The sequence below is a fragment of the Mchenga conophoros genome, linkage group LG6 (assembly GCF_057382185.1).
Source record: "Mchenga conophoros isolate Kocher_MC1m ecotype Shallow Benthic linkage group LG6, M_conophoros_male_GT1.1, whole genome shotgun sequence".
NCBI classification, from domain to species: domain Eukaryota; kingdom Metazoa; phylum Chordata; class Actinopteri; order Cichliformes; family Cichlidae; genus Mchenga; species Mchenga conophoros.
In genome coordinates this window covers 22,610,114-22,671,061 of record NC_140531.1, presented here as the reverse complement: position 1 = coordinate 22,671,061, position 60,948 = coordinate 22,610,114, and the positions used below count along the sequence as shown (strand labels likewise).

Genomic DNA, 60,948 nt, shown 5'->3' with positions numbered 1-60,948 from the left:
AAGCAAAGTTGCATTTACTCATGCTGAAAAAGTATGATGAGATACTTGAGTAACCTCAAGTAACCTTTTAATACATTTGGAGAACATAAAGAAACACGAAATGCTGGTTTTGCATTCACAGCAACTTGTACACCTTTTCTCATAAATCAGGAGTACAGTTCCCGCAAACACTTTGCGACATACCAGTGGCATTGTTTTCCATTGGGTGTGCATACACATCATCTGACAAGGGGATGCTTGCTTTGACACTTTGCAGTAAAAACAAAACAACCCTGAAAGAGCTCTGTTGTTCCAGCAGCTGTGACCTATGAGATGTGGTGGAAAGACAGGACATGTCGTATAAAATGTAAAAGTGAATGCGTTGGGGGTTTTTTTTACTTCAAAAATAAAATATGAACACTGCACATATGTTGGCATCTAAATTAAAAACACAAACTCAGATTTTTTTTTAATATAAATTTTATCAAAATTTGTGCTTACCCAGAAATGTTGAGACAAAAAACATGGTCATTTATCATTTAACAATAAGGAGGCAGTGGGTGTTTTTTTCTTTTTTCAAGTGTAACAGATTGTCTCCTTTCACTGTTGTTAGAAGCATGACAACCCTCAATTATCTGACCAAGACCTTTGAGTCACTGTGATAGATCAACACTTCAAAAATGCTTGTGCTTTAAATCAGAAGGACTTACACCCCTTCCTTTTTCTGCATACATCACATAGTGCTAAGTCAAGGACAAATACTGACTGGATAGCAATTGCAAAAGCCTGAGAATTACCAAGACCTGAAATCACACAAAAACGTTACATAAACAAGAATGAAATGAGGTTAAAAATCATATTTCACTTTGACAATATGACTAAAATACTTAACACAGAAGCACTAGATGTCATGCATTAAGTACCAAAAAGGATTTCGTAGTGCAAGTATGCAATATTGTGCTATTACATACTGTTTCAGCATGAGTACATGCACATTTACAGTATGCTTGTTCTAACACAGTGGTCCCTTTTCAACGTTTTAATAGCATATTTCATGACATAAGTTACAAGATATAACTTCATAATGAAAGTGAGCACAGAAAACAGTTTAAAAAACAATAATCAAGGGCTGCATGTGATGCTACATAAACAAAGAGATGCTTAGCTTACAGGATATACCATTTGAAATGAAAACCTCATAAAAATGTTAAATTAGTCAAATAAGTGCTAAAGAATAATTTCCCTTGACAAAAAACAAAATACAATAAAGTCCAACATTGTCTTTATGTCACTAAAGGTCAGATTGTGATATACCTCACAGGATTATTAAGAATGACATTAAGTATTCATAACTGAAATATCCTTTTATGCAAGTAGCTGGCTGAAAATGAATCCTCTTGATTTAGACCGTTGTTTTCAGTTTATTACTTCTTTTTTTCATCGCGTCCAATTACTTTGCGTATCCAGGAGCTAAATGCGGAGACTTTGGTGTAGACACCAGGGGACTGCTGTGTCCTGCAGGCCTGACCCCAGGATGTGACCCCGTAAACAACCCAACCCCCTCCTGGGCGCTCACACACCAATGGACCTCCACTGTCTCCACGGCAACTGTCCACACGCCTTTCTGAGTGGATGCTGCCGGCACAGAGCATGCGGCTTGTGAAGGCTGTGTGAAAATGCTCCTGGCAATGGCGGCGTGGAAACAGAGACAGAGGAGCCTGCTGCAAGGTCTTGGAGTATGAACGGCCTGGAAAAGGAGAGAGCAGAGAACAGCAGGTTTCAAAGGTGCGCCTGAATTTATGCTCCAAAGAAAGAGAACAAGGTTTCAATGGGCAGCAGGAGGAAAAACTGCACTTTCTTCTGCATCTTCGGCAACATCAGCATCTCATGGCTCTCAGACACAGATCCAGCATTTAACTCTGACTGACAGCAGCTGCTACATGCTGTATGATGTGTGGGTTGTGAGATTAAATTTGGGTAGATTGTGTGTGCGATCATGATTGGATTTCAAGGAAAGTGAGGCAAACATACAAAAACGATGTGTTTATGACAATTATTCACAGTGAATTCTCATTTAGTGCCATCATCAAGAATTTCTGTTTATCCCTCAACTTAGATACAAAACATGACCTAGAACACATGACTGCATGTGGTTAGTGCAAAACGTAAATATAAAGTTAGCATGGCTCAACATGATGTTGAGCTGTTAAATGTTTACTCCGTTGAGTAATATTATCACATGGTAGCATGCTGATTTTAAACATTTAGCTCACAGTGCCAGACAGCCTTTAATCCTTGTGGTTATGAAGCAGTGTTTCACACGAGTATCACTTTTGCCAGTCAAGTTTAAATTTCTGAAACTTGACTGGCCAGTATGAAGGGGAACTGGGAGACAAGTCAGTTTCGAGCTTTGTGGCTTTCTTTATTCCACATGGTTCCCACGCTGCGTCTCTTTTTAAAAAAAAAAAAACAGCCTTTTTACACCTATTACAGCATACATAGCCTCCTAAAGGCCAAACAACAAGCAGCAACCCATTTTTGCATTGAAGCAAAAAGAACTGCGACCACAGCAACCCGTGGATTTCTACAATTGTGTCGCTGGGACAAACAACCAAACTAATGGACTGGTTCTTATATACCGCTTTTCTATTCTTCTGAGCACTCAAAGCGCTTCACCCATTCACACCCATTCGCACAAGCACATTTTTCCTAGGTGCTTTCTAACTGACATTCACACACATTCATACTCCGATGAACCTGCTCTACCACCTGAGCTCTGCAGCTCAGAGCTCTGGAGTTGTGAGTGGTTTCTTTCTGTGTGTCCTCACACCCTCTGAATAGCCTGCATTGCCTCACTTAAATAAGCTAATAAAAACACTCTTTTCCACAAACATCAATGTTCTATCACATGTACAGTCCACTACTTAGAATCCATGTGTGAAACACGCTCGGATCTTAGGGAGTGTGTGTTCTAGCTTGACCGTGTCCTGTGTTCTTTTGACTCACTGTGATTAATGACATCAGCGTGTAATTTAAAAATCACTAACAGATGTGCATGTGCGCATATGGTCAGGTGTATGGACAGAGACAGAAAATGAAGTCAAACAAGTACAATTTACAGCACTGATGACGGACTCGTCTTTACTTCATCTGGCTTTGCAGGTGACCTTTAAAAACACATTCAATTGAGAATAGAATTTTTCTGCTCTTTGGAGAATCACCCTTAACTGAATACAGAAACAACCCTTTGGGTGCACTTGTTTCCCTTTATCGCCTTACTGCTGAGAGTTTGTTTTTTTTAACACTGAGGGGCATCTGGAGGTCTCTGTTAGTTTTTAAATACGTTTTTTTGACAGCAGAAGTAATTGTGACAAACTATTTTCAGTTAACAATTAACATGGAACTGAAAACGTGCAAATGTGAGATTCTTGTGAAATCTATGTTGGCCTTGAGAGGTGAAAAGCACTGCAATGTAAGAAAACACAAGCAAATAGAATAAATATTTGCTTGGTTTTTGTTGTGTTTTATAGAAATAAATAACAAAACCATAAAACAAAATGGAGAGGGAGACAATAACGTGATGGACCAGCTCAAAAAGTGGCAAGCTAACAGCAAACACATATCTACAATATGAAATGAAGCATGTGATTAAAACACACATTGCCTCCATCTTTTTCCTCCCTCATATCTCCCACAGATGAATCCTCCGCTTTTTTGAGTGTTTCAAACTTGGTCTGAAAATCTCATCATTTGGTTTTTGTCATTTCCGCAGCTGGTCCATCATGATATCGCCTCCCCAGAAAAACCCTGTTGTGGTTTAAGAGATTTTTTTTCTACTATTGTGATTTATTCAACTTCTGTTGTGTTTTGTGTGCTGTTGCAGCGTTTTTGTATTTGCTGGTGTTATTTTAAGTTGCAGTGCATTTGACCTCTTGGAATCACTACAATACTGTGGCCCTGTGGCGTTAAAGATTTATGAATGAAGATTAAAGGGTATTTTGCATAACGTTGCATAATGTTTTGTGACTTCAGGTTATGCACCCCAGGTTATCCACTCAACACTCAAATACACATACACACCCTCACCTGTGTCGCCCCAGCCGGTAATGTGACAGTTGCTGGCTTGTTTGAGCACTCGCTCTTTCCTCATGGGCAGGCAGGCGGGAAGGACATGACGGCTGAATGACACACACTCTCCCGGCATCTTGTCCACTGCCCCCTGTGACAGCTGAACCAGGGCCAGGTCGTAATCATTGCTATGGGTGTGGTAGCTTGGATGGAGCACAATTTGATCGACACCATACTCCTCTTCATATTCCTCAGGGACGAGGGAGTGGTAATCTCCCACTCTAACTTTATACTGCTTGGTGCTGTTTCCATACCTGCAGAGAATTGTAGATATATATGTATATATACATATTATGTATGTATATGTATATCTACCTATCTATCTACACACACACACACACACACATATATATATATATATATATATATATATATATATATATATATATATATATATATATATATATATATATATATATATATATATATATATATCATCTATCTATATCTATATATATATATATATATATATATATATATATATATATATATCATCTATCTATATATATATATATATATATCATATATATATATCTATATATAGACACAGTAGTTTTATGAGTTATGGTAGAAAGAGCGTAAAATGCATGCATGCACAAAGCTCACAAAGCTGTACAATCCTCTAAAGTGACTGGCTCTGACTTTCAGGTTTCAGTACAAATACACAATGCTATTCTCTCAGCAACATTCACAAAACATCTGAAAAGTATGTTTAAATGTTGGGAGGAACAATCCAGCACAAAATATTCACGCAAAAATCTCATCTATCTCATAATCACAGCTTTGCACAGATGGAGTGACAGATTTGCTGTCACTCTTGTCTTTAGTCATACTCTGTTTGTTTAGACCAGGGGTAGGCAACTCCAAGCCTCGAGTGCCGGTGTCCTGGAGGTTTTAGATGTGTCCATGATCCATCACAGCTGATTTAAAGGGCTAAATGACTCTCCAGCATTTCTTGAAGTTTTCCAGAGGCCTGGTAATGAACTAATCATTTGATTCAGGTGTGTTAACCCAGGGTGCGATCTAAAACCTGCAGGACACCAGCACTCGAGACCTGGAGTTGCCTACCCCTGGTCTAAACAAACAGAGTATGACTAAAGACAAGAGTGACAGCAAATCTGTCACTCCATCTGTGCAAAGCTGTGATTATCTGACTCATAGCATGACATACCAGCGTTTTTCACACATTCAATTAATTCTTTGGTGTCTGGTGTCTTTGAAATGGAAAGGGAGGGACATAGAAAGGTGCACCAGAGTGCAAAGAAACGGGTAAATGAAGAAGAGTTAAAGAAGGAGCCAAGTCTCCGTGTCTCGTTACATATGGTGCAGTCTTTCCGGAAAGATCGCCTGACCTGGGAATGCTACCGGGTCCCTGGCAGAGCAGAGACACTGCTGACGAGCCTTTTGACTACGTAAATCTTCACAAGCACACAGTCACAAATACAGCTCACATTGACTATTTACATTAAAAAAGTAAATGAAGTGGCACGAGCAACCAGGCTTCCTGCGCTTAAGGCAAAATCTCCAGATTATGATGGATTTTTCACATATTGCTGCTGCTGCTGAAATCTGTGTGTAATATTATTGTTGGCACACCTGCAGCTGTACAGCTACAAGAAAATAATCGGTTTATGTGTTGGCTGCAATAAGATGAGACCATTTTTCATAAACATACTAAGAGAATCAAACAACATGGTCATGCTACTAAAGGTTGAACAGCTGCACTTATTTCATATTTAAGCCATCTGTACTTGTAGGCAAAATCGAGCGAACATAAGTGAATACACCAAGTTGCTCATCTAATTTCTCTGACCTAAAGGGCCGCATAGTATTACGTTGCTTGTTGCTGTGTGTAACTTTGTGCTTGTTTATGTATCACTCTATTTTGGAGTATACTGGATGAAAGGCGACACCGTGAAGTCGGAAGTCTTCACAGGTCTATGTCCTCTGGCTCGCATACAGCAAATTTCTTTTCATAGCTGTCATAACCGAGGCCAACAGCTTGAGGCATTGAAAAACGATATCAGGGAATTAAGCTGATTGACTATCACTATTGAAGTCCTAAATAGCAGAACTGGGTGGCAGTGGCACCGGTGAGACCTGCAGGGCATTTATGGCCTGTAGGTCACACCATAAATGCACAAAGACTCGCAAAGGTTAAACAGCGAGCGCAACACAAAACAGCACAAAATACTTTCACACCTCTGATGACTTTCACAATGAAAAGTGCCTTCAGGTGACTGCAGTTTAGACTTCATGAAATACAGATAAGCCTTAAAATTGCAGTGAAAACACGTCAAGAAGCTGTACTGTTCAAGGAATAGGCTAATAATGAGATGCTAATATTAGATAAACTTGGCTCTCATTCATCAGTCTTCCATGTTAGCCCCACCTCACAAGTTAAAAGGTGAGTTCCTTTAGGCTGTTTCTTAAGTAGCTCTGGCCCTCTGAATCAATAAAACGGCAGCCACACGAAAACTATGAGAAACGTTCTCTTGCAGCGCAAGAACAATTAAAGCATTATGTTTGAGGATAACTGTCGAAGGTTCCACAAGGCTTACAATGCAGCTTTTGAGCAAGTATAACAGTCGTCAGTTTAATCTTACCCTGGTGATTAACTAATCACCAAGTAATCACTACTACCTAAATCTACCTCCTGTAAGAAAGTATAGTTAATTTGGAGCACTTCCTGTGTATCGTTTCGAAGTAGCTGAAAGTAGCACTTTCACAGAGGAGAGGAGTTCTTGCATATACAGCCTCTGACAGCTAAAGTGGTCTGGAAATGGCTCAGGAAACGGCACTGGGAAAGATTTAGTGAAAGACTTCTTCCTCTCTGAAATGTGGAAACACTTGGATTTATAGTCATGGACCTTCTGGGGTCTTTACGGGGCTGTGGTTCTCCCACCAAACCCCACCACTGGAACTAAAACCCAGTAACAACCAAAATATATTATCAGTAAAATAAAGCCTGTACTGTGTAAACATTTAATGTGGACTATTTGTTTTTCCACTGCCTTCTCTACTGTATGCGTTAGGTGATAGATGTTCGGTTTGTGGCATCATGTGGAGGCCTCTAGTCCAGATGAAGTTGAGTTGAAGCAATTGCCTTTCTTCCTGCCACCTGCACCATAACCACAGCCAAACCAGCACTGAATAATGTTCAAATGTTCAGTTCTCAGCCCTTCATCAGTCTTGTGCATGCGCACACATTGTCGAGCTGCTTTGGGATGAATTCAAATATCCTACTTTATGCAAAACACTTTTAAGACTTAGCAAAATATGTGTAAGCACAATCCACATTTCCACTTCAAAAGTCTAATATGTGCGATATGAAAAAAGCCAGTGTATTTGTGTAATAGCGGATGTGTGTTTTTGACCTTTTGAAGCAGTGTGCCGAAGTGAGGACCCAACAGGTGTCAATGAGAGTTGCTCCACAAACCAACCTCCCATCTACTCGAGATCCTCGCAAACGGATAGCAGCCTGCCATGGCCAGCCACCCCTACAAAGAAAACAGCCAAAGAACTTTAAATTGTATCTTTAGGCACTTTCTTACTAGCAGCTTGTGACAGAAACATCAAATAAACACACACTTTGTATAACTTAAAGGTAAAATTGTATTTTTACAAAAAACAAAGAACTATTGGCTGAAAACGTGGCACATCTTGGCACGGTGTGTGCTCTTAAACAAATTAAGAATACTAGACAAGTGCAGGAAGTTCACCATTAATGAAGGGTGGGATCATCTTAATAGATTATAGAACCAAAAGGCAGCTGACATCCAAAAAAGAGAGGTAGATTTCCCATTTTCTTAGTTAAATAAAATGAAATAAGGGGTGGCTCAATACTGTTTCACAGTGTTGTGTATGGACCTGCTTTGTTTTAAAACATGCGTCCCCACACAATGTATCTTGATGTTTGTCTGCACACACAGTTTTCTTTGCCTATAGCCCTCAGATCAGCTGTTTTCTATCTAAGGTTTGCTTGAAAATGTGGCCATTATTCTTTATTCTAGATCTCTGACAGGATTTTTCCATGCTGGTATTAATCCCTGCTCTCCCTGCCAACTTACCTCAGAGAGTTTTCTCCTCCTATGATTCTCCTCTGGCGAGTGTGTATGAGCCGCAGACCGCAAATTGAGTCCACAGGATCTGACAGAGACAAAAGAGGGACCAGTGGTTGTGTATATTTGAGAGCCTGTGGGAGGGTGATGATTGCTAAACCATACATCTCAGCTCCAGTGTTGGTTTTATTAAATGTTTAGTCTGGTCAGAAGCATAATTCTTCTTTTCCTACTATAATATGAACCTGAATTCAATTAATAAATAAATAAAGTGATTCCTTTCACTGTTTGTCTATGTGATGTCCAAAACTACATGCAAAACGAGACAAAATACAGTCCTGCATTGGTTATGTGAGAAATGGTAGCATCAGAACATGTGCAGGTAATGGAGAGCATTTTGTGCGTCTGCCCTGACGTGTCACTGACAGGATGAAGCAATAATACTGTAAAACTCTCCATTTTACCATCTGGATACACACAGTCATCGAAGTCCCACACTTTCTGCTTAAACTCTTACGCTGGTCCTTTCTTCAGCCATTTATATCTTTTGAGTTTTCGGGTGTGTATAACATTTTGGACGTGTTTGCTAAACACAGTATAGTTTCCAGATGAATAATAGAAGCTCTATTTGTTTTCAGAGTTATAAAGTGAAAACCAGGTCCTGACTAACTGACTGACCTTTCACCACTTTGTAGCTGGGCTGCGGAGCTCCGTAGTCGCATATGACCCCAGCGTCCTCGCTGTGGCGGCAGTTGTGTGTTCCTGGAACCTCTTTGATACAATCAGCTAAAGAAAGCTCTTCACCAGTGCACTTCACATTGTCCACGTGGATGGGCCCCGTCCCTTCACCGAAGTATGCCATCACGCGGGCCTTTGCCACGCCACTTGAGAGGACAGACGTATACGCATTTCACTACATCGCTTTCTCAGTTATAGAAAACAAACACAAGAACAGGCAGAACTGTCCAAAAAGTAACACATTCTGAGAAACACACGTTCTTTATGATCAGAGGGGAAAAAAAGATCTGTGGCACAAATTAAGTAAAAAAGTAAGTCTTAGTAAAAATATTTAGATAACGTGGGAGATCTGATGGTAGTTCCGAAGAAGAGTTAGTGCCCACCATCAGTGGACCTGACAGATATAAAGTTCTATTATGGCCACAGCAATTTAAAATATATTGATGTAAAATAAAAGAATTATACTAAATATGGAACTGCACTGGAGCTCTGCACTTGTTTTTGCACAAGCAGCAACAATGGAAAACTCTGACAATGACCTTCTGTTGGTATTTGACATGGAGCAAAGTCTGTTGTGTAACATTCTAAGGAAAATTTGAATGTGCGGCGCATGCAGAACAGGCGTCTTTTGTTTATCTTTCAGCTGTAACAAGTCAGACAAACTGACTGACGTGAGTGATGAGGCTTTTTTCAAAATTCCATTTACAAATGTCTTTAAATAAGAGTTGAACATTATTTGTTGTTACATAGACCTGTTTAGGTGCGTAAGTGAAGGCGGTGACAACAAATTGGTTTAGATGTTAACATTTGACCTTCTCAGAATGTGACGCAAACTAGGTTGACAAAGGATAGCAAAACTTTGCACCATTATCTCACCCCTGACTTAAATTAGCAAAGAACTAACACACACTGGCCTGTAGGATGAACTTGTGTAGGTACAGACTGTAACTGTGAATTTAATTAAGACTGATAGATAACAGAAAGAGAAGGTCTTATGTTGCATCCCTGGAGTATGTTGGGTGACAGGTCTCGTTATCCACTGGGAACCTTGTGTCTCTTACTTACTCATCTAATGTTGTATCTGTGTGTTCAATAGCTCCCTAGACAATGTATGTAGAAAGTGACCCTCCGAGTTGCTTGGAGCAACGCCTAAAGACTGACATCATGCTGGCTTGGTGTATCTCCGAGGCAACCCGCGGTTAACGTACAACAACAGTTAAAAAAAAGAGCTGCTTTGGCTATAAACCACTCAAGTTGGAAAGGAGGGCCAAGTGTTTTCTCAGGCATCATATTTCATGTGCTTCCATTAATATTCCTTGCGTTCAGCCCCATTGTAAATATACCCATTAGCTAAAGAACATTTTTTTCTCTGTTTATTTTATTGGAAGTGAAGCTCTTGATATTAGGACAATCTTTGTTAGCAAGTACTCTGCAAGATAAGCAGAGTTGTTGACAAGAACCATGCCTCTGCCACAAGACTTCCGCATTTGTGCATGACATAGCTGTGGAAAAAACCATCCATATATCCATCTTTTCTGCTCATCCAATTCAGGTTTGTTGGAGTCTGGAGCCTATCCCAGCTGCCATAGAGTGGGAGGCGGGGTAATCTGTATAGTTGTGTACATATACATATATGTGTATATTTTTTATCACCACCAGAGCAACCTGCAACCCTTGCAGACCATTCACTACATCCCGTATGAGACAGAATGATAATTCCAACATGGCTTTACATGCCTTTAACACACTTTCCACTAGCTCTCTAACATTTATGCATTCCAGATGTGGCTTTCATCTGCAAACAGATGTGTCACAGAAAACTTGGTGACTTAAGGCATGAATATCTTTGCTGAGGAGTGATGAGAAAGGAAATAAGACAGTTTGTTATAGTAAAGTTTTCCCTTGTCATCTCATTGTCATTGTTCTTGAAAACAAAAAGGCGTCTCAGAAGAAAATGAAAAGGAGGCCTCTGGACAAGTGCCAGGAAACATATCCGATACTTGAAATGTGACTTTTGCATCATTAGCCTGTGTTTTAAATCGAATGTTTATTTTTGTAAAGGTAACAGAAAGGTCACCATAAAAAGCTCATACCAAAACATCTTAACAACTACAATCAAAGAAAGAAAATTAATAAATAATGAAACGCAGTCATTTTTTATGATTTATAATCCACTGTAGCTTTTTTTTTTTAAAAACTGTAAATAAACTTGAGCATTTCAGACGTGTGATGAAGGCAACATGGAAGCAGGTAAGGATTGTGAGATGAAGAAATGGGGTGATGGATTTTGCAAACCGAGTAGATTCAGTCTGGATTCACTTACAGTTTTTGCTCGTTGCTTGAACACTATAAACCCATGCTTAGACTAAAGTAACACAACTTGAAGCTTTTGTTACCATACCCCAAACACATGTACCCATACCTTAAACAAAAGTGCTGCTTTGCACTCTGGTTGCAATTATGCAACACACTTACTCCTTTATGCAACACACATGGTCCTGCATACTACACTCTATTTCATACATAAGACACTTCGTTCAAAAATGAAATTTCAGGGTGCCATTTGGAAAACACATGTATCCAAAATACAAAACACATCGGGTAATTGCAACCACTCAAATACACACCTGAAGGCACTTACTTGCAAAACTGAACACCAATTAGCCAACCACAAAAAGCCCTCAGTTTAGCCAATTCAAGAACTTTGCAAGCATGGATGGAGGGAGAGCAAGAGGAAGAGGAGGAGGAGGTCAAAGAGGCCATGCACGGACCCATATTTCTGATGATATAAGAGCAACTTTGGTGGACCATGTCATCAACCACGGCCTGACTATGAGGGAAGCTGGGCAGAGAGTCCACCCACATCTAAGCCGCTTCACAGTGGCATCTGTAATAAGAAAATTCCGACTAGAAAACAGGTCTGTCTTCATCTCACTGCCTTCTACTCTACTCAGATGGTTTTCATAGTACTGTTCTACAGTTACCATATCAAGTGTACAGGGTATTGCAGGGTGCTAATGCTCCTTTTGCAGCCAAAGTGGTAGTTTCTGTGAAACATAGCATGATTACTTATATTGAAGTACAGTGGATGATACGGTATATACAGTAAAGTACTGTAAGAAAAATAAGCAAACCAATGACAATATGTGGTTGTATTTCTCTAGAATGACTCGAAGACCTTCTGGGGGAGGACGCCAACGCCTGTTCACACAACGGCAGGAACTTGCTGTTGTGGACCTAGTGAGGGCAGACAATGCCATCCGTCTCCACCAGCTACGACGGAAAATACTTGCAGACAGGCGAGTGTTCAGCAACATAGACCATGTGAGCATCACCACCATCAGACGCATCTTGGGTAAACACAGCATCACCATGAAGCAGCTCTACAGAGTCCCATTCGAGAGGAACAGTGACAGGGTCAAAGGACTTCGAGCTGAATATGTACGGGTACGTGTAACTGTCCCTTACATTTACAATAGAGTATTGGTGAAGTCCAGTAGCAGCTGAATATGTACCATATCAGTACCACATGGATCCATTCTGAGAGCTACACAGGTACCTGTGTGATGGGGTTCTGTATGTGTAGCACTGTAGTACAGTAATATGTTCCCCTTTTTTTCAGAGAATCTTGGCCATGGATGGAGCTGCACAGCCTCATGAATACATTTTCATTGATGAAGCTGGATTCGACCTGAGCAAAACAAGACGACGGGGTCGTAATGTAATTGGCCAAAGGGCAATTGTGCACGTCCCAGGGCAGCGCGGGGGAAACATCACATTATGTGCCGCCATATGCCTTCGAGGGCTTCTGCACCATCATGCAATACTAGGTCCATACAATAGCCAACACATACTCACATTTCTAGATGCTCTCCATGATATAGTTGTACAGAACAGACCAGATCAGCCCAGGTTTGTGGTGATATGGGATAATGTCAGTTTCCATCGGGCTGCTCTGGTCCAGGCCTGGTTCTCCAACCAAAGTCAACTTGAAGTGGTATGCTTGCCCCCTTACTCACCATTTTTAAACCCTATAGAGGAATTTTTTTCGGCTTGGAGATGGCGAGTATATGACCGCCAACCACATGCCCGCATGCCTCTTCTGCAGGCAATGGAACAGGCCTGCGGCGACATTCAGGTGACAGCAATCCATGGATGGTTTCGACATGCAAGAGGATATTTTCCCCGGTGCCTAGCGGGAGAGGACATTGCTTGCGATGTTGATGAGGTCCTGTGGCCAGACCCCAACAGACGGCGGGATCCATGAGCCCACTTATGCACAATTGTCATGGTTTTTTGTGTTTACAGTATAGTGTTTTTTCTATTGCAGTATTATTGTGTTGTTGTTTTTTTTGCTTTATCTGAATTCATGGTACTGCAATGTACAATATTGAGTAGGTCTATTCGCGTTTTTGGTTGTTTGAAAATGTGTCTCCTGTAAATGTGCCTTCTGAATAAACAATGGAAATCAAGGACTGCAGTGTTTTATATAAAGAAGACTAGTGTGTTCCCCCTGATCTGTCAGTGTTTGCATATGATGCAAGTATGTGTCATTTTGTCAACAGAGTTACATTTTGACAAAGGAATGTCAGGTTTTGACAGCAGAGTTTAGGTTTTGGGAGTAGAGTTTCAATTTGGCACAGATGTGAATGGTATATTTCCCAGTGTTGTGTCATGTGTACTTGTGTGTACAGTTTTGGCACAGAGAGTGGAGTTTTGCAAAATGTGTTCAAGCAGTGGGCAAAAACTGTAAGTGAGTATAATGTACGAGGAGATCACATTGCATTTCTACAACTTTCAGCTAAGCTTTTCTCAAACACTTCACAGTACCTCTGTTTCAGTGATGCTGATCCTGTCCATAAGTGCTTGCACTTTTTTCTTTTTAACCAGTTTTATTATTTTCTGACATACTGTCAATCAAAGGATTGGTTGGGACATAATGAGCTAGTGAATCAATGCTGTGTGTGTGTGTGTGTGTGTGTGTGTGTGTGTGTGTGTGTGTGTGTGTGTGTGTGTGTGTGTGTGTGTGTGTGTGTGTGTGTGTGAAATTAGCCGATTCCAACTTAAATACCTATATCCCAACTGCCTGCAGACAACCTCAGCATCATGATCAGTCCATCCATCATCACAGACAGTCCCCCACTGACCGGACAGATAGAGCTCGACACGCCCTTCTCTAGGGCTCTCTCCTCCTACTAGTCTCACTGGTACACCTGAAGAACACATACACACACAACAGTTTAGGCTGACAGTGCATGAAGATCACATGCTGGCTCAGTTGATTGAAGATGTCTAACACCCAGAGTCTTGAAATGTTCAAAGAAGCAAACATTCCTCTAACAAACCTGATCTGTCTAGTGAATAGAAGCATGTGTGTACATGCCCTCTACAAATAAAGTAGCTGGAACACCTGTCTATGTTCTTGCACGAAAACACAGTCTGTGTGTGTGTAGTTGTGTGTGTGTGGTTGTTTATCTTTATCTTTATTGGCTCTCATCTCATTTTTTCACACGCACACACTTTCTCTTGTTCTTTCTTTCAAGTGTTCGCTCACACTGTTAATCAAATCAGTATAAGCTCTACATTGATCTAATAGTTGTGAGCATACAGATGCCCCAAAATGCACACACAAACGCACACACTCACACCAAACACATTTAAGTGTATACTAATGTCTTTCCCGTCGGTAGACATTTTCAGGATCAGTTTACATTCTTTCTAAGTTTCAGCTAAATCTGATTTTTTTTGTTTTGCCACTGAATCAACATACCTAGATCGAAAGAAGAAAGATTTTCTCATGGAATTTTCTTTCTTTGCGTCCTTCTTTGTTTCTTTAAGAGATCATTTCAGAGATATCATTTTTTTGTGCTTCGTAGTCTAAACATTCCTAAGCAGGGAACCTCAGTATAAAATGATTCTGGCTCTATTACAGTAAATGAAATACCAAAATTTTCTTAATGACTGTGCTTTTGGGACATAGGACATTTAGAAGGGTGAGATTTAGGGGAGAGAGAATTAATTGTGGGAATGTTTACATCTTAGTTGGTGTTGGCAATTAAGGAAATGTTTGTCCATCCTTAGAAACACAAACAGTTCTTCCTGTCTTAACACACACACACACACACACACACACACAAACACACACAGAATTGTGTTTAATCAACTAGTGAACATTACCTATATAATTTTCTTCAGATTACCCCAGTTTTAATCATAACCTGTATCAAGTGCCAACATTAACATAAAAGGCTTTAGTGTAGATTTTAATGATTTACATCAGTGAGCTCTGTTCAGGAGGGAAGGTCTTTTCAATGTGACTATGTGGAGCCATATTTATATCCCCTCAGCATGAGTAATAAAAGTAAAGATATGCACACACACTACATTACTGCTCTGACACGGCCTTAATGTGATGATCTATCACAACAGAGAGTTAAAGTGAAAGGCTGAGTGCCTGGTTTATCCTGCCTGGCTAGTTACTTTTTTCCCTTTTCCAAAAACAACACAGCCTGATCTGTCTTTGGCATGCCGAGGGATGAAGTGGGGTTTTGCTCACACATGTAAACACTCAAACGCAAACACGTAATCAGACGCGCATACAAATGCTCCACAGTAATAACAGAATTCTTGAGTTGCATTTTTGTGGGGTAAGAGCGTCCCTGAGGCTATTGCCAAACAATGTAAGCCATCTAAACCCACCAAATTAAGCAGCCATTTCATTTTGTATGCGCTCTCTCTACACAAACTTCAAACCTGCCCTCACTCAGGATGTAAAAAACACAGTGTTTTCTGTGTCATGGGCTAGACTTATTAGACTTGTGCACGCGACATTTGCAGAATGATCTGAAACCTGAGACATCTGAGCCATACAGAGATGTATGAAACTTTACCCGCCAGCATCTCTTACCCTTGCAGAACTTTATTGCTGTCTGGAAGCTATAGACATAGATCTTGTGTTATGCGATAGGTTGGCCATACTAGTGCACTGGTGCCTGGCAGATGTGATTGTACCATCAGGACTTATAGGTAAAGGGTCTGTAGTGGAGTCATTTGATCATGATGACTTTACCATGATGCCAAGTTATTAAGGCTGGAAAAACCAACTGACAGCTGTGCTTACTAGAGTTAGCATGGCTTATATCATCCTCTCCCTGTGTCTCTTGAAAAAGGCTGACTTTGTTTTTCTACACACGATGAGGTTTAATTGCCTGCAGGTTGCGGCAGACATGTCAGGAACAGATTTCAGATCAGCTTGCCCTTCCATTATCTGTTTTTATGAAAGGAAAGGCAAATTACAAAGACGTTTTAATCATTTGGCTAAACCCACCAAATTAAACAGCCATTTCTCCCTGATTATAAAGTTGGCCTACAAGTGGAAAGCCAGGATACAAGAGTCCTTCATAATTTGTATTTTTGTTACTAAGAGTAATAATTTTGTGTATTTATTAGTCTCCCTTGTTACATTTGCTTAGCCCACTAATCCTAAAAGGATCTATCAGAATATCTCGTGCAGATTATATCTGCCAGGCCCACTGATGGTGGCATCAGTGGGCCTGGCAGATATAAAGTAATATTGTTGTAACAGCAATTTAAAATACATTTATGTAAAATGAAAGAATTATACTAAATATAGTTCCATATTTAGTATAATTCTTTATGTGTGTTTTCTGCACTTTGTTTTTCTGTAAACAGCAACAATGGAAAACTGGCAATGACCTTCTGTTCAGTATTTGAAATGAAGCAAAGCCTGTTGTGTAATTCTAAGGAAATTTTGAATGCGTGGTGCATGCCCAACAGACCAGATTTATTATCTTTGATGTTGATCTTTCAGCTGTAATAGGTCCGAACACCTGACTGACACACAAGTGACATTCTGCTGATGAATGGAAACTAAATTCATTTCTTGGAAAGTACAACAGTTTGATTGACTCCTGGGGAATCCCATTTATGCAATGAGGCGATCTCTACTGGGCCAAGGCCAACCAAACATGAGAGGGGGAAAAACAAAATCCACTGATCAGCAATACTGAAAGTCTTAATATAGACTAAAATCAGTAAAACTGGAGAGCATTAAAATATCATAAGGGGATGTAAAAATACACTTCTTTCTTATGATGAACTACGAGCCCTGAATTATATTTCTGAAAAAACAGTATGAATGTAAATGTGTGCATAACAACCTCTTTTCCTAAAACATTATCCAGAAAGATTTAGAGATTATGCATGCCTGCACGCCCAATATATGTCCTATGTTGTTATAATAATCCAGCCTAAAGCTTCAACTAGCACTATGCTTCAAAAAAAAACTGTGCCATATATATATAGTCACATACAAGTTGCAGTATACATAACCACATACAAAACCATGCATCTCTCCCATATATAACCTTTTAATGTATTCTCTTACTGATTGGAAGACCCTCTCCATTGTGCTCAGGGTTGCATGCAATGTTAACATCTTCCTGGTGTGTACAGTCGTGGTGCAGCCACTCCCTCCTGTTGCACAGCAATAAACTAGGTTCTTTCCCCGTGCAGCTCACATCATCCAACAGAATAGGACCTAAGCCCACCCCAAAGCGTGGAACTGGAGTATCTGGCACTCCAGGAGAGAGAGTCTCTCCGAACCTGCACATGCAGACACACATCCGCAATCAAACAAACATGTTTAAGTTATTTATGAGCAATGATTTGGAATAAATACAAAGGTGTGTGAACGGGTGGGAAATACTTTACATTACCTGTAGCCAAGCTGTCGGCACACCACTTGCGTGTTTGAGTTTGTCCAGCCGTCGTCACACACCGTTCCCCACTGACCACGGTAGAAGATTTCTAGACGTCCCTCGTGGCTGCCGGCACCCCCAACCAACCTAATAGTACCATCTGGAGAGAAAGTGAGAGAGTGATTGGGGATAAACGGGTCGAGAGAAAGAGAAATCTCCTTTTGAATGTGAATAAATTTCTTCTAGATTTCTTTCAAAAGTCACATATTTTACTTTTATCGTTTTTTTAAGTTTTGCAGGAAATAACGGAGCACAGCAAAGCTATTAACTGCACTGTAAACGTTCAGAGTGTAATTACTGATGTTGTAATGAACAAAAAAGCTCTGGTCAATCCTGTCTGAACCAAATGCACCAAGATGTAATTTACCAAAGGTCAGCCTAAGGATTTATTGGTAAGAATTTAAAGTATCATGTCACATTTGACCTTTGACCACTCCTTCAAGGTCAAAAGACTGACTAGATATGAAGGTCAAAGAGTTAATAATGCTATATAGCACTTTTTAAAACTGTTTCTTACTGCCGCTGTAATGACAAAATATACACATATAGCGAATGATATAGTAAGATTACAAAAATCACAATATTTTATTATGACTTTCTCATGTAACTGACAGTAACAGGTTATAATTCTTTAAATACATAACAATTGGAATACATATACAATGGATCTGAAAAAGTTTCTTTTTATGGGGGGGGGGGTAACAAAAATCAAAATTATGTCAAGGATATTAAAATGAGTTTCCACAGGGCACTAAAACAGGCCAATTGTTTTTACTACAGACCTCTTCTACTCCCGTAAAGGTAAATACAATCCAGAGGCTGAGCTGCCTTGGTGAAGGTTTGCGCTCTCAGAGTGCTTCTTGTTGTTAATGTTATCAGTTACACCTGTGCTTGATACGTCAAAAATGTGGGAAGAGAGAGCAACAAAAGCAAAAAGCAAAATCTTTAAGGGTCATGGGAACTTCCTGATGTTTCCGGTATAAGGTGAGAAGCTTTGATTTCTATATATATAAACATGTCTGTGTGTATCCCACTTTGATGTCTTTGCTCCTAACAATGATTATTTGGTGATCTACCTGTAAGAGGATTGCAGGAGACCCCTGCATCTTCAGAGTGCAGACAGTTGTGTTCTCCCCATGCACTTTTTGGACATTGCTCCAGAGTGAGCTCATTGCCTGTGCAACGCACCTCGTCCAACCACAAGCGGCCTGAACCCTTGCCAAAATGTGCCTGGCCCCATGCCCTTGCAACGCCACTACAAAGAAAAGGAAAGATGCAGAATTCTAAGACATTTTAGCTCTAGTAATACTAATGCAAAACACATGTGCTCATTGGACATGACGTACAAAATGCAGCGCATACAATACCGTATCCTTTTCTCCTTTAATTTAGAGGATTTACAGAGTGAGCACATTATATGTCATTTTTAATATCGGGACACTGCTTGTCACGCACATCCCTGCAAATGTAAACATTGCGATGTATTTGCTCCCTGTATAGCGCTGCTAAATATGCATATCTCTGTGGTGCAAGAATTCTAGCAGGAACAATGAGCCTGATTCACTGTCTGACCCCCAGATGTTCTTTACTGCTTGCTCCTCTTTCTCTGTGTCTGAATAGAAAGAATACTTGTCATACTTTTGGAGACAGAGGGAGAGAAAGACGGAGGGATACCCGCACAAACTCATCTCCAGCTGCCTTCTGTATCTTTCTGCCACACATTTTTTTCTCACTTCTGTCACACCGGCAGTGTATTTCCTTTATGCTAATTTGAATATGAACATTTGTATCATTGTGTGTGTTTGTGCGTGCGTGTGTGTGTGTGTGTGTGTGTGTGTGTGTGTGTGTGTGTGTGTGTGTCAATACGACTTAACCTCAGCCCCAGCTGTCGACACACCACCTCTGCATCACTGTCATCCCATTGGTCATCGCAGATGGAACCCCACTCCCCGGCATGGAGGACCTCAACCCTGCCCTCTGACATTGACCGGCCTCCCACCAGCCTTATGGGAAGGGACACACCTGCTGAAGTGTGAGCAAGCAAAAAGCACACAGTATGCTGCTTTTTTATTTGTATATTTTTAAAGTATATATTTATTGAAATTTGTAGTTTGTAAGATCATTTGATTTCTTTCAACTTATTCTCACAAACCTCCCATGGCAGATCTATAATTACCTGGCTGCTGGTTGCAGGTAACAGCTGCAACCAGAGAACACTCCTCGCCATTCCAGGTTGCCTTGGGACACTGGAGCAGGTCTGGCTCTTTGCCTTGGCAATGGACTGCCGTCCAGTGGAGCTTGGCTGTGCCTGGACGGAACAGAGGAACTGCTCGAGCGCGACCTGAAAATCTGGAAGAACATCAAAAGGGAAACATGTTAGTTATAGTAATTTGAAAAGCTTTTTAATATTCCAGCTGACACTAACCCATCCACCCCTCCATCCGTTTTCATAATTATGGTCACGGGTTGACTAGAGACTATTCCGACTCACACTTGGCCAGAAACAGTCCATAACAGGGCTACTACACTCTCACATCATCTCTGCGGCCAATTTAGAAGGAGTCATTAACCTAACATGTCTTTTGAATGTTAAAGGAAACCAGATAACCTGGAAGTAGGTACAGGGAAAACATGCAAGCTCCACACAGCACCATCATGCCACCTGACACTGATCCAAATCTCATTTAATAACAAGAGTTACAAATTACAAGCAGGCAGCTTTATTAACCTGCTAGCAGTAAGCTTGAGCTGTCTGCACATGCATAATCTGTTGCTCTGGGCCAATGCCGTTAGTAGTCCTTACACCCAACAGCTTTCAATAATTAAGCATGTGAAAGTCATCACCAAGCACTCCAAATGACATATGCCTGACATTTGCCCTTCTTCCTTTCTGCTGTGGACTTTCATTGACTCCTGTGTGAGTACAAACACACGCGGGCAAGTGTTCGTATCAGAACGTGTGCCAGCGCTGGTGTTAGTGACAGCATGTGCAATAAGTCAAAGAGTTTCTCTGTTCTCCAGGGAGAGCAGGACAGTTTCTCAACTGACTATGGACTGTGCTGTTATATACAATCTGACTACAGGCTCCCTTGAGAAGCATGACAACATCTCATAATCAAGTCCACGAGACACAGTAAGAGGCACATGTGAAAAACAGAAACAGAGAACGGACGAGTATGCGAGAAACAACGTAAACGGCACGACACTCGAGGTATTTAAGTGCCTCTGGGGAATAGAGGGCTGGAATGTAAGAGTCAAACAAGAAGCGTCGAGCAGAAAAGAGGAGCGTGCCTGAATGAAGCTCTGTTAGCAGTTATGAATTTAACGGCAGATGGTGACAGAACCTGCACCTCTGTCTAAAGACGTATGTGAGAGGGAGGGATAAAATAAATACCGCACATTTAAGCATATGTGTACGTGTTTGTGCTCTCTCTCACCCCTTGCCCAGCTGTCTGCAGACCACTGTAGCATCTTCGTCTCCCCAGTCGTTGCTACAAATGGACCCCCACGTTCCCCCAAGGTACACTTCCACCCTGCCATCTAGCTTGGAGCGGCCACCTTGCAGACGGACAGAGCCTGAGATGGAAAGACGGTTGGAGAAAAGTAGATGTAAAACTGTATGTAATGTGCAAAAGAATCTTTTTGGGGAACACCTGAGTTTAAAGTGGGGGGGGGGGGCTAAAACTGGCACAAAGTCAGGAGAGAAAAAGAGACACTATGCGAGCTCTAAAACACACATAGATCACCGGCCATGTTTTCATGTGTGTTTCACCACATCACACAAAAAAATAAGACAGTAATGTCAAAAAGTGAAATATTAAAGAATGCAAACGATATGTCTGATTGTTTATTTTAAATGTCACACCTTTTGATATTATCTATCTGCACAGCCAGTTCCTTCAAAAGTGGAGAGACGTGTTCTTCCTGTGCTGCCCCACAATGCAATTCATGACCTAAATATTTATAACCCATAAGATCAATATGATATAAGAAGAATAAGATAAATATAAGATGATTACAAAATGTGTTTTTCAGATTTGTTATTTGCAGGTATAGTCGTTCAGTGTGTGAGCATGCATCAGGGTAACCTGATTGCTTTACATTGTAAAGTAAGAAGCTTACAGCGAATGCCTGGGTGCACATCCATGCCAACGCACACTCACACAAATTCATGCCCCTAAATATTCATAGGTGCCTGAGCACCCTGTGGCTGTCTTCCATGTGCAATTGTAAACACACTGAATCTGAACACCTGACTTACCGGCATGTAATTGTTAAAACGTTCAATAACTGACACCAAAACTGTAATGTAATACAGCTGCATATGGATTTTTAAAAAAGGAAGAGCTGAAAACACAAATATTTTCATATGAACAATTACATTCACACCCTGGTAAACCAAAGGTATGGTAGGCTTTAATGATTCCATGGGTGGATGCTCTATGACTCAGCTGCACAGTACTGTAAAAACACATGTATCAACAGCTTCTCAGCCCCTATAAAAATGTTCATTCCATTCATGTTGGCCTTTTATCTGCTGTAGCATGTCTTGAATCCTGCTCATCTGGGGATTTCACCTTCTTCTAGGTGTAATATTTGTAGCCACGTTGTACAATTTCGAGGCTGTTAATGCCTATAAAACACAATAAAGCTGCTGCTACTAGGCCTGCGTGTTTACCTTGTTTACAGTCGCAGTACCCCCAGTCTACTCTGCCTCTGTGGTTCCTAAAAAAGCACCAGGGTCGGATTCGGCCGTCCGGGTTGCGACAGTGGTTGTGCTCGCCTATGCCTTTGCCCGGGTACCGTTCGTCGAAGCCGGAGACTTCGGTCCAGTTCATACACCGGGTGCCGGACTCAGTGACGTCTATCGCTCCCCGGTAGAAGCCGTCTTTCCCACGACTCCCGGCACAGTCGGTGAACGGCAGGATGAATGAAGGGACGCTGCTGGCATAACAGCGAGTGCTGATCGCAGCCAAAAGAGCGGCTTTTAAAACAAAAAATGGCACATTCATGTTAGGGCTATGACGGATCCTATCATCAGCTAAGGGTTTCCACGCGTCCAGTCAGCCTCTCGCCCAGCCGTGGGACGAGAGTGAGAACGCTGCGGATCGATGAAACCCCTTTTTCTTTTTTGTATAGGCAAGGCAGTCCTCCAACGAAAATTCAATAACATGGGCTACATGATGGAAGTAATTTTCCTCAGATGACTGATTTGACCAACTGTAGTGTACCTATATTTTCAAATAGGAATGTTTTTTTAGATCTTTTATTTTGGCATTGTGTTATATGTTTCAGTACCCTTTACTACTCATTACCCACTCGACCAAGTAGTTTAGAAATATTCTATAAAATACAATCTACAACTCCTCCTGACGCACAGCATTCAAATGCTCTCAAACATGAGGGCATTTGCTCCAATAACATAAAACATGAAAATGCATGGTATAGACCGTGGTGTTGTTATTTTTATTGCTCGAATTATAAGTATTCAGTCATTTGGAGCCGATTTGTAAGGACTTAATTTGAGGTGCGTTCTTGCAGTTGAGCTATCTGAAGCACTTGCTTTTATCATTTTGCACAATCTTCTCCTTTAAAAATGAATACGCTCCATTGTCTATCGCAACTTGAATCCTTTGTGACTGCAAGAGTTTAAAAACACGAGTTAAAAGATTGTGAAATATAACAAATGCTAAGAATTACTTATCAGTGAACCAGTGCATGAAAACGTATCACCAATAAAGTCAGCGACGAAATCATCGCAGTGAGGTGTAGTGATGGGTCGTTCGCGAACGAAATGGCTCTTAGAGCCGGCTCTTTGACGTGAACGACGCGAGCCGACTTTTTATCGCGAGCCGTCACGTGGGTTTTTTGTTTTTTTTTTCTTTCTCTCAGCCTCTCTCTCGCACTTTTTTCCCGCTTCACTCTGCACGCGGGCCTTGTGCTTTACGCTGGGCAGAGGGGGGAGGGGCGGTAGTTACACTCAGTAGCACAGGAACAGAGCCAGAGAGAGAGAAAGAGAGGCAGGGACAACAACATTAGAAAGGTATAGTAATCATCCACAACTATTTTCGGTTGCAGATGATAAAGGATTGAGAAAGTTTATTCATGCAGGTCCATATGACAGAGAATATGCATGTTCTTTTAGTTTTCATATTATAATTTATATTTAATTGTGTTGTGGTTTGCAGTGTTTTGTGTTCTTTTCACTTTAAATTTGTGAAAGGAAAAAGCTGAAAATTTAAATAGTTAAAACTTGAAATGTGAATAGTTGATTTTTGTATTATATGATTTATTTATTACATTTTATGTGGAGTGAATAAATAAAAGTATATTTACGGTGGCCCCTAGAGACAAAGCACATACAAACTTCAAATCACGTACGAACTCTGAAGCATGTACAAACTCCAAAACACGTAAAAACACGTACAAACTCCAAAACACGTAAAAACTCCAAAACATGTAAAAACACGTACAAACTCCGAAGCACGTAAAAACTCAGAAGCATATAAAAACTCAGAAGCACATAAAAACTCAAAACACGTACAAAAGACAACAGAAGTGCTCCAGGATGCTGGGCGCAGTGTTGAGCCTTTGTTATCTTGTGGCTACACAAGCCAGCAAGTACCAACGACCGGATTTGGTGTGTGGTAATAACAGGTAAATGAACTTTTTTTTAAAATTATTTGAATATATATATGAGTGCCTGTGTATAAATACACAAACAATACACACATGCTTTCAATTGTGTAATTTAAGTGATCTAGTAGCTCTGCTTTGGAAGTTCAGTTCATGCTAGAAATGTGTTTTGGAGTTTGTATGTGTTTTGTCTCTAGGGGCCACCGCATATATTTATATATAAACATATATAAATAAAACCACTTGTTTTTACCTTAGTAATTCCTTTTGTGCATAATTTTATATTATTGTTAATAATAAATTAATTAAAGCAACAAAACAACCTGAAGAGCCGGTTCGGAGCCGAAAGAGCCGGCTCTTTTTAGTGAGCCGAACCGAAAGAGCCGGTTCTCTAAAAAGAGCCGGAAATCCCATCACTAGTGAGGTGAGCTGGAATTGCTAAAACATTACATGTCAGTGGTTGGTACGTCTTGGGGTAACGTGAGCGCTCTCTGTTGTGATTGGTGTTTAAATTATTAGTCGGGAACACTCGTGGGATCTGTACGCTGCTGCTTGAAGAGCGAGAAGAACTAACCGTCTCTGATTGGAAGACGACTCATGAGACGTCAGCGATTGTGACATCATCACGCTGCGTCCGTTCAATCACAAAGGCATTCACTCTTTATTTAATACCGGCGTACACCGGCAATGGCCGAGACAGGTGGTAAATCGCTCTATTCTTAAGACCCAAATATTGTTCATACTTTGATGATTTAACCAATACAGTTAGGCATAACTGTATACGAGCTATAACAAAATTCAAATACACATGTGCCTTTGACTCTCATTTTGAACAAACTCCACCGGCGGAAGGGCAATAAATTGAGCCTGAGCGTGCGGGTGTAGAAATCAATTGCATCTATCGACTTTTCCTTTTTTTTTTTAGCGGTTAACCTGCATTAGCCGGTTGCTAGCTGTTGTTACAGATAGCTATAAGTGTTATATGAAAATATTTTATTTACACCAGCGGCCAAGGGGACTTAATAGTTTGTCAGAACACAGTATATGAGACGCAATGAACAGTCGTCTTCAAGAGATACGCGAGAGACAAAAACTTAGGCGGCAGCTGTTAGCTCAACAGGCAAGTACACAACGAGCCCCCAAGCTGCCTCTCAATGTATCTACAAACCTAACGGATTTGTATTAATAACGTGGAACTAAGCGTGTTATATGCAAAGTGGGTTTTCATATAGTTTCCGTCCAACACATCGATGCATGGGTGCCGATAACTTGCATATCCCTTTCAAACATTCACAGTGGTCGCCCTCGAGAGGAGCAGACTCAATGTACGTGTAAATAAAAGATTTGAGCGCATTGAGGACCCATTACAATTATCCATAACGATATGGAGTCATGTACCAGCAGTACAAAACACCAAGGGGTGTTTTACTAAGAAAATGTTTCCTCATAGTCGGCACTGTATGGTTGGCACAACACAAGCAGGAGGGCCTTTACATTTACTTGTTCTGTCGTTACCACAGCTGGGAGCTGAAAGCGCAGACAGCATCGGAGCAGTCCTACACAGTAAAGACGAACTAAAAGAGATCGAGGAGACTAGAGAAACATGCAGGTAAGCTGTAGTGTTGGTACTGTTGATGGTGGCTGTGGCTCAGGCGGTAGAGAGGAGCATCCACCCATCAGAAGGTCGGCGGATCATTCCTCAACGCCACATGTTGAAGCATCATTAAGCAACATACTGAACCCCCGAGTTGCCCTGAACCATTACGAGTCCCAGTCCGTTTACTAAACTGCAGAAATGCTCAGAAGCATTTTTCTCTTTGGGTTTACTGCATGCACATTCTTTTTTTTTTTCCATCTTGTGCGCTCTGTGTTGTCATTTGTTCAGTACCAAATGCTTCCTTTGGGACTTAGGAAATGTTGAAATATTGAGGTGTATTTGTTGTTGCAGGGCTTCATATGACAGCACAGCCCCTTCTTCTAAAAGGAAAGCACAGACTGAAGGAGAGGACACAGAAGAGGATGTGGAAGAGCAAAAGGTGAGTGTAACCACATAAATGTTGAGTTTATGAGATTTGGTATTATATAAATAAAACATAATTAAAAAGCCTGAATGTGTTAGGAGGAGTTAAGTATTGTAACATTGTGCCATAGGCAGTAGTAAGTAATGATTGATTGATTGATTGATTGATTGAATCTTTATTTTGAACATGTTGAAAAAGTATAAAAAAAAATAGAATTAAAAGAGACAAATGAACAAAGCAAACAAAAGGAAAACGAGCAACCACAACTCCAAATAACGTCCATGTTCAAAAAGGAGCAGGAAGAAGCATAAGCTTATTTAATCCCACCCCTTCTCCACTATCTAGTATCAATAGACTACAGAAATACCTCCTTGTAATTACATTATATGTTATGTGTAATTTTTTTTTTTTTTTTTTTTTAATATATACACATATATGTTTCTATCTATCCATACCTACGTATATACACACATACGCACATATACACATTTTCAATAACCCCATTAACACCTGAAGGATACACAACCTACAATTTTATATATATTTAATATATATATATATATATATATATATATATATATATATATATATATATATATACACACATACATACACACACATACACACACATACACATATATATATATATATATATATATATATATATATACATATACACATATATATATATATATATATATATATATATATATATATATATATATATATATATACATACATACATACATATACACATACATATATACCCATACCAACAAACCCGTTCATGCGCACACACATGAAAATATTAGACAAGAACACCCTATCAAATCTCTACCTTTTCCCTGTACCCTGTAAAAACCATATCCTTAAACCGCTTTTTAAACTGCGCCATGCTTGGACATTGCTTCATATCTTTACTTAGTCTGTTCCACAGCTTCACTCCACACACAGAGATGCAAAAACTTTTTAATGTTGTATGGATACGAGGATGTTTTAAATTTAATTCCCCCCTCAAATTGTATCCCCGTTCCCTTTTAGAAAACATTTTTAGAATATTGTCAGGAAGCAGGTTATTTATTGCTTTATATATAATTTGTGCTGTGAGAAAATGAACCAGATCTGTGAATTTTAGAATTTTTGATTTTAAGAATAGTGGATTTGTATGATCTCTGTAACCAGTTTTATGGATTATCCTTATGGCCCTTTTTTGTAATATAAAGATTGATGATAGCGAACATTTGTAAGTATTGCCCCAAACCTCTGCACAGTAATTCAAATACGGTGCAATCAGGGAACAATAGAGAATGTGGAGTGATTTGTGGTCCAGAATGTGTTTTACTTTACTCAAGATTGAGACACTTCTTGAAATTTTGTTATGTATATGATTTATATGAGACTTCCAGTTTAATTTATCATCTATAATCACACCAAGAAACTTATGTTCAAGTACTCTTTCAATTTCCACACCATCTACATGAATCTGCACTTGTGCATTTCTAAGGGAATTCCCAAATAAGATAATTTTAGTTTTACTTAGATTTAGCGATAGTTTGTTCCTGTTAAACCATTTTTTAATTTTGCACATTTCTGAAGTAATTGTATCCAGCAGCTCCTTTAGATTCCCCCCAGAACAAAAAATATTTGTGTCATCTGCAAATAATACTAATTTTAATATATCAGATGCCTTACAAATATCATTTATATAAATAATAAATAATTTTGGACCCAGTACAGAGCCTTGTGGAACACCACAAGCAATGTCCAAGCATGATGAGGAATGGACACCCAGCTTCACAAATTGTTTCCGGTCACTTAAATAATTTTTCACCCATTGCAGTACAACCCCCCTAATCCCATACCGTTCCAGTTTATTAATTAATATGTCATGATTGATTGTGTCGAATGCTTTCTTGAGATCCAGAAATACTCCAGCTGCATACTGTTTCTGATCTATAGCATTCGTAATCTCCTCAATTGATTCGATTAATGCCAGAGATGTTGATCTTTTTGATCTGAATCCATATTGACTGTCAGAGAGTAATTTATATTTATCTAAGAATTTGTCTAATCGTTTATTAAACAGGTTTTCTAGGATTTTGGAGAATTGTGGTAGTAAAGAAACAGGCCTGTAATTTGTGAAGTGGCGTCTATCCCCGGTTTTATACAGCGGCACAACTTTAGCTATTTTCATTTTGTTTGGCACTTTTCCCGTCTGAAATGATAAGTTGCAAATATATGTTAGAGGTCCTACAATTCCTTCAATGACCTTCTTGACGATTTTCATGTCAATATCATTACAATCAGTGGATGTTTTATATTTACACATGTGTACAATGTCAATTATTTCTTTTTCCTCCACTGATGTGAGGAACATTGAGTTAGGGTTCCTATCAATCAGGTTTTCACTACAGTCTACTGATGGCAGTGACTCAGGAATTTGTTCTGCCAGTTTTGGTCCAATATTTACAAAATAATGATTAAAGCTGTTGACCTTATCAGCAGTGTTTTCCATAATATTGCCATTATCGATAAAGTATTGTGGATAACTTTGTTGTCCAGAATTATTTTTAATGATACCGTTTAAAACATCCCATATTCCTTTCATATTATGTTTATTGTTGTTCAATATTTTACTATAATACTCCTTTCTACATACACGTATAATATTGGTCAACTTATTTTTGTATTTTTTATATTTATTTTCAGCTTCTTTTGTTCTTTGTTTTAGGTATTCCCTATAGAGTGTATTTTTCTTTTTACATGCATTTTGTAAACCCTTAGTGAGCCATGGTCTATCTGAATATTTGTGCTTTCTGTTGTATTTTATTGTTGGACAGTTTTTATCGTACAACTCCATGAATATTCTTAAAAATATGCCATATGCAATATCAATATCAGCTTCTTTGTACACCTTGTCCCAGTCCTGATTTAATAGATCGTTCTTAAATGCAGTCATAGTTTCTTCTGTCCTTACACGTCTGTATCTCAGTTGTTCTTCATGCTGATTTTTCTTATAATTAGTGTCATAAACTGCAAAAACTGGTAGGTGATCACTGATGTCATTAATTAATATTCCGCTCACAATGTTGTTTTCCATATTGTTAGTGAAAATATTGTCAAGTAAGGTGGCACAATGTGGTGTAATTCTGCTAGGCCTGGTTATTTTAGGATGTAAACTCAAACTGTACATAGTGTTTAGGAATTCGTCGGTCATTTTATGCTTTTTTGGATTCAACAGGTCAATATTAAAATCACCACAGATAAACATAACTTTTTGATTTGTTTTAGAGAATATTTCCTCTATGAAGTCATTAAATACTTGAATACTAGAGCCAGGTGTTCTATATATACAGCTAATTATTACATTTTTTTCTTTTTCCTTATAAATTTCAATTGTTATACATTCTAGTAAATTATCAATTACAGTTGTCATACTTTCTACCACCTTGTAGTTTAGGTTTTTATCCACATACACAGCTACTCCCCCTCCACTCTTGTTCCTTCTATTTACAAAATTCACTTCATATCCCTCCAGTCCAAAGTCCATTCCTTTCTCCGCATTGATCCATGTTTCAGAAATGGCAATAATTCCAAATGGATTTGTCAACTCATTTAGATATTCCTTTATATTGTTGAAGTTGGCATACAGACTTCTGCTATTAAAATGGATTATTGATAATTTATTTTCCGTGTTGATGGTGTGCTTAAACTGTTCATCAGTGAAGTAGCAGCAGTTACAGCTGATGTTGTAGAAGAAATTATTTTCCGGGTCTATATCCTTTTCTAAGTCTAGAACATTATGGTCTGTGTATCGAAATGTTCTCAGTTCCAGATTATCATAAAGAGAATTCCAATGAGTCATGTTGATATTGTTGCCGGATGCAGATGAAGTTCTTTTGGACTGTGCCATGTGTTGTGTTGTGTGTCACGTCACATGTGTATTCATACCTCCAGAGTAAGTTGACCTCAGTATTTGTCCAGCTCTTCCATATTTCTGATGACCAACACTTTGGCTTGTTCCGGTGTTCCATTGAGTTTAATGAATACTTTGCAGTTGGTGGTCCATGTATTTTGAATTTTTCCCTGTTTCTTCAAGTAACGTGCTTTCCTGGCAATGTCCGCATTTCTTTTTATCAGATGTTCGTTCATGAAGACATCGGATTCTTTCAGTTTCCTTCCTTGTTTTAACAGTGCTGTTTTCTGTTTTCTGTTTGCAAATCTCACAATGATGGCTGGTTTGTTACTGTCATTTTTTCGGGGTAGAGGGTGGCAAGCCTCAATGTTGTTATAATCCACTTCCACACCTTTGGACCGTAGAAAGGTAACCACTTGATGCTCCGTGGAGTTGACATCTTCCTCTCCTGGCCCTCCTACATTGTCAGTGGCGACCGCCCGGGCGTATGACCGGGGTTTGATGCGAAGCCCCGTGATGATAACATCGTTCATCCGGGTGTACTGCTCCAAATCCGCCACTCTGTTCTCCAGGTACGCCAGCTGCCGATCCTTCTCGGCGTTCTGGATGCGGAGAGCCTTAACTTCCTCGACCAGGTCCAGGATGGCTTTCTGCTGCAGTTTGACAGTAGAAATCTCCTCTGTCATAAACTCCAGTGACTTCTTAATATCGTCTCCTTCCTCGGCTGACAGAACTTTTTTCGGGCCCATGCTGAGAGACGCTCTCGTAGCTTTGCCGTGACGACCGGCTAGCTACTTCCCAGAATCCTTTGCGGTGGCGAAAGGCGATTGTTTGATGTGTGATAAAGTGGTGTAGCCTACAGCAAAGCTATGTTCAAAAGTGTCTATCTTACAATATAGTTAAAGTTATCACTGACATCATTAGTGTTGACATAAAGGCTCTTATTCTACAAGCGTCTATACATGAGTGCCTTGAAATGTGGTGTGACTTGGACACAAAGGCTTGTAAAGGTCTGGATTGGAGGACAAAACTAATCTACTAAAATCTTGTCTGGTAAATGTTGTCTTTGAGCCAGAGTTTGACTTTGCTCTTTTGCGTGACTATAATGACGTAAATACAAATGACTTATGAAAAAGGTGGAAGTATTAGTTCATTTTTCCATTTAATACTTTCAAGTATTATTAAAACTACAACCCATTAAAGGTTTTAACAGATTATAACTGAAGTTAATGAATTGTAAGGTGAAGTATAGATTTACAATCACAATTTCAGAGAAGTTTGCATGTTGTGCGTGTTAATTAATCAAATCAATAGAACCGAATAGAATACAGAAAACATGTAAAATATTTAAATTAAGACATTTTGCTATTTTATTTAAACAAAATGGTCGGCCCAGCAATGAGCCGTCGAAATATGATAGCTGGGATAGGCTCCAGCCCCAAAGTCTGTAAACATGGCCTTGTTCCAGCGGTTTTGGGAAGTGTTATTGCCATCAAATTCATAATGAGCAATTTTTTTTTTCTTAAAATGGTACATTTCATTTTCTCAGTTTCTGCAGTAAATAAAACATGGGTTATAAGATTTGCAAATCATTGCATTCTGCTTTTATTTACATTTCCCAAAGTGCCCCAACTTTTTTGGAATTAGGGTTGTATTTTATTATAGTGCGAAATGCATCGATTCAGATGTATTAGAACAAATATATGAAAATGTGGACAGATTTAGCAGGCTGACAATGTCCCATCTCACTCTTTGATTAACATCTAACTGATTTAATGTTTTTTGTACGTTTGTGTCTTAGTTTTTTTCTTCATATTAAACAGTGGTGGTATTTGTTATAGTTGACGATATAGTTAACCGTTCTCTTGCTTTATTTTGCAATTACATTCAGCTGCATTCGTCTGCTAAACATAGTCATAATCTATGTCTTAGTCATAGTCATAATTGTAAACCTGATTGGTCATTTGTACACACATGCACATGTGGGCCTGTTTGTGTTTTAGGATGAGCTGGAAGTGCAGCAACCAGATGAAACCAACCCATATGAAGAGGTGTACAAGGACTCAAGTACTTTTCTTAAGGTTGGGAAATTCTTTCTTCGCATTCACAGTCACTTTTGTATGGACTTGCAAAACCTGTTTCCACACAAAGTATCCAGCAACTTTAAGAACCTGTTTCCACACAAAGTATCCAGCAACTTTAAGCAAAAGAAAATTTTTGAATGGACTATAATTTGACTTTCCTAGAGATACAGATTACTCAGCAGATGTGAAAACACAGCAGGATGTCTCAGTCACTGCTCTCTGTCTACATTTGTCTTTTTTGGGGCATTTTACACACACACACACACACACACACACACACACATATCCTGAGCAGAGCCATCACAGAGGTGATTAAATGTATCAGTGTGGCATCTTATTAATTTTGACAGCAAATTTTGGATTTGGTTTTGGTCTAGTTGTAGTTGACCAAATATCACAAAATTCTAGTAGACTGAATTGAAAGTTGATTCAGTTGACTAAAATATAAAGTGTTAAAGTTTGTTGTGTTTTTACCAGTGAGAGTTGTTCCACGTGGTTTACAAAGTGTATTATTTTCCTTGACATCAAATGCCAAACTTGCCCGTATGTCTGTTTTTTTTTCTTCCTTCCAAGCAATGACATTTTGTCGCATTTTCACAAGAAAAAAGGGTGTACCTTTTTCCAGGGAGTGCATCTGACCATATTGCACAATAGGGCTGCCACGATTAGTCGACAAGTCACGATTATGACGGCTAGCAAAATCGTCGACGACTAATTTAATAGTCGACACATCATTTGAAGCTTTGTAAGATCCCAAAAGACACAGGAATAAGTAATAGGATTTAAGAGTGTAATAACGGACTGAAACAGAAGATGGCAGCACTGCATGTACAAGGATGCCAGCTGCCGTTAAACCCCGAAGAAGAAGAAGAAGAAGCAGTGTCTGGTATCATAGCTGTGTCCAAATTCAGAGGCTGCATCCTTTGGAGGCCGCATTTGTAGGCCAGTTACGTTACAGCAATGCGACGAAGGCTGTCCAAATTCGATGACTTCTGCAACTGCGGCCGATAAATGTGTCCTTCATTTCCCCAGATTTGAAGGATGGGTTGGGTGTATCCTTCGTGGCCCAGCCTATCCCAGGATTCATAGCGCAGCCCAGCCAATTCCATCAATGGCAGCAGCTAATTAGTTTTAATATTACTATTATTACTCTTTCTGTGTCACAAAATAAACTTTTAACTTATTTTCAGGCAAGAATGTAGCTGTGCAAACTTCAAATATCTGCTTGGTTTATCAAGACATCACATATTTGCAAAAGCGCTCTGACGTTTTTGGAGACGTCTGTTATCCACCAGCTCGATAGCTAGCTGGGGTTCAAAGCTCACTAGAGCCGACGAGAACAGCAAACTCCCGGCAAATCGTTTTCAACCCCCCGCTGTCTTTTGCTACTCAGGTTAAACATCATATATAAGTCACTTAGATAACTTAAAAATTTTATTGTTCGTTTTTTTCAGTGTTTTATTTATTCCTGAGTAAATCGGTTTAGCTGAGATTAAAGTTATAGTTTTTACTAGGGCTGCACGATTTTGTATAAAATGAGAATCACAATTTTTTTTGCTTAGAATTGAGATCACGATTCTCTCACGATTTTCTTTTCCAATATAAATATTTATTGCACTTATTAACTGCACATCATCTTCGTAACAGTTGAGACTGAACATAAAAACAATAAATGTAATAATCTAGAAAACTAATTGAAATGACTGTCAAGCTGCCACTGCCATGCTTCTAACAGGAAACTTCACTGTGCTGTAACAGGGCTTGCAAAATTTAAAAATCCCTGGTAGCCCTTCAGTCAGGGACTCTTCAGTTTTTGGTAGCCCAAAATAAATTTAAGCAGTCCGAATAAAAAAGAGAGCAATTTTTTTGATTGATGTTTTGTTTCCTGTTTTGTGTCCTTTACAATATTATACATTAAAGTATAATATTGTAAAGGAAACAAAACATTAATCAAAAAATTGTTGAAACACAAATTACAACATTGTATAAAAATTACAATCATCAACCCAAATACTTGGTTCTAATTGAACAGAAATTTCTATGAACTTGTAAGAACTGTAGGACATGAATCAGTCTGTGTCAGATCCTGAATTTGAAATTTCCACTGAAGTCACGAGTAAGAGACAAGTGGAACCAAGATCTAGGACATTTGCTTTTTGAAGTTTGCAAAGACTGCTAAATTGTGCCAGTGGTAGTTCACTCTTTGCAACATAGTACGCTGTTCTAAACAGGTTTTTCAGGTTTATTTTTAGTATATTATTTGCAATTGGTGTTTGTTCTGGGAAAGATATTGCAGACTGAGCAATAATGCATTTCTTGCATTTCTCATGGGTTCTAATGGGGGCCTTTCTTAAAATGACTGGTCCCAGTAACAAAGGCGCTTGTCGACTCAGAAATCGAGAGAAAACCAACAACACACCCGGCACAACATTATGTTATTTACACGGGTGCACATAAGTGGTCCGCATGTGCGCATTCGCTGTCAAAATAAAAGACGCGCACCAGATAAGAAGTTGCAACGCGTGTTTGCGTCCATATAAAAAGCACTGTTTTTGTCCGCTAGAGTGGGATTTTCACGGCACATTCCGCACCACATCTCTGTGCGTTCATCATTTGTTTGAAGCCAGCTCACCTCCTGCAACCACTTTTCCGAGAATACGCGCTTCTTTTGTGGTTCGGACTCCTTCTGACATTTCTTTGGAGGTGGAGGAACACCAAAGCAATTGCTTAAAGGAGCTTCTTCGACATCTTTAAGAGTTCTAAACAAATGTCTGTCCACCTCCAGAAAATCTTATGTATGCAAACGCGCGTTGCAACTTCTTATCTTGTGCGCGTTTTTTATTTTGACAGCGAATGCGCACCTGCAGACCACTTATGTGCAGCCCCGGTTATATAGCTCGTCATATTGCAGCCACAGAAATTCTTTTGTCCATGAAACTATAAAGCTGCAATTTCTTTTTGCCTCGTAGTCTGATTTGTCATAACTTTTCTTTGGCTGTCACTTCTTCACCCTGACCTGTCTTATTTGGCTCAGCAGAACTAAAATATACAGAACTATAAAATATATACCCAACTAAAATTTACCCAGCTACATTTCCGAAAGAATGCAAAAGCATTGACATATATTTTTCCTTCCTACGATAGCCCAACGGGCGGGGCAGAGATAGATTTTTGCTAGCCCGACTGGAAAAATCGCTAGTCCCGGGATGTTGGGCTAGCCATTTTGTGAGCCCTGTGTAACATGATATGTAAAAGATTTTTAAATTTAAAGGCACTGATTTTTTTTTCATTTCAAATTGCTTTGGTGATGCTAACCTAGATTTTACCCAGAAGATTTAGTGCAACCAATGTGACAACGGGTTAACTTGAAAGAGAAGGGAAAAAAACAAGTAGTGAAGGAAGAATTATAACACTATCATTTTTAGTTGCTTCTTAAGTAATCAGCAGCCAAGCATATGTAAGATAAACAAGTTTTATTCTGGCAGGTGTTGCCAAACCAGAAGTGTCACTTATTAACTGCACATCATCTTCGTAACAGTTGAGACTGAACATAAAAACAATAAATGTAATAATCTAGAAAACTAATTGAAATGACTGTCAAGCTGCCACTGCCATGCTTCTAACAGGAAACTTCACTGTGCTGTAACAGGGCTTGCAAAATTTAAAAATCCCTGGTAGCCCTTCAGTCAGGGACTCTTCAGTTTTTGGTACCCCAAAATAAATTTAAGCAGTCCGAATAAAAAAGAGAGCAATTTTTTTGATTGATGTTTTGTTTCCTGTTTTGTGTCCTTTACAATATTATACATTAAAGTATAATACATTAAAGGCACTGATTTTTTTTTCATTTCAAATTGCTTTGGTGATGCTAACCTAGATTTTACCCAGAAGATTTAGTGCAACCAATGTGACAACGGGTTAACTTGAAAGAGAAGGGAAAAAAACAAGTAGTGAAGGAAGAATTATAACGCTATCATTTTTAGTTGCTTCTTAAGTAATCAGCAGCCAAGCATATGTAAGATAAACAAGTTTTATTCTGGCAGGTGTTGCCAAACCAGAAGTGTCAGTTTTGTTTGCCAGCATGAGCATTTGACTTGGACTGAGGATAGTCTGTGGAATGTTTTCTAACTAATTAAATTATTCATTCAGTGCCAGTTTCTATTGTAACACTATACTACTTGCACTGTAAACATTTATGCTGTTTAAGTACTCTTATATTTAAATTAGGGCTGCCACAATTAGTCGACTAGTCATGATTACGTCGACTATCACAAAAGACGCAGGAATAAGTAGTAGGATTTAAGAGTGTAATAAAATCAGTGAGTAGTCTCACTGTTACAAACAAAAATCAGCTCTGGCAAGCAAGGGATATATGAACAGGATTATTCATGTTTTCACAGTTTGTTCCTAATATGTGTTGGAATTAAATAATTTGCAGTGCCTCAATACTGCTATGCTTTTTTTATTAATAAGTGTTATAAAGTTATATAGTGTAGTATTAAGTGGACACAGCCCTGAAAAATAAAGGCATTAGACCATGTGTCCTTGGGGAGTGGAAAGCTGCAGACTCCCGCTCATGCTTGCCTGGGAAAATGCAGATAAGAGAGCACCATCTCTAGTGGAAAGTTACTGAGACACTGTTGTTTAGACTAGAATGAGAGAGCTTCTGTAATAAAACTGTTAGGAGCACACCGCCATTTTGAGATCCGCGGCAGCGTGTCATGCAGGATGCATCTCCCTTCTAGAAGTAATAAAGTGTTAAATGGTCTACTGAGCAGTGTTTTGTCTTCCATTGGATGACTCTGAGGAATCAAAACTCGGTGAAGTGTTGATATTTACATATGATTCCACATTTTATCACATTCCATAAATTTTATATTTTTGTAATACAGTGGTCCCTCGTTTATCACGGGAGTTACATTCTAAAAATAACCCACAATAAGTGAAATCCGCAAAGTAGTCAGCTTTATTATTTACAATTATTATTTACAATTATTATAGATGTTTTAAGGCTTTATACACTTTTCTCAGACAGGCGTGAACTTTTCACACTTTTCTCTCTTGTTTAAACACTCTCAAAGTTCAAACCTTCATAGAAAAATAAGTCCAGTATTATAGAATGAAACCAAAGATCAAACCCTGTTTTCAGGGGTTCATGTTCAGGGTCCAGAACATGGGAATAGTGCAGCTGCGAGAGAAGTCAACATTAATGAATCAATGGTACGGAAGTAGAGGAAGCAAGAAGAATGAGTTGAGTAAAGTTTGACTTATCTGACTGTTTTGTTTTGCTTAATGTATCTTATAATCCGGTGTGCCTTGTGGTCCGAAAAATACGGTAATTTCTGCCTTCCTTCAGCATGTCCAGAAGTCCAACTTTTTGTGCAATGGTTAGCATCATCCTCTGCCTTTTGATTGCTACCTCAGGGGCCTTTGACAGTGCAAAACGCACAAGATTGTCAATGATCTACATCCAATCAGGATGAAGAAAAATATGTGCTATAAAAAAAAAATTAAATATTTTAAAATGGCACATATTAAAGGTATGATAAAACACAGGTTCACATGTGGTTTGTCTTTATATGGCAATTTTCTTTCATTCTCAGGGTACCCAGTCATTGAATCCTCACAATGACTACTGCCAGCATTTTGTGGACACTGGGCATAGGCCACAGAACTTCATCAGAGATGTTGGTAAGTGTGTGCTTGCTATTTGATTGTTTCATATTCATGTATGTGAGTCTGACCTCTGTGTCGCCTGTTGTAAAGGCTTGGCCGACCGATTTGAAGAATACCCTAAACTTCGAGAGTTGATCAGACTGAAGGACGAACTCATCGCCACTACCAACACCCCTCCCATGTATGCTAAATGAATACTAATGTTTATCTGATTATGAGTGCAATTAATTTATGCTTGAATTACAGTCCATCTGGAATGTGTTCACAGTACTTTACTTATTCCGCCTTTTGTCATGTTACAGCCTTATTTTAAAAGGGATAAAATTAATTTTTCACCCCAAAATCCCTTAATTTGATTTGATTTTTTAAAAGTTTTTCTTATGTATATAGTAAAATAAAATACAACAAAAATATAACATCTACAGAAGTATTTACAGCCTTTGCTAACACATTCAAATTTGAGCTCCGGTGCATCTTCTTTTCACTGATTATCTTACAAATGTTTCTACAACAAGGTTGGAGTCCACTTTTTCTAAATTCAGTTGATGGAACATGCTTTGGAAAGGCACACCTGTCTATATAAGGTCCCATAGTTGATAGGTCATGTCAGAGCACAAACCAAGCCATGAAGTCCAAGAAATTGTCTGTAGACATCTGAGACAGGATCTGGTGAAGGGTACATAAACATTTCTGCAGGGTTGAAGATCACGATGAGCACAATGGCCTCCATCGAAGTTTGGAACCACTAGGACGTTTCATAGGTTGGTCGCACGTCAACCTGAGAGAAGTTCTATGAAAGCAAATGGGAGAAATTGCCCAAAAAGAGATGTACCAAGCTTGTAGCTTCATACATAAAATAAAACCTACTTGGAGGCTGTAAATGCTGCCAAGCGGGTTTTAACAAAGTATTAAGTGAAGGCTGTATATACTTATATGCATGTTATATTTTTGTTTGTTTGTTTTACATTTTTATTAACTTTGCAAGAGTTTCAAATAAACTTTTTTTTTCTTTACTTTGACACTGGCTTATTGTTTGTTGAATTTGAGGTAAAAATAAATGTAATCAATTTTGGAAAAAGCTGTAAAAAGTGTGTAATAAGATATGGAACAAGCGAAGCACCGTGAATACGTTCCAGATGCACTGTAAAGTAGTCACTGACCATTTCAAGTTCGGTACGTTTGTCTGTGTGTTTAGGTACCTCCAGGCAGACCCAGAGCACTTTGACCTGAAGGATTTGAAGTGCAAATTCGATGTGATTTTGCTTGAACCTCCTCTGGAGGAATACTACAGAGAATCAGGCATAAGCCACACTGAACGCTTCTGGACCTGGGATGATGTATGTATACTATTTCTGACTGGTTTGCATTTACTGGTTTAGACTAGCATGTAATTAAATACTGAAAACTCTTACTGTTTTTAAAAAACACTACAAAACTAAAATAAATAAGCTACAGAAGTTATTATCTTATGTGTGAAGGTGAGGTAGGGGTTGGTTTGAAACATGACTCCAAGGACAGCAAACAGTTTGGACCTGTAAAACAGCCAGCATCCCAAATGGCACTGTTTATCTGCTGATGTGAAAGTCTGTTAAAATGTGTCATAATTCTGATTGCAAAAGCTGCCAGACAGGACTGAAAAAAAGGAATGGCTTTATCTCCTGCAGGTTTTTTTTAATGCAAAGGTAGCCTATGAGCTAGAAAAGAAGAGTTAAGTAAGTAGTAGTTACTTACTCAGCATGGAGTGTTCTTCTCATTTACGCTTATTCCTCTTTCCATTCCCTTCACTCTCCTATTATAGCTCATGAGACTGGAGATAGAAGAGATATCTGCTCTACGTTCCTTTGTCTTTCTCTGGTGTGGCTCTGGTGAAGGACTGGACCTGGGCAGGATGGTAACGCAATTTTTTATTCATTAAAAAAAGCATTCAGTCCTGGAGTGAGCCAAAATTTCTCATTGTAACAGGTTGATCAATTTTAGACACTTTACCTGTTAGTGGTTTTAATGTTATGGCTAAACAACAACAAAAAAATACACACCCTACTACCAAAAAAATCCACAATTGTCCAGAATTTAGTAGATAATAATTTGATTTACTGGTTCCCAGTTTGCCATATTAAGGATTGACATATTTTCAGTTGCTCAGAACCTAATTCAGCATGCTTCTTATCCCCGAGTTAGACATCAGGAAAGTGAATTTTAATTAATTAGGTTATGTAATAATTTTATAGAGATACATTAATCTAAGTCTGACTTATGAGTTTTAGGGGAGAATATATCTACTTTTGCTTTGAACTTAAAAATGTTTTTATGTCGATGTTATTTTTCTTGGACAGTTGGAGAAATGAAAATTTATTGATATCATGACCCTGTTCTAGAAAGCAGGTTTAGGGAAAATCTGAGTTAATCAAGAGATGAGGGGAGGTCTGTTGGTTTTCCCATCTAGAAGGATAGGTACAGGAAGAAAGAGAGAAGGAATTTAATTTAATTCAATTTAATTCAATTGTATATGTACAGCACCAAATCATAACAACAGTTGCCTCAAGGTGCTTTATAATGGTATGTTGTATTTGGAAAAAAGAAAACAAGCTTATCCTGTGGTTTTATTAATCTGTATGACTCAGTTTCGTTTCCTCATTCATTGAGTTGATAACAGAACGCTTCCTAGAATTCTTTAATCTGTAGAAATGTCCATCTTGGCGAACAGTTAAATTGCACTCCAGCTGTTCTCTATCTAAGGAACAGTTCCCTGTCATCAGTGTAAAGACCGAGAAAGTTATCGCTGGACATCGTAGATTGCCAATAAACTCAGAATAAATTATATAACACATACCAACATAAATCTTGTGACATAAATGTGCTTTACAGTTTTTAAATACAGATTACTTACAGTCTGATCTGTCCTGACCTTAGAAAAATATGTTCACACGTTGACATAAGCATAAAATGATTTGGAATGAATGTTTGAACCTCAACATTTGCACTTTCTAAAAAAATAAAATTGCCACAGAATAGTATCAAAGTTAAGAGGAAATTCCTCTTAGGCTACGTTCACACTGCAGGCGAAAGCGTATCAAATCCGACTTTTTTGACCCTATGCGACCCATATCCGATCATGGTATGACAGTGTGAACGGCACAAATCCGATCTGGGTCACTTTCGTATGTGGTACTGAGTCCGATACATATCTGATGTTTTAGAAAGCGACCGCTGTTTGAATGGTCATGTCGCATTAAATCCGTCTTTTACGTCACTGACACAAGACAGACGCCAATTATCAGCTCCCAAGAAGACATCGCAAACGCTTGCTGGCCATCCAGTGAAACTGTTTGGAAGACAACGTTGGAGAAACATGAACATTTTATTTGTACTGTATAATCTGCAGATTCTGACAGAAATCTGCAACTATCCTCTGAAGCAGCGCTCCTCTAAAACAGCAATAAGGACAATTATTATGTGTAAATAACAAAATAACAAAATAACTTAAAGCAAAATTGGGAAACGTAAAGTCCGAAACGAGTCTTCATATTAACGGCCATCAGTCAAACAATACTGTTTGATCTGGGTCTAAACAGAGCTCGTTGTGTGTGACATCTTCTTTTGTGCATGCGGGACACTTTGAGCGTTCACACTCAGGGCTCGCAAAATCACTAGCCCCGGGACGTCGGGCTAGTGATTTTTCCAGTCGGGCTAGCAAAATCTATCTCTGCCCTGCCCGTCGGGCTATCGTAGGAAGGAAAAATATATGTCAATGCTTTTGCATTCTTTCGGAAATGTAGCTGGGTAATTATGTCATTGGCATCGGTGAGCCACTGTCAATATGTGACATATTGAAATCGCGTTTGAATTTGCGCTTGTTTTTTGCTTTCACTTTGCAATCGCGCGAACTGTGTATAGAGAGCGACAGCACTGATTGGTGAGTGACGATCATTTGCGCACCAATTTCTCTGACATCGTCTTATCAATCGTTAGCTTACTATGCAAACATGACAAGTGAAATCTCCGGCAGCTTAAACATGTGAGAGGTTGATCGCGCAGAGAATCGCTGAGCTTATGTGAGTGCGTGTGTAAAAGCAGCAGGATATATATTTTAGTTCTGCTGAGCCAAACAAGACAGGTCAGGGTGAAGAAGTGACAGCCAAAGAAAAGCTTACCACAAAACGGAAAAGTTATGACAAATCAGACTATAAGGCAAAAAGAAAGTGCAGCTTTATGGTTTCATGGACAAAAGAATTTCTGTGGCTGCGATATGACGAGCTAAATAACCAGGGCTGCACATAAGTGGTGTGCAGGTGCGCATTCGCTGTCAAAATAAAAAACACGCACAAGATAAGAAGTTGCAACGCGCGTTTGCGTACATAAGATTTTCTGGAGGTGGACAGACATTTGTTTAGAACTCTTAAAGATGTCGAAGAAGCTCCTTTAAGCAATTACTTTGGTGTTCCTCCACCTCCAAAGAAATGTCAGAAGGAGTCCGAACCACAAAAGAAGCGCGTATTCTCGGAAAAGTGGTTGCAGGAGGTGAGCTGGCTTCAAACAAATGATGAACGCACAGAGATGTGGTGCAGAATGTGCCGTGAAAATCCCACTCTAGCGGACAAAAACAGTGCTTTTTATATGGACGCAAACGCGCGTTGCAACTTCTTGTCTGGTGCGCGTCTTTTATTTTGACAGCGAATGCGCACATGCGGACCACTTATGTGCACCCGTGTAAATAACATAATGTTGTGCCGGGTGTGTTGTTGGTTTTCTCTTGATTTCTGAGTCGACAAGCGCCTTTGTTACTGGGACCAGTCATTTTAAGAAAGGCCCCCATTAAAACCCATGAGAAATGCAAGAAATGCATTATTGCTCAGTCTGCAATATCTTTCCCAGAACAAACACCAATTGCAAATAATATACTAAAAATAAACCTGAAAAACCTGTTTAGAACAGCGTACTATGTTGCAAAGAGTGAACTACCACTGGCACAATTTAGCAGTCTTTGCAAACTTCAAAAAGCAAATGTCCTAGATCTTGGTTCCACTTGTCTCTTACTCGTGACTTCAGTGGAAATTTCAAATTCAGGATCTGACACAGACTGATTCATGTCCTACAGTTCTTACAAGTTCATAGAAATTTCTGTTCAATTAGAACCAAGTATTTGGGTTGATGATTGTAATTTTTATACAATGTTGTAATTTGTGTTTCAACAATTTTTTGATTAATGTTTTTTTTCCGTTACAATATTATACTTTAATGTATAATATTGTAAAGGACACAAAACAGGAAACAAAACATCAATCAAAAAAATTGCTCTCTTTTTTATTCGGACTACTTAAATTTATTTTGGGCTACAAAAAACTGAAGAGTCCCTGACTGAAGGGCTACCAGGGATTTTGAAATTTTGCGAGCCCTGACACTAGAGCGCGTTTGCTGTCACATTTTATTTGTAGTGTGAACAAGCAGTCAAAAAAATCAGATTCGATCAAAAAATCGGAATTGAGCATTAAGACCTGCAGTGTGAACATAGCCGAAGTTTCATCCTCACTGGTTAAATAGTGATCACATGCTCTCTTTTCTTTCAGTTTCCTTTTTTTGTCTTTTTCGTGTGACTGCTAGTTTGTGGTAACTTTGGTAGGGGCGATCATGGCTCAAGAGTTGGCAGTTTGTCTTGTAATCGCAAGGTTGGCGGTTCGAGCTCCGGCTCGGACAGTCTTGGTCGTTGTGTCCTTGGGCAAGACACTTCACCTACCGCCTACTGGTGTTGGCCAGAGGGGCCGATGGCGCGATATGGCAGCCTCGCTTCTGTCAGTCTGCCCCAGGGCAGCTGTGGCTACAACTGTGGTTTGCCTCCACCAGTCTGTGAATGAATAGTGGAATTGTAAAGTGCTTTGAGGGTCTTGAAAAGCGCTATATAAATGCAATCCATTATTATTAACTGAGCCTAACTTTAGGAAGTCCAGAAATATGCTTTCTTATATAGATAACGATTTGCAGTTGAAGTTACATTATATACGAGTTACCCATTGACCTAGCCTACAGTAAAGGTTATTTATTTATTTTCAGTTAAACAGCTTTAAATGCAATGCTTGTTCAGTCTGTACAATACATTGGGATGTCATAATACCTACCGTTTATTTCTTCTTTTTCAGTGTTTGAGGAAGTGGGGCTTTAGGAGGTGTGAGGATATCTGCTGGATTAAGACCAACAAGAATAACCCAGGAAAAACCAAGGCACTGGATCCAAAAGCAGTATTCCAAAGGACCAAGGTATTTTGTACACACACACACACACACACACACACACACACACACACACACACACACACGCGCACACACACACACGCACACACACACACACATTTGGTATATTATTGATGTAAATTGTGGGATTAATTGTATAGTATGATGCATGATGACAAACAACACAATCCTTCCAGGAACATTGCCTAATGGGAATCAAAGGAACAGTGCGTAGGAGTTCTGATGGAGACTTCATCCATGCCAATGTAGACATTGACTTGATCATCACTGAAGAGCCTGAGATGGGAAATGTAGAGAAGCCTGTGGAGATCTTCCACATCATTGAGCACTTCTGTTTGGGCCGCAGAAGGTTGCACCTGTTTGGAAGAGACTCTACCATCAGACCAGGTACGATGGATATGTGCTTTTCTTTGGAAAATATGTTGACTTAAAATTAGTTGACAACAACATTTTATTTACTTATTTTCAATTCAATTTCTCTGTCTTTCGTTCTTGTTTGTCATTACACATATTGTTTCGTTTTTTCCACTCTCATTCTAGGCTGGCTGACAGTGGGTCCTACTTTGACAAACACCAACTTTAACCCAGAAACCTACGCTGCACATTTTGGTTTACCTAACTGCCATCTGTCTGGCTGCACTGAAGAAATAGAGAGGCTCCGGCCCAAGTCTCCCCCTGTTAAACTTAAGTCGGACCGTGGTGGCGGACCACCCAGAGGGGGGCGTGGTGGGCCAAATGCTGGAAGAGGGGGAGACAGAGGTCGAGAAAGAAACCGACCAAATTTCCGTGGAGACAGGGGAGGGTTCAGGGGTAGGGGAGGGCCACATAGAGGCTTTCCACCTCGGTAGAGTAAAGAACTAATGCCATCCACACTATAGTGGGAACTTCCATTTGTTTTGTCTGAAGATTTATCCGTAACTCATTTTTGTATGTAAATGATTTAGATGGAAAAAGTTGAGAAGTTTGCCAGTGTGGTTACTTTTTTAATCATTTTGATTTCTTTATATTTTTCATGGATATACGTTAGATTGAATAGGAGTTTCCTGAATAAAATAGATTTTCACCAATTCTGTTTGCATATTGATTTTTGTATTTGGAGATGAATGTATATGTACTCATACAGATGATCAGGGTTTCATATTTAGACAGGTTATTGAAAGTAAGTGGGAATTAAAACAAACAGTAGTTATTGTTGATGAAAGATAGGATAACAGTAAACTTCCTTATTATTATTATTATTATTATTATCATCATTATTATTATTATATGGGCCACGATAATCCAATTGTACACGTCTCAAAAAAATGTAAGACTCGGTCACAGTATATGAACTTCAAAGTCAAACTTCACAGATATCTATCTGTCACTTCCATTTTCATCAAAGCAGATGAGAGTGAATAACAGCAGCTTATGCTTTGTAACTGGACTGATTCAGCTGATATCAGTTTAAATGACCCTGTTATATTGAGACGGTCGAGTTTTCCCTCAATTCTTTCAGCAGTATACTAAAAAAAAAAGCTGCTGCCTCACTGCAGCACTACAGCATACATTTTGTATGCTAATTTTAAATAATGGCTGCTACCAAACGGCTCTTTCATACAGTGAAAATTAGATCCGTGTCTCTATCAGGCTTCACAAGTACTTTATTTTTGGTTTAGCACAGCATGCATGTCCTGAGTACTTTAACTGATTTGCTTATCTGTTGCATTCACACTTCTACTGCTGTCGAGTATGTGGAAAGAATGTCAGCAAAGGAGTTCTAAGGAATTTGTTGCAACATGAGGAACATAATACACATTGTGAAACTTCACACTCAGTTGACCAATCCGGTTTGTGAGCACCATTATAGGCAAGGCAAGGCAAGTTTATTTGTATAGCACAATTCAACAACAAGGTGATTCAAAGTGCTTTACAGAGACATTAGAAACAACATTTATAGGGTAAATGTGTTTTGTAATTAGTTTTTAATCTGAGATATTTTAGTGCACTTTAACTACAGCTAGTTTCAACCATGAGTTTGTCCATTTCAGTTTAGTTTTCATTAGTTTCAGTGTCAGTTACAATCTTTTTAATTGTTATTATATGTGGGTTATTTACCAGGGTCAAGATTTATGAAGCAAAGACTGCATTACAGAACAATCACAACACTGTATTTAGGCGGCGTACTCACAGTCATGTAGACAACTCACCAAGCAGGCTGTGTTCACAAATGTAACCAAACTGACAAAGACTAAAATTATAGACTTTTATATTTTTTTGCATTTTTGTTTCCAGTTTTTCTTTACTTAACTTTAGCAACTTTACTCTGGAGTTGATCAACAAATAGTTTAAAGTGATGTAATACTTTACTAATGACCACATCAGACAGGTGTCCCCCTGCCCCAAGCCCTAAAATTGTCGTAGCTCAATCCACCATTTGTGAAATGACAATAAATTATGTTACATTCAAATCCTTTTCAGAATGAATGAATTAGCTAATGTACGCACATAAAGCTAAAGTAAGACGGAAAACGAAACAAAAACCATCACAGAGTATCTGCTAAACCAGGGGTGGGCAACTCCAGGCCTCGAGGTCCGGTGTCCTGCAGGTTTTAGATGTCACCCTGGGTCAACACGCCTGAATCAAATGACTAGTTCATTACCAGACCTCTGGAGAACTACAAAACATGTTGAGGAGGTAATTTAGCAATTTGAATCAGCTTTGTTGGATCAAGGACACATCTAAAACCCGCAGGACACTGGCCCTCGAGGCCTGGAGTTGCCATGAGCCAAACACTGGTCTGTTTGTGTGCACATTAGCAGGATTTATTTAACATCAACTTTCAAGCATGACTGTGATTGGGTAATCAGACAGAGCCAGCTGCTGAAGTGTCCAATCTTTATGGCTGTGAAAGGTGCAAGATTTCTTGTGTTTTCATTATATTTTCCTGTAAGAAGTATTGTGTTCCAAGTTGTTAAGAATGAACCACATGATTTATTTATTTATTTATTTAGGACAGTGCATGTTAATGAACATAAATGTAAAAAAAATTACATGAATGTAAACATACCAGATTATAGCCAAGGGCTAATTTCACTCCATTATGAGAGTGATCTACCAAACTCTGCAGTTTATTTTAGCCACCGATCTTGGTCTTTACCAGTTTTGCTTCCTTCTTGCAAACAGAGACATTAGCAATAGCCTCACACACCAATGTGAAATGCTTAAGTTACTTTGTGCAACTGGAAAAGCAAATAAATATTTATGAATAATTTGAAATACTTTTGAAAACCTCAAGGTCAGATGTCATGTTTTCTGGAAATTTTGTGAATGTGATAACTCAAGAAGGAAGTCATCGAGGATTTTCAAATTACTAGGAGGCTGAGGGATTGCAGTGGCGGTCACCAGTGTTTTTTTGTTTTTGTGTTCACATGCAGACTACGTAAGGGTTAAACCACTCACCAGAGACAGACTTTTTTCTTATCAGACAAGCAAGTGTGTTATATTCTTTCCTAAATGGTTATCTATTGGGTGTGTGTTGTGACCTTCACTTGAGCTTGCCAGTAGAACTGAGTCATGATCTTGTCCTTTGTGTCAGAGTCTAATTATTGCTTCATAGCCTTTTTTTTATTTTAAATTCATTATATATAAAAGTAAACATGCTAAGGCTCTTTTTGAAATTATTATTTTGATGGTTATGGCATATAACTGATGAAAGCCAGAAATCCAGTTTGTCAGAGTATATCTTTAAATCAATCAAAAAAAGGTTTACTATATAGAAATAATTATGAAGGTGTGGTCAGTTATATTCTCAGTGATTGGTTGTCACAATTTACTGCATCAGTAGAAAGTAGCATGGATGTGATCAGCTTGTGGCACTGCTCAAATGTTACCAAAGCCTTGGTTGCTTTTATAGCAGCCTTGAATTTACCTGTATTGTTGGGTCCGACATTTCTCCTCTTCCTCTTGACAGCAGCTCAAAGATTTCCTGTGGGGCTCAGCCAAGGACTGGTTGGTTGGTCAATCAAGCTCATAAACATCATAGACAACAAACTATTTGATATTAATGTCGGTGTGTTGGGCTAGTTCTAATTCCTGCTGGAAAAGGGAATTGCCATCCCAATAAGTTTTATTATATCCTGACAGGCAAGTGTCTTCTTAAATGGTAATAGCAATTTATTACCAATTAATTACCAAAGTAAGAGCCAAGCAATCATCTTGTATCAACAGTGGTTATAACTGAGTTATATGGTAGTCAAATTCATAAACTGGGTAACAATGTGGGTGAGGATATTTAATACTATTATTGTCAACAAAGTGTTTTGTTTAAGCAAATTGTCAGAGACTCATAGTGAAGATCATTTTTAGCATGTTGACTCTTTCTGTTTGTGGTTGCAAATGCAAGTGCACTATTTGGCCCTAATACCAGCACTGTCACCTTGCTGTTTTGTTTTCAATACCACTATCTTAATATTTGGGGCCTGCTACATTTCATTTTATGTGGAATGCTGAAGCTACAAATAGATTAATGAAAAGAAAAAAAAAACACATTTTCAGGAAACAAGTTTTGCTTCAGCCAAGTCACAGATGAACTTGATGAGTGTATTTGATGGAAACATAGCTGTTGTCCTGTTGACTTGCTAGTATTTTTAACTTGCCCAAGGCCATTTGGCCAGAGGTTATGATAAACCCTGCAAAAGATGTCTAATGGGCATCTAATGAGTTTTGCTGATGTAAACAATATAAATGCAGAACATTAGCTTTCATGTGAAAATAACTCCCTAATATATAGGAACTTAGAAAAAACAATTTATAAGGAAGCTTATGCATAAGTTCAATAAGGGTGATCTGTACACACATCTGTCTGCTTCCCAGGTGTTCGGAAGTTTTACATTTTGTGTGTATAATTTTTTACAGTTTTTAGCAGTTAACAAACATCGAAACCTGCAGGTGTAATGTTGGAAAGCCCCCGAGGATTTAAACTTGTCTTGCTAGAATGTTGGAAAACCTGATTTAGTGGGATTACCCGTAAGTCGTAGTATACAGTATAATATTGTACGGTATGCATAGAAACAGGAAGCTGTGTTGTTTCCCTGAAATGATGCAGACAGAAATGTTACAAAAATCCTTGTTTAGTCTTTATTTGAATGAGTTTAATATTTACTTAACATTAACTCCTTCCTAAATCTCCCAAACATTTTCTTGCTTGATCTATCTCACTTTCAAAAAGGACATTCCTCTGCACAACATCTGATGTCTTGTTACCCCTTCGTCTTCACTCTTTTGCAGGAGAAAGCAAAGACTCAATCATAAAAGGTCAATATTATGAAAAGTAATGTCATTCAAAACAATAGCTTTGCTGTCTATTGACCGTACGTGGAGACTTTTTAAATGAGAATAAGAAAGAAAAGTATTTCTTTGTGCCCCCCTTTCCCTGTTAATGCCCTACCTGGTCCCCTGGCAAAGCTTTGCTAGAGCCGCCCCTGCATAGTTACCAGCTTTCAGCTAAATAGAAAAGGATCCTGGTGTTATTTGTCTCTCAGAAACAGTTCATAACTTCCCTTCAACTCATTCATGTCACCTCAAAGGTAAACCTGTTTTTCCATCACCTGTTCAGCTCTGATCATTCAGTAAGGACATCTCCTGGTTTCATCTTCATGTTTCCCTCTCATCACATATCCAAATCAATATCATGACCAGCAGCTTTTACAGCTGTGGCTCCAGAAAACATCAGCTGATACTAGAAAGTAATATTAAATAAGTTCTAACAACAGCTGACCAAGCTTAAACGTGCTGCTGTTGTTTAGCAAGGCATCTGCTGGTTTCCTGTTTCTTGCGCAAAGTGGGAGATAAACAAAACAAGAGAGACAGGACTTGTGACAGAAAAGCCGATCAGCTGATCATTGATCAGTTTCATGATTGAAGTAGCAACAGAAGAGGGAGGGGGAGAGAATGAGAGAAGAAGAGGCAGCTGTGCAGCGTAAAGACACAGAATAACTCCAGCTTTGTGTCTTTTTCCATTCTAGCTGAAGCACGGGACAAACTGTTCCTTTTCACCTCAATACAAAATGCGTAATAACTTCTCTGAATACGGGACGATTCCGTTTTTTACGGACAGTTGGCAACTCTACTAACTAACTTTATGAATAAAGTTCAACATCAGTAACATCATAGCACCCACCCAGCTGTAGAAACTCCATCATGCTAGCTAGTACGCAGTACGAGTTATTGTAACTGACTGTAAAAAGTCAGCATAACGAAAATAAACTCCACCTAAACTTGGTTTATATCTGACCCAGATAGACTGCAGGTCATAACTTCTTACCTGAAGTTCAGTTCACCTGACACTTGGACAGGTGGCCGCCTCGGGTCTCTCCTCCTCCTGCCTCCCCTTTCTTTCATCCATTTGCTGGCCTCTGTGGAAGCTCCGCCACAACCACCACCAAACAACTGAGTTATTTTTACACATTGGCCAGCATCTGGCCAATCCACCACCTTTCATTGTTTATACCGTTACCAAAAAAATAAAACATCGGCCCATAAAAACGAAAAATCACCATCAGCCCATATACGGTCGGTACGAGGTAAATTTCTTTCCTCTGAAAGATGGACTTGCACTTTGGGATCTTTTAAACATCATTAGGCGCGTTGCTGCGCGCTGCCTGTCCTGTCTGTGAGTGCAGAACAAGCGCTCACAAAGCAGCAGTTTGGGGATGACGTCACACACATGGGTCCTCTGTCAGAATATAGGTCTTTGGAGCGTGATGTCACGGGGGTGGGCGTGGAAAGGATTTTGGCCTGATGCGCCATTTTCTGGGTCCAACCAAAGTGCAAGCGAAAAAGGAGCGAAGGCACACACAACAGCCATGGTTCGTTCTTGCTGTGCGGTCCGCTGCAATGTTCGATCGCACGACCGGCAAGAGAATAAGCTTAAAAAGGGTTTGTCTTTTCATTCTTTCCCCACCTGGAAGCAACATGAGGGAGCTCATGTATCGGATGTTACCAAACGAAGGCGTCTAGCCTGGATAGCAGCTGTGAGACGAGCTGATATCCAGTTTTCTTCCATCTCCAAATATCTTTTGGTGTGCTCCAGACATTTTTAGTACAGTAAATGCAAATTATTTACATGGCAGTGCACTTCAGGCATAAATCTAGAAAAAACATTATGGGTCATTCCCACAACCCACAGCTTTACTGTGTTCCAGCAAAGTATCCAATAGTGGTGCCAACTCCTCCACAGTAGTAGGTGGGATTTTTCTTTTTTGAGGACGGCTCCTTTTACCTTTCAGTACGGATGGTCTGTTTATGTTTTGATTGAGAGCCTTTTTTGGGGGGCAGCTGAAGAGGAGAAGTCTATCTTATGGCCAACCTCTGGCTGTATCTTGGTCATATTGCCAGGCAAAACCCAGTATGCAGGTTCATCTGTAACAGTCCTTGTGCCACGATCAACACTGTTGCTTCTACATTAAACAGAAGAGCAGTGACATGGCTGCAGGTCTCTGCGACTCCGGCCTTACAGGTGCAGTGGGCGGCTTCAACCTTTCCTGTGATGCTCACAGTGACCCATGGCTGCAATGCTGGGCTGGTTCATTCAGTCTTTGAGAGTGCAGTACCTGAAACACACACAGACAAGCATAAAGGGACAATTATGAATCACTTAATATGATAAGGAGATTCTGCAATGTATAAAATTAAAATAAAATGTATTTTTAGTGACACAGGATACAAACGTGGAAGCAAGATGTATAATTAGAATTATTTATAATAAATATGAATAAATTTCTTTAACCATAGAGAATGACTAAATCCTTCAGGACAATGTCACATCAATGCACTGAACTCACTATGTTATCCCTCTTACAGAGCCTCCACATGTTCTCACTGTAATTTCCCCCTCATGAATGAATTTATACTGCACTAATTTGAATGTTCGGAGGGAAATCAAACGCATTTTACTCGCAGTACTTGAGCTGACTTACCTTTGTTTGATTGACGACTTGTACGCGCTGACTCCACAGACAAGGTACGAAAATACAGGGTGGGCCATTTATATGGATACACTGTAATAACATGGGAATGGTTGGTGATATTAAAGTCCTGTTTGTGGCACATTAGTATATGTGAGGGGGCAAACTCCTCAAGATGGGTGGTGACCGTGGTGGCCATTTAGAAGTCGGCCATCTTGGATACAACTTTTGTTTTTTCAATAGGAAGAGGGCCATGTGACACATCAAACTTATTGGTAATGTCACAAGAAAAACAATGGTGTGCTTGGTTTCAACATAACTTTATTCTTACGGTGTATCCATATAAATGGCCCACCCTGTATATCAGGCTACGTCAATAGCGGTTGGTCTTCAGGGTTTCTACTCCACGGCCGTATTTCATACAGGTCCACATTTCCAATGCACGCAATTTTCTGCAAGTGCCGCCGCTTCGCCTCTGGACGCAATCGGTCTCTATACCGTCCGTTTTCTTTTCAGCTGCTTTTAAGCATGTTTCTTGTTGTCGTCGTTCCAACACAGTGTGTTTGTTTTGATTTGTGGACCCGGAAAATGGCGCCGCGCTCCCACAACACATTGCGGCGTGACGTCAACTCCAAAGCCCTATAGGAAAACCTGGACATTTTTATCAATCTCGAAAATCCCCCCAGACGCCCCAGACAGACCGTGAAAAGAGGACATGTCTGGGGAAAAGAAGACGGTTGGTCGCCCTAGTTATTATCCTTTTCTGCATTGCATTTTGTTTTCTCTGCCTAGTCTGTGCAGTTTTTATAATTACTCTGCCGGAACAGTCAGAAATGTTCTTTTGTTTTTCTTTTTGCCTTTGCCAGTAACTGGGATTACAGTGTAATGTAGTCAAACTTGCTCTTAGTGTTAACACACACACCCAAAGTACCGACAACACATTCTAGAAAAATACCAAGACTAAATATTCCAGTAGAAATACTGTCAACATCCTGTTTCTAAGGTGTAAACTTGGCAATCAAAACTAGGACTGCAGTAAAAATCTTATCCAGCAGTTCTTATGCCTTTAAAAACCACATACTGTATTGTACATCTCAAGGAAAGACACTCAATTAACTAAAGAATGCAAAATAGGGTTAACTGAGTATACATAATACACATGAAAGAGACAAACACTAAGATATAGACAAAAGTTACCAGATAATTAATTGTTAGTGTATAGAGAACTAAAAGCAGTTCAGCCAGCTAAGTACAAATGTGCAGTGAAAGCCAGGCATCAGAACAACTGATATGACTCCGCACCAGACCAGCATAAAATGTATGCAAATAGGAAGGTTCCAAATGAGAACCTTATGAGAGACTTACTCAAATAAAAGGCAGTGATGAGTACTAAAATAATGGCCAATAATAAAGGGCAGAGGGCAGAATGGTAGACAAGATCCAAATGTTTACATATGGAGGCTTTACACTTTTATTTTAATTTATTTCACACACCTGAAATACACAGACCTAGGTGCGAGGCTTATGATGGATTCATAATTTATTTAGTTTTAAGATTTCAGATGAATCCGTGTGATCACACTTTCTGCATTTCAACTTTTTGTGTATGACTGATAAAACAAGGTCCAAGTGTGTATTAAGCTTCATTGTAAATGTAATCAAAATATCTCAAAATATAGACTTAAAATGTTCACTGTTACACATCTCTGAATTCAGACACCACAAAATATAACGGCAGTGCATTATTCCTAAGCTGTAACAAAAACAATAAACAGATGAAAAAAAGAAATTCACACTGTTAAGCAACCAGTTATATTTGCAAATACTTGTGTTTGTACCAATGATTGCAGAAAAGTTCTTTTCTACAATCATTGGTTTATACAGTGAATAATAATTTGGTTTATTGTAGATATTGGAAATTGCATATTGTTTGTAAGCTCAAAGAATGAAAGAAAGTAGTCTTTTTGACAGGTTTTTTTTATTTTAACACAAATTTTATAAGTAAGATAGAAAAATAAAAGATAAAAGCTACTAAGTGTCATTGCTCAGAGAGAATACTAAAAGCACTAGTTTCACTGATCAGACTTTTTCTGAAAGTGACTTTAGGTTTTGCTGATATTTTATGTAAATGACACAGATTGAACTTTTAAAAAAAAATTTGACAGGTTGTTTAACCATAGTTTGTTTAAAGACAACTCAAACCCAGAGCAGTGTTTATTGCAAGTACTAATGATACAATTTAATCAGTAGTCCTTGCAGCACTACTCATGACAAGATTTTGAAATGTATGAAAGTGTGAAACTGAAAGAATGGGCTCGGCATTGTGATTGCACCTTAAGACTTTCAACATTCTCTTTGCTTAGAAAATGATGAACAAAACAAGTCCAGCTAGTTATGTCACACTTTGAAAAAGCAAGAATTTCTTGCTTCCTTCACTTACAAATAACCAAAGGCACAAGTCTTCAGTTACTTATTTGGACTCCAGCTGGTAAGGAGTCTGTTGCCTAGTTAGCCTACCATTCAGGGTGCGGTTAATACTGACTAAAAGAATACTGCTGCACAGTTAGACTCCCAAGAGGTAAGAGAAATTTTTATTTTTTTTTATTTTTTAAATTCCGATATTAACACAAGTAAATATTTAAAATTATAATTAATAAGGAATTAATTTACACCACCAACATCTAATTTCTTGTCAAGGTGTCATCATTCTGCACTGACAGCTCTGTATAACAAATACGAGAAAATGTTTTTGTACTTTTGCGTGTGTTTAATCCTTGTTTAAACAAAAACATATTTAACAAACACACATTTATATTTATTAAAGACTTAAATGATCATAATATGATCAAACCAATAATATACAAAACATTTAGACATTGCATGATATTATTATTAATAAATCAGATTAAGTCATTTTTTATGTTCTAGAGTAGCAGACAGCGTCTTAATAATAAAGTACGTGGTCAAAGGAGCTTGCAAAGAAAAGCGTCTGGACTTCTTTAAGTTGCTTGAAGACGTTTCACCTCTCATCCGAGAAGCTTCTTCAGTTCTAAGGTCAAATGGTGGAGAGTCCCAGAAGGATGCCAATGTTCACATTTTGGACAGAGAGGACAGATGGTTTGAAAGAGGAGTGAAAGAAGCCATCTATGTCCACTGTGAGCGACCATCTTTGAACAGAGGCGGGGGTTTACGACACCAACTCTCTGCCATCTATAATCCAGTTTTGAGATCCCTTCCCAGACGCCTTAACGCCCACTCACATCCTGGGCCATCTGACCTCAGGAATTCGCATGATAAGGTGGGGCCAGGTTTCACAATGAGCTCACCCAAAACTCTGGCTGATTGGGACCCACACCCAGCTTCACACCTTGGCTCAGGCGATTAGAGGATCATCAGGGGGTCCTTTTGTCCCTCTGTGGGGGGAAACTCCCACTAGGTTTATATCTGGGACTCTCCACCATTTGACCTTAGAACTGAAGAAGCTTCTCGGATGAGAGGTGAAACGTCTTCAAGCAACTTAAAGAAGTCCAGACGCTTTTCTTTGCAAGCTCCTTTGACTACGATGACCTGGATGACTGAGAACCTTCACAGACAATAAAGTACGTGAGAGAAGGCTTTTATTATATATGTATGTTTATTATTCATGATGTCACTAACACTGTGTTGAGTGTAAAAGCTGTAACATAGGGCTGAGACCAGACTTCTTACTGGTTATAAATATATTTTTCATATGACAGTCATTTGAATTAGATTCAGAAAGAATAAAAATTTTTTTATCACTAACTAAAATGCTGCTGCACAGTCAATTCTGATACACAAATACATGTTAAAAATACAATGAATGCATAATTAGTTTACACCAAAAAGGTCAAAGTTTTGTATGTTCTAATTGATTTTATAAGCTTTGAGAAGTCTATTAATAAGCTGTAGATTCATACATTCTTAATTAAATTGGGAGTTTTCATCATCACATTTCTAAATTTGGATGACTGTTTTCTGAAAGTTTCTCACAATGTTAGTTTTTCCTGTTCACATTCAGGTATTTTTCTCAAATTAATCAAATGCATTTTTGAATGCCATTGTTCATTTCACATTAGACTGTTAAATAACAAGAAAATGCCGGCCAACAATGAATTGGTTCACTTTTAAAGCCAAAAAAGTTGTATGCTGAATGTGTAATTGAGTGGTTCTTTGTATTTTGAATAATAGATTGCCCTGCTTAGCTTGTCAAGGTGTGGCCACTCTGCACTGACAGCTGAATGTACAGTGAATATGAAAAAAAAGTTCTTGTACCTTTGCTCTTTGGAATTTCAAAGAATTCCAAGTAAAGAAAAAAGCTCAACTTAACAAATACATACTGATATTTATTAAATACTTAAATGGCTTCTAATTGCAAACAGTCTGATAGACTAGAAAGATGGAATTACATGATTATAAATTCATGATATATATAGTTTTAATGTCAGAAAATGACAAATAGTAAGAATTTTGATCACAGAACACACGAGAGAAGATTCATATTTTGTTATTATTTATTCAATTTCATTATACATGCTGTCACACCATATGCCTGAGACCACAGTTCTTAATTTGATTATTTCTTAGTAATATATAAGTATAAATATTTCAGATGAAAAGAAAAAGTATTTCTCAAACATGTCCTCTGTAATTTTAGTTTATTCATATTGTAGCAGTTTTGTAACTCTTTTCCACACCTGTTATGAGTGAATGAAAACTACTGCCAAACGGAGACATAGAATAGAAAACTGAACCAGAGTCAACAAGTAAAAAGTCATTTTGTTTTGTTCATACATTTTTGTAAGTGCAAATTTTACTTCTTTGGGAAAATTTAAACAACACAAAACAAACAAACAAACAAACAAACAAAAAACTACAAATATATTTATGGAGGGTTGTGTTTTACAGGAACCAGGCAGAGGGAGGATGGAACCTCTTACATTCCTCCTCCTATTAGCAGGTATTTCTTGGGTTGTATCTTTCTGTCATTTCACTCTCTTGATATTTGTGGTTTCATGTGTTTGCACGTATGTGTGTGTGTGTGAGAGATTTTGAGACAGTGCAAATAGAGCGATGATGCTAATAGCAATTTATATTTAAAATATATGAAAGTATAGACTGAATTTGTATAATTTTGCTTTTTGCCTAAATTCAGATAAGAATAATAATCCAATTAATATTCTACAGGACTAGTGGGAGCAGCATCTACTGACAATTCAACAACAGGTAACAAAAACAGAAGCTGAAGGAGCCTAGAGCTGAATGGGCTAAAAGATTTCCCCACCCCTCACTCCCATTCCTCTGTTCGACATCCCTCCACCCCCCACCACAATTTGACGTAACTAAAGAAACTTTAGTGTAATGAAACTAATGTACATGCTAGACAGTGTTCTTTTTAATGCACAACTATGTCAGCATTTTACTGTATTCAATGAGTAAAATACTGAACAGCTGAGGTGGAAGAACATGTGGGCATGGGGGACTCCCATTCTATTAACCCAAACCCACTAACACTTCTATTTTCAGTTAGCACAAGCCCATCAGACATCAACATAACATCAGTACCAAGCAATGCAACCTCAAACGAAATCCTACCACCACTAAACTCATCTTTATAATCATCAAACACCACAAGCTCATCTACAGTTAATCATGCTTTTACTGCCTTATAACTTCTTTTTCATTTAACCTCACCACCAATCAACCCAGTCTCAATGGGAAATGCAACCTCACCAATGCCTTTTCTTTTTACAATAATTACCTTTTATTTAACACAGTCGCATCTCTGGTAAACATTACATCAGTACCAAGCAGTGCAACCTCACCACCAGAAGGTACAACTCCACCAACAGTTTTTGGAACCTCAGCACCAATAAACTCAAACATAACCTCATTACAACCCACCACAACATCATCTTCAGGTAATCTAATACAAATCGTGCGCATTCAATATATGAATGACAGTTAATTTATTATGTTCCATAATCCACTAAAAAGATTTTAAGTAGTGGACTTTAGAACAAAATCAAAATCGGATACCTGCTGATACCGATAGGAATCCAATATAGTTTATTTTTTAATCAATAAAACAGTTTTTTTAATATCTTGCTGCATTTTGTATAGGTTCATACTCATGTTTTAAAAACAAAACACTAAAGCTATTCTGTTATACCTGTATGTAAAAAACACACTGCACACAAAATATTTCATGGTTCAGCAATACTGAGCTAATAAACTTAAACCTACACCATCCTCCCTATTCTGGTATTTTAAAGAGTACTTAGCAGAAATATTAAACAACCTAACTGATAGGGTTGCAAACTCCCAGTAAAAAAAAAATAAAAATAGGGAACTACCCCCCATCCTCTGGCTCGTGATGCATAATCGACGTAATCAACCTTAATTTAATGCACATGTAAAAAAAAATGCACAGAAATCAATTATTTTTCTACAATAATTAAATAGATTCAGCATCTTTTTTCAACAGAATTGCAGACTGCACAGATGGAAAAGGTACTATAGCTTACTAGGGTATGTATTAGACTTAATAGTTACTATATACAGTAATGACTTCTATACATTTTACCTCTGATTAAAACTTTGGTTGTAAGATTCAGATAATTGTTTATTAAAAGCTAGACATTTTAAATGAGAATAAAAAAGAAACATATTCTTTGGGCCCCCCTTTTCCCTGTTAATGCCCTATCGGCCCCCTTGGCTAAACTTTGCTAGATCCGCCCCTGCACAGTTACCAGCCGTCAACTACGTAGAAAAGGATCCTGGTGTAGAAAGTAATCTTAAATAAATTCTAAGAACAGCTTATCAAGCTTAAATGTGCTGCTGTTGTTCAGCCGCTGGTTTCCTCTTTCTGGTGCAAAGTTGGCGATAAATAAACAAGAGAAACGGGACTCGCAACAGAAAAGCCGATCAGCTGATCATTGATCAGTTTCATGATTGAAGTAGTAACAGGAGAGGGAGGGTGAGAGAAGAGGCAGTCGCTCCATATATCGGTTGTTAAGCTTAACGTGGGAATGCTTTACAAACATCCAGAGATGAACTTACACACTTGCTTTACTTCTCTCTGGGATCACTTTCTCGGAGATGAAATGCCGGTTTGGTAGCGAGGATCCAAATGCTGACTGCCAGCAAGTCTTGCACGCCACAGCCGCTCTATCACGTGACACATACTGCTCCGACACGCTAAGGTTATGAGCTGAGTTACGCCATGTTGCAAGTTTTGTGAAGTGCTTTTGTGATATTTAATGGATCGGATTACATTTTTTATTTCTCTCCGATATCCGATCCAGTAATTTAGGTCAGTATCGGACCGATACCGTAATATCGGATCGGTCCATCCCTAAACTCAACCTCAGCCACACCAGATAACATGCCCTCAGCACCATCCAAATCAATAGCACCAGTCAGCACAAGCCCATTGGCACTCAGTACAACCTCACTACAAGTCAACATGACTTGAACAGCAGTTAACCCAGTTACACCAATTAAGGTGACCATAGTACCATTAGCACCAATGGCACCATTCAGCATGACCTTACCAGTAGCCTCTACAACCTCACCACAAGTCAACACACCTTTAACACCACTTAACCTGACCACACCAAATCACCTCACTATAATGCTCACCAACAGCACCAGTCAGCATGCTCTCACCCCACTCAGCACAACTTCACTACAGGTAAACATGACTTCAACACCACTTATCCCAAACTCATTTGCAGTCAGCATAAACTCATCAACACTCAGTCTAACCACACAAGTGAAGAGGAGCCTCACCTTTAACCTCTATCACCAGGAAAATCAGTGTCTGTTAAATCAATCCGTGACTATGAGGAAACGTGTTTTCTTTAATAAAATACAGTATGTACCAGTTTATACTAAAAGTGAATGTCCTATCTGTGGCATGTTCATGAAATTCTTTAATTCTCCATTTGTAAAAATAATATATTGTAACTGACATTTGTTCCAACTATATCTATTGCCTCAGCTACTGCCAATGGCACAAATGCTTCCTCAAATGCAGCGACAACTTTGGGCTCTAATACAACTGCAGCCACAACAGTGGGTTCCAATACAACTGCAGCTACAACTGTGTCTCCAAATACAACAACCACTTCCACTACAGTGACAACATTACCCACAACAACTACCAGCACTGCATCAACAGATCCTCCTACTGCAAGTCAAGGAGCCCTTGGTCTGATATTCAGTCTCAGCCAAACTTTTACAGCAGACCTCGCAGACCCAAGTTCACCAGCTTTTCAGGCTTTAGCTCAAAAAGTGACCAATGAGGTAAGACGGCAACAGTGCTGATATTCTGTTGGCCTACATAAAACTCACTGTAAATTGGCAATGGTTAAAATACTGAAATGCCTCTTTCCCTGGTCTTCTTCTTCTTTACATTCATTTATTCATATTTAGTTTGGTTATTAAATCTTCTAAGTCCTGTTTAGTTTTGTAAATCCATTTGATTTGCAAGATGATATTTATGAAAGCCTCAGATTCATACAGGCAATGGCATGTGCATCTGCTGTAAAAGTATAAAACTACATTTTATCTTTCAGGTAAATGCTGCATGTAAACGTGTCTATGGATCATCCTTCCTTCGTTCCTTTGTTAAATCATTCCGGTAAGGCCAAAATTTGATAATGTAGTTTTTCCAGATATTTACTAGTCACTTCCTGCCATAAAAGTATTTCTTTCTCTC

At 38.9% G+C, this 60,948-nt stretch overlaps 4 protein-coding genes across 8 annotated transcripts in view; 3 read left to right on the top strand and 1 right to left on the bottom strand.

The window, feature by feature from the left end:
• Positions 1–418: 418 nt before the first annotated feature.
• Positions 419–22,815, bottom strand: prss12 (serine protease 12). 2 transcript variants are annotated; one of them, XM_085276824.1, is made up of 13 exons: positions 22,365–22,815; positions 21,124–21,262; positions 19,863–20,035; positions 19,561–19,708; positions 18,763–18,941; positions 17,645–17,786; positions 17,314–17,531; positions 13,978–14,119; positions 8,847–9,052; positions 8,178–8,256; positions 7,485–7,607; positions 4,066–4,361; positions 419–1,726 (listed from the first exon to the last, which is right to left on the bottom strand). In XM_085276824.1, the coding sequence occupies exons 1-13, from the start codon at positions 22,696–22,698 to the stop codon at positions 1,404–1,406; spliced, it is 2,502 nt and encodes an 833-aa protein (XP_085132950.1). In that variant the 5' UTR covers positions 22,699–22,815; the 3' UTR covers positions 419–1,403. The 2 variants fall into 2 exon arrangements, with proteins under 2 accessions (XP_085132950.1, XP_085132949.1); XM_085276823.1 differs by having other exon boundaries at positions 420–1,726; positions 19,561–19,711.
• Positions 12,071–13,455, top strand: LOC146572595 (uncharacterized). Its single transcript, XM_085276825.1, has 2 exons — positions 12,071–12,353; positions 12,529–13,455. The coding sequence occupies exons 1-2, from the start codon at positions 12,072–12,074 to the stop codon at positions 13,171–13,173; spliced, it is 927 nt and encodes a 308-aa protein (XP_085132951.1). The 5' UTR covers position 12,071; the 3' UTR covers positions 13,174–13,455.
• A 2,392-nt stretch (positions 22,816–25,207) lies between the features above and the next one.
• On the top strand, positions 25,208–45,325 carry mettl14 (methyltransferase 14, N6-adenosine-methyltransferase non-catalytic subunit). The gene is made up of 11 exons (XM_085276819.1): positions 25,208–25,442; positions 25,843–25,931; positions 26,271–26,358; positions 32,263–32,340; positions 37,944–38,031; positions 38,107–38,197; positions 39,212–39,353; positions 39,815–39,907; positions 44,148–44,264; positions 44,435–44,645; positions 44,799–45,325. The coding sequence occupies exons 1-11, from the start codon at positions 25,377–25,379 to the stop codon at positions 45,104–45,106; spliced, it is 1,371 nt and encodes a 456-aa protein (XP_085132945.1). The 5' UTR covers positions 25,208–25,376; the 3' UTR covers positions 45,107–45,325.
• Positions 45,326–54,659: 9,334 nt separating this feature from the next.
• Positions 54,660–60,948, top strand: part of LOC146572592 (uncharacterized) — an 11,385-nt gene continuing 5,096 nt past the window's right edge. The window contains exons 1-6 of one of the 4 annotated variants that reach the window (XM_085276814.1): positions 54,660–54,783; positions 57,132–57,183; positions 57,411–57,449; positions 58,001–58,144; positions 60,229–60,533; positions 60,806–60,870. In XM_085276814.1, the coding sequence (XP_085132940.1) occupies positions 57,150–57,183; positions 57,411–57,449; positions 58,001–58,144; positions 60,229–60,533; positions 60,806–60,870 (587 nt within the window). In that variant the 5' untranslated portion in view covers positions 54,660–54,783; positions 57,132–57,149. Of the gene's footprint in view, positions 54,784–55,670; positions 55,805–57,131; positions 57,184–57,410; positions 57,450–58,000; positions 58,145–60,228; positions 60,534–60,805; positions 60,871–60,948 lie in introns of those variants that run through there. The other 3 variants (XM_085276815.1, XM_085276816.1, XM_085276817.1) reach the window with 3 other exon arrangements.

Excerpts from the sequence above, each read along its gene's own strand:
- prss12 (XM_085276823.1), bottom strand. The coding sequence starts at position 22,698 with ATGAATGTGCCATTTTTTGTTTTAAAAGCCGCTCTTTTGGCTGCGATC. Across the intron at positions 17,787-18,762 it reads CTCCTGCAATCCTCTTACAG|ATGGTACTATTAGGTTGGTT; the intron begins GTAGATCACCAA and ends CTTTCTCTCCAG. Across the intron at positions 4,362-7,484 it reads TCGGCACACTGCTTCAAAAG|GTATGGAAACAGCACCAAGC; the intron begins GTCAAAAACACA and ends AATTCTCTGCAG.
- LOC146572595 (XM_085276825.1), top strand. The coding sequence starts at position 12,072 with ATGACTCGAAGACCTTCTGGGGGAGGACGCCAACGCCTGTTCACACAA. Across the intron at positions 12,354-12,528 it reads TTCGAGCTGAATATGTACGG|AGAATCTTGGCCATGGATGG; the intron begins GTACGTGTAACT and ends CCTTTTTTTCAG.
- mettl14 (XM_085276819.1), top strand. The coding sequence starts at position 25,377 with ATGAACAGTCGTCTTCAAGAGATACGCGAGAGACAAAAACTTAGGCGG. Across the intron at positions 38,032-38,106 it reads GAACTTCATCAGAGATGTTG|GCTTGGCCGACCGATTTGAA; the intron begins GTAAGTGTGTGC and ends CCTGTTGTAAAG. Across the intron at positions 39,908-44,147 it reads GACTGGACCTGGGCAGGATG|TGTTTGAGGAAGTGGGGCTT; the intron begins GTAACGCAATTT and ends CTTCTTTTTCAG.